General features: G+C 46.5%; 1 long non-coding RNA gene across 1 annotated transcript; it reads left to right on the forward strand.

Moving 5' to 3' along the window:
• The first annotated feature begins 3,194 nt into the window (after positions 1 to 3,194).
• Positions 3,195 to 58,780, forward strand: LOC310683987. Its single transcript, XR_014514625.1, has 3 exons — positions 3,195 to 3,331; positions 53,270 to 53,354; positions 57,652 to 58,780. It is a non-coding gene; the product is annotated as an uncharacterized lncRNA (long non-coding RNA).
• The last annotated feature ends 13,309 nt before the right edge of the window (positions 58,781 to 72,089 follow it).

Below are 72,089 nucleotides of genomic sequence, written 5' to 3' on the forward strand. Positions count from 1 at the left end.
AGTAAAGATTTCATTTTGTACTTGTGATGGTTTGAAGGAATTCTATAAAGATTGTCTATTGCGTATGTACACTGCCATCGTGTTGCCTAGACATTGCTGACGTTCTCTTTGCAACACAGTGGTCCAAAGGAAAGAAGAGCAATACATTTGGCACCAGCTTGGCTGCCAGAGTTGCCAGAAGGAGGCCTACAAGGCGCCATCCAACCGCCTTAGGGACTCCATTCCAGATTTGTGTAGGGTATACTCCTAAGCCTTTTCTTTCCCCAAATATATCTTGCAAGGCAGTAGAGGTTTAGGATGAGAGTTTTCCTTCTCCTAGATGGGCTCCCTTCCCAGGTTGACAAGCCCCATCTGCCCCTCACTTCCCTCTCCAGCCCATGCAGAAACCACCTTCTTGACCGCTGGATCCACTATTGGTCTCATCTGCTCAATCCGCCAAAGCCTGTCTTTACACGCAGGCAAAGTCCCTAACAATCAGCGTGAAAGTGGAACTTTTTAGTCACTGAAGCAAGTATTCTCGCCCTTTGTGCCTTTTGGAGCCAATCAGAGTAAAAGGAGGTGAGTCAACCACTGAGGATTGGCTCCCAGGATCACTCTGGAGAAAGGTTGTGGGAAGAGCACCAAGGAGGAGTTGTTCTGCATGCTCCAAAGCTCTGCACTTAGGAACACTGAAAGCACAGTTTTCAGAAAATGGTGTGCAAGTACTGTGTCCAGTTCTGGGCACCGCAGTTCAAGAAGGACACTGACAAACTGGAACGTGTCCAGAGGAGGGCAACCAAAATGGTCAAAGGCCTGGAAACAATGCCTTATGAGGAACGGCTAAGGGAGCTGGGCATGTTTAGCCTGGAGAAGAGGAGGTTAAGGGGTGACATGATAGCCATGTTCAAATATATAAAAGGATGTCACATAGAGGAGGGAGAAAGGTTGTTTTCTGCTGCTCCAGAGAAGCGGACACGGAGCAATGGATCCAAACTACAAGAAAGAAGATTCCACCTAAACATTAGGAAGAACTTCCTGACAGTAAGAGCTGTTCGACAGTGGAATTTGCTGCCAAGGAGTGTGGTGGAATCTCCTTCTTTGGAGGTCTTTAAGCAGAGGCTTGACAACCATATGTCAGGAGTGCTCTGATGGTGTTTCCTGCTTGGCAGGGGCTTGGACTCGATGGCCCTTGTGGTCTCTTCCAACTCTATGATTCTATGATTCTAAGTTATTTTACGTACAATGGAACTTCAAGGAAAATGCAACTTAACCCACTCAAAAATATTATACTGGAGCACTCAGAATGATTTGCCTGTGTATGTGCCCAGAAAATAGTAGAAACAGATGGGGGTCTGCATTGATCTCTAATTATTATTATTCCATAATTATAGGATTATTGCATAATCTTAGAAGGTTGTATGTAACAGAAGGGGGGCATGGCTATGATAGTCATGAGGGAACCCTGCACTTCTGAATTCACCACTACTGTGGATATTTATAGCCAAACCCCAACAGTATCAGCCTATAGACTCTTGAAATATTTGTATGGGCAAATCTGACCAGTTGCACAATGACAAAGTAATATCTCATTATGCATGGTGATCCCTGATTGGCTAGAAGAAGCCCCGAAAGTTGGGCAGTTTCCCTGAACTAAAGGTTTTGTGTGTATGTGTCTGTTGCCATGGGGGGGGGGGGTAGAGGGGAATAAGACCATTAAGTCTAGAATCGAAAATTACCTAATGCTTTCACTGTTATCTCTGATGAACAGAGAACCACAAACTGGCCACTGGCCACTGTGTCCGTAGCGTTACTTAAAGAGAGAACAAAATCCAGACCTACAAAAGGTCCCTTATGCAACTCTGGCTTTTAAAAAACACCCCATTAAATATTTCATGGTTGCTGCGAGCAGCATTTCAGGGCTCTCGTCATCAGCCTTCTCCTGCGTTATGAAACATTTATCAGCCCAAGCCAGGAAGTCAACATCGCTGGCTGTCAAGCCTGAAATTATTTGCAAACTGAGATGGAGCGAGTGAAAAGATATGTAGCACATGACCCTGAGGATTATGCCAAGCAAAAGAGTGAAGCAGAGGAGGCTGATCCGTTATGGCAGATGGGGCAGTGCCCCACAAACCTCTGTCTGCCCTCATCCTGCTTCCACTTGCCTGCTTTCCTAGTTCCATCCAGTCCATGGGGTCGCCCTGCCTGTCAGCTTCCTCTTCCTCAGCGTCGCACTCCCCTGGAGGAAGGAGGATGGGGACAAAAGTAGAATCCTTTGGCTCTGCCTGCCATTGGCTCTGGCGCCACCTACTGTTGGCCTCCCTGCCTTCTGCCCTATCAGCTGCCACTGCCTTCCAGTACTGCCCTTGTTAAGTTGTGGGTGAACATATCAGACGACACAGCGATTCTTCAAACAGCTCTTGTTTATTCACAGACCCAGAACAGAACTGAACTGAAGGGTTCAGCCAGCCTGCTTATATAGAGCTCCGCTACAACGCAACAGTAACAACTTTCTGTAACTATCCAATCACTGAACGTCACTTTCAATTCCTTATTTGCATATATGGACCTGAGTGAAAACTATCTACAGTATCCCCCTACTGGCCCAGGGCGGAAAACTTCAGTACATAACAGTCCTGGCCCTGATATGGCAACTAGGTGGCTGGGCAAGGGAGCTACCAGAAGAGAAATAGATGGTTATTCCAAAATAAGCAGGCAAGGATGCAGTTTGGCTGTTGGTTTTCAAACAAGCTTTCTGTGTCTGTGTGCCCCGGAGACCTGTCAGGAGAAAAGAAGCAAGCCTACCTCTCAGTAAAGATGAAATCAATCTAGACTACCCACTCCTAGGCAGAAGTGGGGGTCTGCAACAAAATGTTACGGCGTGGAGTGCTTCTGTCTAGGGCTTGAATCAGCCAGCCACACCCCTTCCTGAGAAAGGATTTCAACCCTCATTTTCTCATAATTTCCAACAGTTAATCAGCACCTGCCAAAGGTATGTGGTATTGAAAAGAGGAATGCTACCTACGTAGGGAATATGCTGAAAATGTGATTTCATCTACTTTAAGGACATTTTCCAGCTTAAACTGGCCCCTCTTATGACCTGCCAACTGCACTAGGTAAAGATTGCAGCCTAGGGGGCTGAGCTGTTTCACTCAAACTTGATATTAACTTTGGAAAGAATGAATGGCATGGTGGCGATTCAAGGGAACGTTTGTTCTGAAATAATCACGATGGAGACTACCCAATTTCAGGTTGTTCAAGAAGATCCTTGCCTCAGGCTGACCCCAATCATATCCTACAGGCCACAGCAAATCACAAGCAACCATCCCAGCCTACTCTTCCTTTCTTGGGACAGGTAACCATTGACGTCTCACTGCCACCTGTGACACCTCTGTCCCCATTTTCTAAATGTTCTGTGTGTCAATCCCCTTTGTCTAGCCAGGCCTGCTTCTTCTTTGGCGATCACTCGTAGCCGAGTAAGATTGTCTTCCATAAACACGGTTTTAACAGTGAGTCCGTAAGTGACTGGGGAGGCCAATTCTGGATCCACACGTCCTTCCACAGTGGGGACATAGGTTTCCGGGTAGGAGTTGATCACGGTGTGGATTTGCCAAGTGTGCCTTCCTCTTAGCACGTTTCTTCCTTTCGTCCTGAGTTCGAGCATCCTCAAAGCCCATAACACCTATGGAAAAGGCTGTTCTCCAACTGGAGCGCTCACAGGCCAGTGTTTCCCAGTTGTCGGTGTTTATACTACATTTTTTTTAAAAAAAAGATTTGCCTTGAGAGAATCTTTAAACCTCTTTTGTTGACCACCAGCATTACGCTTTCCATTTTTAAGCTCGGAATAGAGTAGTTGCTTTGGGAGACGATAATCAGGCATCCGCACAAGAAGAACATAAGAAGAACCTGGCTGTTGGATGTGGCCAGAAGGCCCATTTAAATCGTTGTTTTTACTGATCAATTTGTTGTTCTGTTCTCTTTGTAAACTGCTTTGAGGTTGTCGGCTTTCCCCACTATCTAGCAATGTACAGTCATACCTCGAGTTTTGGGTTGAGCGCGTTCGAGTTGCGCTCCGCGGCAACCCGGAAGTAACGGAGTGCGTTACTTCCGGGTTTCGCCACTCGCACATGCGCAGACGCTCAAAATGATGTCACGTGCATGCGCAGAAGCGGCAAAACACGACCCGCGCACGTGCAGACGCGCCATTGCATCTTGCATTCTGTTTGGGATGCGAATGGGGCTCCGGAACGGGTCCCGTTCGCATCCCGAGGTACCACTGTAATAAATGTAGTGAAATAATTAAATAATATAAATAGTCCGGCATCCTGTTCTCACAAGTGGCTAACAAGATCCCTGTTGGAAGACGGTAAGTAGGACCCCGAGCACAAAGGCACTCTCCCCTCCTGTGGTTTCCAGCAAAAGGTATTCAGAAACATGATTGCCTCGGACTGTGGAGGCAAAACATTAACATGGTGTCATAGTGTTTTAAATGCATGGTGTGACTGTGGCCACCAATAATAATCAATTAGTGGTGGATTTATACTGCCTTGGGCTCTGAGGTCTTCAGGGGAGGTCCTCCTCTCAGTTCCACAACCTTCACAGATATGTTTGCTGGGGCCTCCCTCCCTCCCTCCCTCCCTAGAGAAGCTAGACTGGCTCTCTCGTTGTTGACCTTCCACCGGAAGCTGAAGACTTTTTGTTCCAACAGTCTTCGGGGAACTGACTGACTTCTTCTTCTTTTTTAAGGAAGGGCTTTTAATAGTGTTGTGCTGTATTTATTATCTGTATTTCAATAAATCTGTTTTTTAATATTGTTTTAATCCCATTAGCATTCAGTTACTTTCCCATGATTGTCTTTTATATGTTTTCAGCTTTGTCATTTTAATTTGTGTAAGCTTCGTTGAGTCCTGGTCTGGGGAAAAGGCAGGATACAAATAAATGGAGTAATTATTATTATTATCATCCAGGACTGCCCACACATTCTGCATCATTTGCTCTGCAAAAAGCATTGAGATTAATGAGCTTGGGTTAACCATGGCCAGGGATACAACCCTATAGGATTTTGTTCTTTTTAAAAATATATGGATTGTATCCAGCACTGGTTCTACTACTGCAAATAATGGACATGATTAATCTAGGTGCCTTGCTTCAGACCCTCCAGGTGTCCCTATTTTCCAGGGATGTCCCTGATTTAGAGAAGCCATCCCGGTTTCTGATTTGATACCGGAATGTCCCACTTTTCCTTAGGACAGGGGTGGGCAACCTAAGGCTCGTGGGCCGGATGCGGCCCAATCGCCTTCTAAATCTGGCCCACGGACGGTCCAGGAATCAGCATGTTTTTACATGAGTAGAATGTGTCCTTTTATTTAAAATTTGTGGGGCATAGGAATTCGTTATTTTTTTCAAAATATAGTCTGGCCCCCCACAAAGTCTGAGGGATGGTGGACGGGCCCACGGCTGAAAAAGGTTGCTGACCCCTGCCTTAGGATGTCCCTATTTTCATTGGAGAAATGTTGGAGGGTATGGAGTTATCCGACTCCCGAGCCATCTGAAGGTAATCCTGTATAGAGACATTTTTTAATGTTTAATGTTTTATTATGTTTGTATGTTATATTATATACAATATATTATATTATATTATATTATATTATATTATATTATATTATATTATATTATATTATAATGTTTGTATTTGGGATGTGGGTGGCGCTGTGGGTTAAACCACAGAGCCTGGGACTTGCCGATCAGAAGGTCGGTGGTTCGAATCCCTGTGACGGGGTGAGCTCCCGTTGCTTGGTCCCAGCTCCTGCCAATCTAGCAGTTCGAAATCACGTCAAAATGCAAGTAGATAAATAGGTACCGCTCCAGCGGGAAGGTAAACAACCTTTCTGTGCGCTGCTCTGGCTCGCCATAAACGGCTTAGTCATGCTGGCCACATGACCCGGAAGCTGTACGCCGGCTCCCTCGGCCAATAAAGTGAGATGAGCGCCACAACCCCAGAGTCGGCCATGACTGGACCTAATGGTCAGGGTCCCTTTACCTTTACCTATGTTTGTATATATGTTGGAATGAACTGGTGTAGTAGTTACTGCGGGGTTTTTTGTTATTGTTTAACACTAAATAAAGTATTAAAAATAAAAATGTTTGTATATATGTTGGAAGCTTCCCAGAGTGTCTGGAGCAACCCAGTAAGATGTGTGGGATATAAATAATAAAATTAGCATTATGGAATCGGACGTCCCTATTTTCATCGGAAAAATGTTGGAGGGTATGCTGTTTCCAATGGGTCTACCCCAAGTAGGACTTTTATTTCCTTCCTGGGCAGGGGGGATGCTCCAGGTAATGCAAAACAAATTTGTTTTGCATTTCGGCATCGAAAAGCCACAGCAGATGTCTCGTTGACATGCTTAATGGGTTTACAAGGCAGCCTGCTTAGAAACGGAGGTCCCCCACCCTTGTCAGAAACAGCAGGTTGTTTGTAAGCCGAGGCAGGAAAGCGAGCGAGAAGAAAAGCCCCAAACAATCTGTTTTCTGGCTGCTTTGAAAACAGCACATCATAAGCTCACAACAGGACCCTCCTGGCTGTTTTCTGTTTATTACATTGAAAAATGAAAGCGTTGGCTGGCTGGCCGACATTAATTTTGTCACCCCTGCAGGGAATCACCCATCTTGACTGCCTGCCTTTTGTTTGGCTTCGTTTCTCGGAGGGGAAATAACTGGTGCCTGTCGAGTTAGCAAAAAGACATCCCCAATTGGCTGCTTGCGGAGGGGGTGCTGGTGACTGTATCTCGGCACCGCAACAAAATGGCCTCTCCAGCACTGGAGCTCCATTTACAAGAGGTCATTTGGGCTATTCCAGGGGTAGGCAACCTAAGGCCCATGGGCTGGATGCAGCCCAATCGCCGCCTCAATCCGGCTCATGGACGGTCCGGGAATCAGCGTGTTTTTACATGAGTAGAATGTGTCCTTTTATTAAAAATGCATCTCTGGGTTATTTGTGGGGTCTGCGTGGTGTTTTTACATGAGTAGAATGTGTGCTTTTATTTAAAATGCACCTCTGGGTTATTTGTGGGGCATAGGAATTCGTTCATTATTTTTTTTCCAAAATATAGTCCAGCCCCCCACAAGGTCTGAGGGATGGTGGACCAGCCCACAACTGAAAAAGGTTGCTGACCACTGGGCTATTCTCATGCCTCAGGGTGGCAAACATGCAGCATTTATCCAGCCTGTGGCTGCCATTTTGTTATTGTTTGGAAGCCAAGCCGTTCGAGTACCGAGGTACCACTGTCTATGTATTTCTATTTGGTTGAAGAAGTGCATCGCAACGTTCAGGAAATTTTCAGTTTGCATATTGAATCCGGAAGTGCGAATCATGTCAGTCTGTGTTACAGTCCAAACAGAATGGACTTCTTCCACATTCCTAAATACTATACATCTGCTTTCATTCCTTGTTGGCTGGTTTCAGAAGAGATGTTGGGGAGTGTTTCTCAATATGGAGGGGTTTAGGCTAAGACCAACTACAGTTCCCACAATTCTTTGAGGGCTCTGAAAATGCCTTCCTAGGAATATGTCCTTGACCTCTAACCATGCCTCTTGCTCGCTTGGAGAAGAGAAAACAGCGGGTGTGTGGATGCGGAAACTGCCTTAATGTACAAAGGCAAAATTTGCAATTTGTTGCTCCTCCCACTTTGCCTCTGGCTCCACCCACCACTAGTGTCTGGCTCTAGAAAGATTGCTCAAAAGGGAAATGTGGTCTTTGGGTTGGAGAACCGCCCTGAGACCTCCAGGTATAGGGCGGTAGATAAATTCAATAAATAATAATAAATAAATAAAAAGTTTCCCCCACCCCTGAGTTAAATCGTGATTTCTTCCCCTGAGCAATAACCATTGGTGACTGGTGCCCATTGGGACTAGCAGGCAGAAAAATGCAGGTAAGTGAGGTACAAGAAAAACCTGCATCCCACCAGGAGAATTTCATAAATCAATCAATCAATCAATCAATCCCTTCCTCTTTGATCATTTTTAAATGCCATTTCTTGGATGGTAGCAGGGAAAACACAGGGGAAATGTTTGGCCACACACGAACTAGGGCTTTTTACCGGTTGATACTGGAAATATAATTGCTGGACTAGACAGGTCCTTAACCTGATTCAACACAGCTTTTGTGTTCAATCAGAAAACAGCAGCCAGAGTAACCTTGGCAAAGAATTTTGAAGTGCAGCATAATCTATACCCCCAATTACCACAACCATTTTCAGAAGCGACATTGGGCTTTTGCTGCATTTGTCCTTCAAACAAATCAAAACAAAACCACAGACAGCATCAACCGGAATGGATATTCAGTATAAATATTGGCTCCTCTCCCGCTTTCCCTGCACTATTAGTTCCAGATTAAGAACAGTCGCATCCACAAGGGCCCTAGCCTACCTAGTCTTTGGGACTTGCACAAAGGATAGGGTTGGATCCAATGTTAGTCCTACTCGGAATAGACACATTGAAATGAACGAACCTTTGGGGTGCAGCCAATACTAGTCGCTCACAGTAATTATGTTCCTTAACTTCAGTGGGTCTACTCTGAGCAGGGCTAGTATCAGATGCAACCATAAGTGTGTGCAAGGGGTGTTTAAAAGCCCCAGAGATTATGTCAAAGAGGAGAGATTATGAGAGATTATGGAGCAGCAACCCAGCTCCTTCAGCTGCCATAGGGAAATGGTGAGAGAGAGAGAGAGAGAGAGAGAGAGAGAGAGAGAGAGAGGCAGAAGAGGGGAGGAGGGAAGCAGGGAGAGATGCAGGCAGAATAAAAAAGCTGGAAGGGATCTGCAGTTTCTGCCTAGGTCTGTCTCTGGAAAGGATGGTGGTGTGATTGGCAATAAGGGAAGAGGCAGAATTTGGTACTTGGATTCACTCTCTTTTTAGTTTTTATTTCTTTAAGTTTAGTTGTTTTGTTTTTTAGTTTAGGTTCCTTTGTCCATTTGATGAATGAAAACAATGTCCTTTACGACAGTTGTTGTTGTTTAGTGGTTTAGTCGTGTCCGACTCTTCGTGACCCCATGGACCAGAGCACGCCAGGCACTCCTGTCTTCCACTGCCTCCCGCAGTTTGGTCAAACTCATGCTGGGAGCTTCGAGAACACTGTCCAACCATCTCGTCCTCTGTCGTCCCCTTCTCCTTGCGCCCTCCATCTTTCCCAACATCAGGGTCTTTTCCAGGGAGTCTTCTCTTCTCATGAGGTGGCCAAAGTATTGGAGCCTCAGCTTCAGGATCTGTCCTTCCAGGGAGCACTCAGGGCTGATTTCCTTCAGAATGGAGAGGTTTGATCTTCTTGCAGTCCATGGGACTCTCAAGAGTCTCCTCCAGCATCATAATTCAAAAGCATCAATTCTTCGGCGATCAGCCTTCTTTATGGTCCAGCTCTCCCTTCCGTACATCACTACTGGGAAAACCATAGCTTTAACTATACGGACCTTTGTCGGCAAGGTGATGTCTCTGCTTTTTAAGATGTTGTCTTTACGACAGAGTATTCAACAAACCTTTGCCTTTAAAAAATAAATTAAATTTCCCTGTACGCTCACCCTCATAAAATGTGTTGTGCACGCCTATGGATACAACCTTCGGAACTATTTTTAATTCAAATGCATGCAAATTAAATCAAACGCGCACAATGACTCAAGGAAAATGCCTTCCATTGGGTGACAAGAGCTAACAATTACAAACGAGCTTGAGGAACGTCAAGCGTAAAAGACGAGAAACAAAAGCCCAGCCGTCGCGGGAGACAGCTCTGTCCTGCGACGACAACAACATAACGATAGCTACTTTCACATTCCCATGTCTGGTGTCATGAATATTTTCCGGCTTCCTGATAGAGCAACTATTGCTCAGGCAACCACTGGAAACGTGTGGGCAGTTGGGGAAGAGAGGTTTTAATTTTGCCTCAGTCGTCTCACAATGAATACAAACAGACACATTCTGTACTGTCAAGACGGTTCTCTCCCTCCCTGCCCCTACATGTCTCAAAAAGAGTTATTGAAAACATTGTCATTCTGCATCTCCTTAATAGCTACACTGATGGTTATGGGTTATTATTAGTGCATTTAACAAATGGCAGCACGATGGCAGCACAATTATTCTATTTTGGGGGGCAAGCGGACTGGGATTCTTAATGTAAGAAGGAGAACAACATTAAGAAGAGCTCTGCGGGATCATATCTCTCTTTTTTTGAAATAATTTTTATTTGATTTTACAAACAAAAGGTTATACGAAAACCAGATACATAACCATAAATAGAGATTTCTCTGACTCTCCAGACTTCCCACCCTCCCCTCCATGGGTCCTATTGTCAACATCTTCAACTGCATATTATTTCACAATCCATATATTGTATCTCTCCATATTGACCACAGTATTTGTCACATTACAAGCGTTGTTAAAATCCTACTAATGTTTTCATCTGCTTATAGTGATTTCCTAAATAAATTATATTTTTTTCCCATTGTTTCTTGAAGTTTTTGTCCTCTTGGTTCCTGAGCTTTCCGGTCAGCTTTGCCATTTAGGAATATTCCAACCGCTAGATCTGCCATTCCTCTCTGGTAGGGACTTTGTCTTCTTTCCATCTTTGGGCTAGTAGCATCCTTGCGGCTGTTGTTGTGTACATAAAAAGTCTTTTCTGCTCTTTTGGGATGTCAGTACCTACAATTCCTAATAAAAAAGCTTCTGGGTTGTTGTTTTTTACAAAAAGTTATTTTAAACATTTTCTTCAATTCATTATATATCATTTCCCAGAATGCTTTAGTTATCATACCAAACATCTAGTGCAGCATCCTGGTTCTGGGGTGACCATGTCTGTAAAGGGGAAGAGCTGTAGCTCAGTGGTAGAGCACCTGCTTTGCATGCAGAAGGTTGCAGGTTCAATTCCCAGCATCTCCAGCTAGGACTGAGAATGCTCCCTGCCTGAAAACCCTGGAGAGCCACTACTGGTCAGTGTGGTCAGTGCTGAGCTAGATGGACTTAGTGGTTCAACACAGGCTGTAGCTCAGTGCTAGAGTCCCCGCTTTGCTTGCAGGAGGTGCACCTGAACTCCCCTGCTGCTTGCTGGGAGGGGCGGGGAGGAGATGGGATCATCGACCATCCGCATAGTGCCTGTGGCCAGGGATGCTGGGAGTTGGAGTCAAAAATTTCTGGAGGGGCCACCAGGTAAGGGGCAATTGTCCATCCATGAGTGAGTAAAGCTACATTGGGAGGACATGATGCAATATTTTAATGCATCGTGGACTCAGCAAGCTGACTTGTTGTCCACCTTGGCAGGTAAGGTGGAAGAGAGCCAGCAATGTAGCAGCAGGCCCACCAGAGAGCGCTTTGCCGGGGGCATCGCCAAACATACCAGCACCCCTGACAGCCTGAAGGATGTAGGCAGGCAGACTGCTGCCTGTCGGGATCTCCGCTTCGGCCAAGCTGATAAAGCTCATTTTCCTCCAGAATCGCCCCTGACAATAATTACCGACCTGAGCCTTTGATGAGGCCTCAGGCGCATTTCCGATTCAGCAGAGAATCCAAAGCAGCACGCAAAAGTGATGAGATTTATGGCTACATGCTATGCTTTATTACTAAGCTACTCAAAGAGCAAAGAAATATACATCCTCTCTCTGTGAGAGCAGAGAGCAATTGAACAACAAAGGAGCAGGAAACCAGTAACGTCACATCCGTCTCTCATCTCCCGTGAGACTTCCAACAGTATGGAATGTGTCTGGAATGTAAACAGAGTCCTGTGACTCTAAGCAGCTGCTCAGTGGCAAACAGAAACTAACATCCTCCCCCTTTCTGTGAACACCACTGGGCAGCGTGTCAGTACAATCTCAGTACAAACCCAATTTCTGTACATAGGTACAGTGTTGATCCTTCGGAACAACCTTGGACAATAAACCAGCAGGAATTTCATTACCTGGCCATCGTTACGAGTCCTTTCTGAATACATTCTCTAGCATGTTGCAGCTTCAATTGCAAATGCTTCGTGCTTTGCTTACAACCTTCAAAGCCAAACATGCTTTGTTGTCCTGATAAACCTGGATTGGACATTTGACAGGAATTCTCATGTCTTTACACAACTGCAGAGCCTTGGAGAGCTAGCCCTCTGGCCTGAAGACAACACTCCACAGCTTCCCTCCTGATGTGCTCCTGGCACTGCCAGATTGTTGGGATGGGATAGGAGGAATCTGGTTCTTCAGCACCAGATGTCCGTAAAGGTCCAGGCCCTGAAAGCCCTGGTGGTCTGGGAATTCCTACTGGGAGTTCTTGTCCAGCTTCCTCAGGTATCCCTGTCTTTTGCAGTCGTCTCTGAGCCCTGGCTGAGACCCAGCCTCCAATTCTGTATTCCAGAGCACCACTGGGTACAGGGGTCATGACGCACTGTGACTTGGCCCAGTCACTGTCTCTCAGACTCACCTCCCTCACAGGGTTCTTATGTGGATAAAATGGCAGTGAAGCAAAACTGCACTTGGAGATTGAGAACAGCAGCATGAAATGGATAAGATTTGCCAGGGCAGGGGGTAGGTTGGGGGAAAGTTTTCTGACCACCCCCACACATGTCCCCTTTTCCGCATTGAGGTTCAAACCAGGAGAAAAATGTGCTACAGGCAGCTGTAGGCTTTCGCTGCATTTCAACCGCCCCCTCCCCAATAGATGTTATAAAAATTGAAAGATCTACAGTTCACTGGTTTTTATTTCTAGGGCGCCTTTATGCCGACGCTCGCAAATTGGCTCATTTTGTAAGCTCAGCAAGCAGATTCCCTCTCAAATAGGGTCGCCTGAACCCCATTAGACCAAAGCAGTTGCATTTCTGTCAGCCGTGCTGGTTGCGCTACGAAGCTACTCATACATTGCCGGAGGTAAGCTTTCTCTCTCTGAAATGAAGGGTGCTATTATAAATGAGATAACCCAGTTCGAGTGAGTATTTGTTCTTTTGGGGAATTTTTTATTTTTAATATAAAAAACCCTGTCCTGTTTTTGTTGCTTAGTTCCAAACCAAAGAAAAAAAGGAGGGGGGAAGGAGGAGATTAGGAGCTGGTGAACATGAACTGAATTCATTTCTTGCAGGCAGAAAAATAGAAACCTAAGATTTCCTTAGGTATTTTGTGAACATGCCCGTTATCTGGGTTTGCACAACTGAAGTGGGTCCAAGCAGAAGAGGATACATATTGGTTTTTTAAAAAAATAATATTTATTACTTTTTCAACAATTTAAACACTACAAAACAAAACACACACACACACACACACACACAAACAATACAATACAAAGACACTACATAACACTAACACATTAAACTAACAAAACCAAACAAAAACAGTTTAAAACACTCAAACAATTTCAATATCTTGTCTTTCATTCACTTATTTCACCGACCTCCTCACACCTCCCTTTTTGTATTCCACTTCTGTCAATTGTTTCAGCAATTCCCTTCCATCTTCCTCTGTTTTCTGTCCTATAATTATCTTAGCACATTCTAACCTTATACTTATTGTTGCCGCTCAGATGCTACTAGCCCAGAGATGGAAAGAAGATAAGGCCCCTACCAAAGAGGAATGGCAAGCTAAGCTGATGGACTATGCTGAAATGGCAAAGCTGACTGGAAAACTCAGGAACCGAGAGGACGAAAACTTTAAAAAAAGAATGGGGAAAATGTATAACTTATCTAGGAGACCACTGCAAGCAGATGGAAACATTATCAGGATTTGAAACCCACCTGTAATGTAACAAATACTATGGACAATATAGATTGATATAAAATATAGAATATGGAATAATATATGCAGTTGCAAATGTTGACAATAGGACCCGTGGAGGGGATGGGGCGAAGTCTCGAGATTCAGAGTAATCTCTATATATGGATATGCATTTGGAATGCTATAAATTCGTATTTGTAACATCAAATAAAAATGATTTTAAAAAAGAAAGAAAGGAGGATACATTCTGTTATAGAGATTGCATAGAGGGTACATTAGGACGTCCCTATTTTATCCTAGAAATGTGGGCAGGTATGGAGTTATCTGACCCCGGAGCCACCTGAAGACAGCCCTGTATAGGGAAGTTGTTTTTTTAATGCCTAATGTTTTTACAGTGGCACCTCAGGTTACAAACACCTCGGGTTACAAACACTTCGGGTTACAGACTCCTCTAACCCGGAAGTAGTACCTCAGGTTAAGAACTTTACCTCAGGATAAGAACAGAAATTGTGTGGCGGCTGCAGTGTGGCGGCGGGAGGCCCCATTAGGTAAAGTGGTACCTCAGGTTAAGAACGGTTTCAGGTTAAGAACGGACCTCAGGAATGAATTAAGTTTGTAACCAGAGGTACCACTGTATTATGTTTTTATACAGGTTGGAAGCCACCTATAAGTGCAACCCAGACAGATGGGTGGGGTATAAATTGAAAAATTCTTCTTCTTCTTCTTGAATAGGGCGTCCCTATTTTCATCAGAGAAATGTTAGAGAGTATGCTGTAGATTCTATCTTTGGCATGCCAGGTAGGACTGGGATTGACCCTGAACAGAAAAAAGCAGCCATTATAACCAGTTTTTGAACATCAACACAGTTACAAGTTGAAAGTGGACATGATCATCCTTGAAGAAGCCCACACCATACCTCAAGGTGGCGCTGTGGGGCCATGTCTAGGTCTCCAGCAGCCTCGCTGTTGACATCGTTCTAAGGAGAAACCAAATGTCTTCCTTGCTGGTGTTACCCCTGCGAAAGCTAAATCCAGGGTGTGGTGTTCACAAAGTGGGCTGTCTTCCAATTGAGTTCTACTTAGAGTATAGGCCATTGAAACAATAGGTCTAAGTTAAAGGTAAAGGTAAAGGGACCCCTGACCATTAGGTCAGTCGTGACCGACTCTGGGGTTGCGGCGCTCATCTCGCTTTATTGGCCAAGGGAGCCGGCGTACAGCTTCCGGGTCATGTGGCCAGCATGACTAAGCCACTTCTGGCGAACCAGAGCAGCGCACAGAAACGCCGTTCACCTTCCTGCTGGAGCGATACCTATTTATCTACTTGCACTTGGATGTGCTTTTGAACTGCTAGGTTGGCAGGAGCAGGGACCGAGCAACGGGAGCTCACCCTGTCGCGGAGATTCGAACCTCCGACCTTCTGATTGGCAAGTCCTAGGCTCTGTGGTTTAACCCACAGCGCCACCCGCGTCCCATGCCCATTAACTTCAGCAGGTCTACTCTGCGTGGCATTAACATTGGATAGCACTAATTGAGCCAACATAACTTAGTGACCCCAAGTTAGCACACACACAGAGACTCAAATTCAGAAATAGGGTTGTATCCCATGTTAGCCCTACTTAGAGTAGACCCATTGAAGCTTTGTGGCGGTGTTTTTGCATACCGCTTAAGGATTCTGAAATATTAAGCGGTTTAGAAATGCTTTTAAACAGACCAAAAATGTGTTGCATCCAGTGCCAGTCCTACACAGAGTAGACCCACTGATGTTATCCGGCATGGCTAACCCTAAGTTCCCATCATATAAATTGGTATGGATGCTTTATTGATGTTTTGCATAAGGTTTCCCAGACATTTATTGACCGATTTCGTATGTTTCGTAAGCCACCTTGATATATTTTATTATTACTATTTATTTACTGTATCTCACCTTCTCCTCGAAGGAGCTCAAGGCAGTGTGCATAGTTCATCATGGTTCAACAACCCTGCGAGGTGAGCTTAGGCTGAGAGGATTGAAACCTTGGTGCCCCAGGTCCTAGTCCAACTCTCTAAGCGCAGTATTTTATGAAAGTATGGATTATGCATAAGTTGAAGCATTGTGATGGCCTGGGACTCGGGCTCGGACTCGGAACCAGAGGAGTCTCAGTCTGCACCGGATCCTTTGCCTCAGACATCACCTGAACCAAGTCTGGGGCTTGATCCTGAAGAGTCCCAGTCTGCACAGGTTCCCCTGCAACAAACGCCAGCTGAGCCTGAGCCTGCCATGGCTCCAGATGCGAGGATTACCTCGTTGGGTTCAGCTGGGCCATCACTTACAGCTGCTCCACTACCGGTTGGGTCAGAGGAGGCTGAGGCAGCCCCTGGGTCTAGTAACCCACCAACGTGTCCCGAGCTGCAGAGACTAAGGTCTGAGAGAAGGAGAGACCTGAGTACTCGCAGGAGGAGTGCTGGCCTTTGGGCGAAACAGGGAGGTGAGTTGCCGGGGGATTAGGACCGGCCATTACCCCGACAAAGATAAAAGGCTGTCAGACCCTGTCCCAGGTTGTGGGAGCAACATTGCTGTATGCAAGATCCTGTCTGAGATCCTGTACCTGTCCTTGCCTGGTTTCCTGCCTTGACCCTGTCAGACTGACTCCTAGTGGAACCTTTGGATTGTGGACTAGACCTGGACTGTAGTTCTCGGGTTACTCCCAGGCCCAGCACAAGCATACAGAAGTGGATTTCTCCTGTATCACCACTGCTGACCTCTCTGTTTGGCCATGACCCAGTTGCTTGTCATTTGTAGTCCACCCACCATGCTGATGCCTCGCTGAACATCTCCAACTCTTCCCCCTCTCCCACTCCTGTTGAAGCTGCTCAGCAGAATTTCCACCCTCTCCAGGGCCAGACGAGGGTGTGGGCAAATTGAAAGCGAAAGCTGCCAAGAATTCCCCGGAGGCCTAAACTGGTTGAGAAAACCAGTGACGTGACATCTAGGAAGGTGACTTGTGTGTGTGTGTGTGTGACAACTGACTTCAATTTTCCACTTGCTCGTTTGTTTGTTTTTCAATCTCCTGCCTCCATCAGATTGGGGCTGTGGCTCATGGAGCTCAGTATTGTCTAGCAGCGACTCTCCAGGATTTTAGACCCGTGTTCTCTCTCCCAGCCCTACCTGGAGATGGTGGGGCTGAAACCTGGGGCCTTCAGCATGCAAAGCTGATGTTCCACCACTGAGCTACGGGCTCAAGGGCGGGCAACAGAGCAAAGGCCTCTTAAGACCCAACTCACACAGGGAATAAGATGGGAGCCGCAGTGCCTTCTGGGGAACCTTCCAGAGGCCACATACTAGTGATGTTTGGGGCCAGAGGCAAAAGTTGGGGGAACATCATCACATCTCCTGGTATGTCCCACAGAAGACATTAAGGTCCACAAATGACAACATTTTGGAGGTCCCAAGTCGCAAGGTGGTTAGATTGGGCTCGACTAGGGCCAGGGCCTTTTCAGTACCAGCCCCAACTTGGTTGAACACCCTGTCACAAGAGATTAGGGCCCTGCGGAACTTGACATCTTTCCGCAGGGCCTGAAGGCAGAGGTGTTCCACCTGGCCTTTGGTTTGGACTCAGTCTGACCCTTATGTTTCCCTCCCCTTATGGTTTTGATCTATGGACTGCTTTTAAAATGAGGCTGCATTTTAAATTGCATTTTAACCTGTGTTTTAAATTGGTTTTTTCCCCCTATTATGTTTTTACTGTAATTTTACTGGTGTTAGCTGCCCTGAGCCTGGCTATATTATTATTATTATTATTATTATTATTATTATTATTATTATTATTATTATATATCATAAAGCTGTGATTCCTACAAGACCAGGGGTTGGACTAGATGACCATTGGGGTCCTTTCCAACTCTATGATTCTATAATTCTTTTCCTTTGCACAGTAAACTAGTCTCAACGCACACACTCACACCCCTCTCTGTCTTCCATCCTGACAAGCAAGAGGCATTATCTGAATTCAGGGTCACATTCCAGCCAGAAAAAAACAACAGCACTTGGGGTGCAAGGCACTTGACTTCCCCCCCCCAAAAAAAAATTCTGGGTACTACAATTTACCCCTCACAGACCTACAATTCCCAGCGCCCTTAACAAACTACAGTTCCCAGGATTCTTTGAGGCAAGTCATATGCTTCAAATGTGCATTATTATGTTTTATTTTTAAAATCTTTTATTTTTTACCAACCACCAAAACACAAACAGTGAATCCCCCCAGACGGCTGATACATTGACTATACATATTCAATAATATTTGTTGTTGTTGTTTAGTTGTTTAGTCGTGTCCAACTCTTCGTCACCCCATGGACCAGAGCATGCCAGGCACTCCTGTCTTCCACTGTCTCCCGCAGTTTGGTCAAACTCATGCTGGTAGCTTCGAGAACACTATCCAACCATCTTGTCCTCTGTCGTCCCCTTCTCCTTGTGCCCTCCATCTTCCCCAACATCAAGGTCTTTTCCAGGGAGTCTTCTCTTCTCATGAGGTGGCCAAAGTATTGGAGCCTCAGCTTCAGGATCTGTCCTTCCAGTGAGCACTCAGGGCTGTTTTCCTTCAGAATGGATAGGTTTGATCTTCTTGCAGCCCATGGGACTGTCAAGAGTCTCTTCCAGCACCATAATTCAAAAGCCTCAATTCTTCGGCGATCAGCCTTCTTTATGGTCCAGCACTCACTTCCATACATCACTACTGGGAAAACCATAGCTTTAACTATACGGACCTTTTTGGCAAGGTGATGTCTCTGCTTTTTTAAGATGCTATCTAGGTTTGTCATTGCTTTCATTCAATAATATACATATTCACTAATATACATATTCAATAATAACATATTCAAATCAACCATATGTACACTTTTAACATTTTAATTGCCCCAAATTGTTCAAACCTACCCAAATAGTTCAATATCTTCTCAAACCAATCCTCCTCTTTCTCACTGACCTTAAAACCTTTCATTCTATATAGCTTCAAACGTGCATTAAATGTATAGTGTGGATCTGTCTAGTAACATCTGAAGAACCACAGATTCCCCTCTTCCTGTGTTAGATCAAAAACTAGTCTTCGCCACTTCCCCCATCCGCTTTAAAAGCCTGCATGGGAGGAAATATCTGCATGGAAGGTTAAAAGCACCTGTCATTGCAGCTGCTAACCTGTACCTTCCCATTCTCTTGCTTCGATGGGAGATGGATGGCTCCTCTGTTATCTCCACAGGTAAGGCTGTGCCAGGGTTATCGTGTTAGGAATCCGGAACGGGGTGAGTCAACTCCAGCTTATGGTCTGCATCAACCTGAGGCTACAGCAATTCCCCTGAGAGACAAAAGTTTACATACCATCAGTAAAAGGCATTAAAATATCCATCTTTCTGTCAACGTATCTCCAACACAAGAAACAATCATTTCCCCCTTCCTGGCTTTAATGGGTAACCCTGCTTTATATTTTCCCTCGTGATCCCTTCCAACTCTACGGTTCTATGATTCTATGCACTGAACTGCATTTGGGAAAAGAGAGCAAATAATTTGGGCTTCTGTGAAGTTTGCTAAGGTTCCCTATACTTACTGTAAAGGGGGAAATGACTCAAAAAGACTTAGGACTCACCTATCTGAACAATAATAATAATAATTATTATTTATACCCCGCCCATCTGGCCGGGTTTCCTAGCCACTCTGGGAGGCTCCCAACAGAATATTAAAAACACGATAAAAGATCACACATTAAAAACTTCCCTAAACAGGGATGTCTTCTAAAAGTCAGGTAGTTGTTTATTTCCTTGACATCTGAAGGGAGGGCATTCCACAGGGCAAGAGCCACTACCGAGAAGGCCCTCTGCCTGGTTCCCTGTAACCTCGCTTCTCGCAGGGAGGGAACTGCCAGAAGGCCCTTGGCGCTCGACCTCAGTGTCTGGGCTGAACGATGGGGGTGGAGACGCTCCTTCATGTGTACTGGGTTTTAAAGGCCAACCCCAACACTGAATTGTGTTCGGAAATGACTGGGAGCCAATGCAGGTCTTTCAGGACCGGTGTTATATGGTCTCGGTGGATCCTACAGATCCTCTTGGGTGTTAACATCAGCAGAGGGGATCTTCTGCTGCCCTCAGAATTTTAGGAGCTGGTGACCTGGGAGACGACCTTCTCCGTCCCCTGCAACAGCCCACGGATCAAAATAAGGACGCTTGCTTTTTGGTCCTGAGCTCTCGCAAGGAGCCAGATGTCTTGCTCATGACAAAAAAAAAATGAGTGTCTTTTGATCCGGTGCTCTGGTGTGAACCATCTGACTCACGCCAGAGTGCCAGACCAAAAAAACAGGACATTCTGGGATCCAATCAGAAGCTGGGATGGCTTCTGTAATCCTGGGATGTCCCACTCAAATTGGGACGGTTGAGGGGTATGGTTCCCTGTGGCAGCCCTAAAACTGTACATTTGGCACCTTCGTTGTATAGTTGCCATCATATGCTGAAGACACAGCTCTTTATGCTTATCTTTTGGGATATATATATATGTGTGTGTGTGTGTGTGTGTGTGTGTGTATATGGACCCACTCTATTCCCGTGATTGTCATTTGTTCTAAACTGTTTTTCACATTGTATTTTTAAATTGCTGTAACCCCTTCTTGGGACCTTATGGTGAAGGTTCAAAATAATGATAATTTGGGGTTGTATCCAATGCTAGTTCTACTCAGAGTAGACCCACTGAAGTTTAGGGGCATGTCCAACCTTGGTTCATTCATTTCAAGGGGTCTATTCTGAGCAAAACTTAATGGGCTACAGGAGCATAGGTCGCTGCCTTAACAGCGAGTGATACCATTGGTCCATCCAATTCAGTAATGCTTACACTGACTGGCAGCAGCTCTCCAGGGGTTTAGGCAAAAGCCATTCCAAGCTCTTTGTGAAGATGCCAAGGATTGAATCGAGGACCTTTTGCATACAAAGCATATTCCCTACCCCTGAGCTATGGCCCTTTTCTCCAATGTAACCCTTGGTAACAGGCTGTGTACAGAAAAGAGTGATGCTTGCACCCCAACTATCTACATCCTTTCACCTCCCCAAGGCTTCTCTGGGAAGCCAAGATCAGCTTGGAATTGTCTTCTTCTCCAGATGAAAGGAATGACTTCAGATGTCCCAGAATCTATCCAGGCTGAATCCATAAGGAAGACTTACTTTTAAGGACATAAGGAAAACCCTGCTGGATCAGGCCAATGGCCCATCTAGTCCAGCATCCTGTTCTCACAGTGGCCAAGCAGATGTGCTTGGTAAAGGTAAAGGTAAAGGGACCCCTGACCATTAGGTGCAATCGTGACAGACTCTGGGGTTGCGGCGCTCATCTTGCTTTATTGGCTGAGGAAGCCGGCGTACAGCTTCCATGTCATGTGGCCAGCATGACGAAGCCACTTCTGGCAAACCAGAGCAGCGCACGGAAACGCCGTTTACCTTCCCGCCAGAGTGGTACCTATTTATCTACTTGCACTTTCATTTGCTTTCGAACTGCTAGGTTGACAGAGCAGGGATCGAGCAACGGGAGCTCACCCTGTCGCTGGGATTTGAACCACCGACCTTCTGACCGGCAAGTCCTAGGCTCTGTGGTTTAACCCACAGCGCCACCCACGTCCCAGATGCGCGTGGGGAAACCAGCAAACAGGGCCTGAGCACAGGAGCTTTCTTGCCTCCTGCTGTTTCCAGCAACTGGCATTCAGAAGCACCTCTGGCTCTGACGATGGAGGCAAGAACATAGCCATCGCGATAGCCATTGATAGATTTGCCCTCCACAGATCCACCCAATCCTCTTTGAAAGCTGTCCCTGTGGGAGAGAGTTCCACAGTTCAACGATGCACTGTGAGAACAGTCTCAAAACCCTTTGGGGTTTGGAGAACCCATTTAGCCAGAGATCCTTGAGCAGGTGTCTCCTTAAGCCTTGCAGGGAAAGCGTGGGAGGAGCTGTCCAAAGAAACACAGCCTCAGGAAGAAGGAATTTTGTTTTCTTTCCCCATCCTCAATAGGATAGATTTCGGCCAAGGAAGTCGATTCCAGGAATGATATCATGAGCCAGACGGACTTATGGGAAGTGTTTGCTGGTGCAGGGGGTGGGAGTGGGTCGCACTCTGAGAGACAAATCTCTGGGGTCCGACTGATGCTGCAATGAGACATCCGTTCTGGGCAGCGGCAGCTGCCGCTTCCAGATTGTAGACCACAATGGAGCATTGTCTCGCCAAATCCTGTGTTGCATGTGCGGCGTTTGGTATGACATGATGCTGGCTGGTGGCCGTCCAAGCACAAAAGGGAGCTGGGAGCCTGAAATCGAGACAGTTTGAAAACAATACCAGCCACAACATCCGGAGAGAGAGAGCCCTGAGGGGGTCGGGAGAGAGCAGGAGGCAAGCGAGAAGGCCTGGGATGGATGAGAACGCATCACCAGTCGTGACTGGCAATCAGTCCAAATTGCAAGGGAGGCTGGTCCATTGGGGCTTAAAGGGAACTGCCCCACCAATCAAAACCTGGCACCTTCATGGGGTATATTTGGGCAGAGAACAGGGACCTGAGAGCCTTGGAAGTGCCCACTTTTTTGTGTGTAGGAACCAGTGAGAGCTTGTCTGCTAGGGCAAATGCGGGAAAGGAGAATGTTAGCCGCTTTGAAACTCCTTCGGGTAGTGATAAAGCAGGATATCAAATTCAAACTCTTCTTCTTCTTCTTCTTCTTCTTCTTCTTCTTCTTCTTCTTCTTCTTCTTCTGTTCTGTCCTAGAATGTAATTCAACTCTTATATTTTATGTGTTTTAGCTTTCTGTATTTTATCCATATGGTTTTTACTTTTTCCTGGTCTGTGAAGAAGACAGGAAAATAATAATAATAATAATAATAATAATAATAATAAGATTTAAACTAGTCAACTGTTTAATTATTTTTACATTATTTTATTCTGCCTAATTCGCACTTTGTGTAATGTCACCTGAATCAATACGCAGGCATCCTTTGAAATACATACTTCTCCAAACTGTGTGATCCGGTTCACCGAGCAAATGACATGTACAAAAATGTGTGCACTGAGGGGAGAAACTGCCTTTAGTTTGGATTTGATATCCCGCCTTTCACTCCCTTTAAGGAGTCTCAAAGCGGCTAGCATTCTCCTTTCCCTTCCTCCCCCACAACTCTGTGAGGTGAGTGGGGTTGAGAGACTTCAGAGAAGTGTGACTGGCCCAAGGTCACCCAGCAGCTGCATGTGGAGGAGCAGAGACGCGAACCTGGTTCCCCAGATTACGTGACTACCGCTCTTAACCACTACACCACACTGGTGCAGTGGTTAGAGTGCCAGGCTAGGACTGGAGGACCTGAGTTCAAATCTCTGCTCAGGCATGAAGCTCCTTGGGTAAACTTTGGACCCACCACCTAGCGTATACCACAGGGTTGCATTCAGGATAAGGAGGGTGAGAAGGAAACAATGGACACCACCTCCATGTTCTGGAAGGAGCTATTCGCTGAGTTCATCCTGGTTTGGGGAGGGCTGAGAGAAATCTGGGTCTACCTTTTAGGGCATAGATGAGGGAACCTGTGGTCCTCCAAATCTTGAAGCTGGGCATGTTTAGCCTGGAGAAGAGGAGGTTAAGGGATGATATGATAGCCATGTTCAAATATATAAAAGGATGTCACATAGAGGAGGGAGAAAGGTTGTTTTCTGCTGCTCCAGAGAAGCGGACACGGAGCAATGGATCCAAACTACTAGAAAGAAGATTCCACCTAAACATTAGGAAGAACTTCCTGACAGTAAGAGCTGTTCGACAGTGGAATTTGCTCCCAAGGAGTGTGGTGGAGTCTCCTTCTTTGGAGGTCTTTAAGCAGAGGCTTGACAACCATATGTCAGGAGTGCTCTGATGGTGTTTCCTGCTTGGCAGGGGGTTGGACTCGATGGCCCTTGTGGTCTCTTCCAACTCTGTGATTCTATGATTCTATGAAATCTTACTGGACTACATCTCCCATCATCCCTGACCATTGGATATGTGGGCTGAGGCTGATGGGAATTGCTGTCCAACACCACCCAGAGGACCACAGCCTCCCCATCCTTCCTTTAGAATCTCTTTCATTTGAAGCTGCGTTTTCGTGTCCGGTTTCCAGCTGGGCCCAGGAGAGGAAGTCTAAAAATAATCCGAAATGGGCTGTTTGCATGGAACATGAGCCCAAGAGGAAACGTTTGGGGAGAGTTTCTGGGTGGAGAACATTACAACATTTCCATCCTGAGTCGGGAAGACCACAGAACTTCCCCCATGGGGCTTGGCATTGAAGTGAACCAATCACTCACTGCTTACGGAGAATAAAAGGCTACCAGTCACGAAGGCTATGTCCTCCCTCCAACTGCCATTGAAAAGGTGCCTCTGAATATCAGCTGTTGGGAATCCCAAGTGGAAAGAGAGGCCCTGTGGAATTCAGGTCCTGCTTGGAGGCTTCCCATTGGGGCAACTGGTTGGCCAATGAGAGAACAGGTTGCTGGACTAGATGGGCTCTTCTTACATTCTCAAGATCTATAACTATTGCGATCGAATCATTGTTCCCAACTGCTTCTTCCATCTCTTTGGAGACCTCAAAAGTCCTACTTTCCTTGCTGCTGAAAGAATGGAATACCAGTTCAAGGCATTGATGATGATGATGTATTATTTATACCCCACCCATCTGGCTGGGTTTCCCCAGCCACTCTGGGTGGCTCCCAACAGAATACAGTGGCACCTCAGGTTACATACGCTTCAGGTTACATACAATTCAGGTTACAGACTCCGCTAACCCAGAAATAGTGCTTCAGGTTAAAAACGTTGCCTCAGGATGAGAACAGGAATCGTGCTCCGGTGGCGCAGCAGCAGGAGGCCCTGTTAGCTAAAGTGGTGCTTCAGGTTAAGAACAGTTTCAGGTTAAGAACAGACCTCTGGAACGAATTAAGTACTTAACCCAAGGTACCACTGTATAAAAAATACAATAAAACATCAAACATTAAAAACGTCCCTAAACAGGGCTACTTTCACATGTCTTCTAAAAGTCAGATGGTTGCTTATTTCCTTGACATCCGATGAGAGGGCGTTCCACAGGGCGGGCACCTCCACCGAGAAGACCCTCTGCCTGGTTTCCTGTAGCTTCACTTCCCTCAGTGAGGGAGCTGCCAGAAGGCCCTCGGAGCTGGACCTCAGTGTCCGGGCTGGACGATGGGGGTGGAGATGCTCCTTCAGGCATTGAGGAACTTGAACTTGAGGATCCAGCAGTATTGCCAAGGCACCTCAATCCACACACCAGGAATAGGGAGCCCAGGGCCTTCTTTTGAATCCAATCTTTTGAAGCCTGAAGACCACAGTCCCTTTGGGTGGTGTTGGGCGGGGCCAGAGGCAAAAGTGGGCGGAGCAACAGATGCAATATTAACCGTTGTGCAGTAGGCTAGCTTCTTCACACCCACCCCTCTCCATCCTACATCTCAGATCCACCAACATTCCTCAGATGAAAATAGAGACATTCTATTTGACATCTGTGGGTAAAAGCCTCAGCGCCTAGGGCTTGCCGATCGAAAGGTCGGCGGTTCGAATCCCCGCTGCGGGGTGCTCTCCTGTCGTTCGGTCCCAGCGCCTGCCAACCTAGCAGTTCGAAAGCACCCCCGGGTGCAAGTAGATAAATAGGGACCGCTTACTAGCGGGAAGGTAAACGGCGTTTCCGTGTGCGGCTCTGGCTCGCCAGAGCAGCAATGTCACGCTGGACACGTGACCCGGAAGTGTCTCCGGACAGTGCTGGACCCCGGCCTCTTGAGTGAGATGGGCGCACAACCCTAGAGTCTGTCAAGACTGGCCCATACGGGCAGGGGTACCTTTACCTTTATTCGACATCAGTGCCCCCCCCCCCATGCATCTTCCTTCGCAGAGGCCAGGGAAGGGGGTGCAGAGACAGACCAAAGCAAGTCGGAGTCGAGACTTTCTTAGGGGCATTCAAGCGACCTGGATCTTTTTTTTATAATAGATTTTTTATTAAAAATTTAAACAGAACATATTATCTTAAAACATATAATCCTTAATTTCCCCCCATTTCCCCCCTCCCATAAAACAACCCACCCTCCCCACCCCACCCTGACTTCCCTCAGTTCCAATCTCTGGTTTCTCTATGAATGCTATTCTCTGCATGGTACAGATTTGTATAGATCCTTAATTTGTCTAGCTGTTTGTTATCAATAAAAAGTTTGTGATCGTTTATTCCAAACCTGCAAAGGAGCCCAATTCACTTTGTTGTGTCTTTAAGTACTTTGTAAAAGTTCCCATTCATCTTTAAAGTCACAGTTATCCTCGTCCCGTAGTTTATGTGTCAATTTTGCCAATTCTGCATAGTCCATCAGTTTCTCTTGCCATACTTCTTTCGTCGGAGTTTCCTCGGTCTTCCATCCTTGTGCTATTTATGACCCTTCTTTGGCAGGTCTTTCCCTACAATCCCTAGCAAAAATGCTTCAGGTTTTTTGACAAATGTTAGATGGAACATTTTCTTCAATTCATTGTACCGTATTTTTCGTCCCATAGGACGCTCCGTCCCATAGGACGCACCTAGTTTTTTTGGGGGGAAATAAAGGAAAAATTTTTTTCCTTTATTTTCCCCCCAAAAAGCAGGTCGGGGAAACCTAACCAGATCGAGGAACAGTGGGATGGCGGTGATGCGCCTTCCTGCTGTCCCCCCAGCTTGTGGGGCTGGCAGATGTCTGCCTGGCGGGAGGGGCGCTCTGCTTCAGGGCACCCCTCGCGCCAGGCTGCAGGCTGCTATCCGCAGCATGGGGAGCGCTGCTGGGACCTCCTGCAGCGTTCCCCATGCTGCGGATGTATGCCCGGCGCGTGGGGCGCTCTGCTTCAGGGCGCCCCTCGCACCAGGCGGCAGGCTGCTATCCGCAGCGTGGGGAGCGCTGCTGGGACCTCCTGCAGCGTTCCCCATGCTGCGGATGTCTGCCTGGCGCGTGGGGCGCTCTGCTTCAGGGTGCCCCTCGCGCCAGGCTGCAGGCTGCTATCCGCAGCGTGGGGAGCGCTGCTGGGACCTCCTGCAGCGTTCCCCATGCTGCGAATGTATGCCCGGCGCGTGGGGCGCTCTGCTTCAGGGCGTCCCTCGCGCCAGGCGGCAGGCTGCTATCCGCAGCGTGGGGAGCGCTGCTGGGACCTCCTGCAGCGTTCCCCATGCTGCGGATGTATGCCCGGCGCGTGGGGCGCTCTGCTTCAGGGCGCCCCTCGCGCCAGGCGGCAGGCTGCTATCCGCAGCGTGGGGAGCGCTGCTGGGACCTCCTGCAGCGTTCCCCATGCTGCGGATGTATGCCCCGTGCGGGGGGCGCTCTGCTTCAGGGCGCCCCTTGCGCCAGGTGGCAGGCTGCTATCTGCAGCGTGGGGAGCGCTGCTGGGACCTCCTGCAGCGTTCCCCATGCTGCGGATGTCTGCCTGGCGCGAGGGGCGCTCTGCTTCAGGGCGTCCCTCGCGCCAGGCGGCAGGCTGCTATCCGCAGCGTGGGGAGCGCTGCTGGGACCTCCTGGAGGGCTCCCGACGCTGCGGATGTCTTCCTGAAGCCTGGAGAGCGAGTGGGGTCGGTGCGCACCGACCCCTCTCGCTCTCCAAGCTTCAGCGAAAGCCTGCATTCGCCCTATAGGACGCACCCAGATTTCCCCTTCATTATTGGAGGGGGAAAAGTGCGTCCTATAGGGCGAAAAATACGGTATATCATTTCCCAAATTTTTAAAATCACGTTACAATCCCACCACATATGATAAAAAGCCCCCTCCTTTTCCTTACACTTCCAACATATATTTGAGCTAGTTTTGTACATTTTCCCTAGCTGCACTGGTGTCATCTATACATCATCTTCATATAATTCTCCCTCAGCAAAGAACAATCGAGTGACCTGGATCTTGTTTGCATAAAAACAGGCAGTGGCGTAGCGTGGGGGGTGCAGGGGGGGCCGGCCGCACCGGGCGCAACATCTGGGGGGAGGGCGCGCTCGCACTCGCAGCTCTCTGCCCCTACCTGGCTCACTCACTCTCTCTCACTGCAGTGCTGGCTGTGCGAATCTGATCCGAGCCGCCGGGTCGCCGCCCACTGTGGAGGGGGGATGCCAGGCGTGCGGGGCGGTGCGGTGCAGTGCGGTGCGGAGAGAGAGCGAGGGACTATCTGGGGGAGGGACAGTGCAGCGGGGGGGCGCGCAAATTACTTGCCTTGCCTTGGGTTAGGGGGCGCAAATTACTTGCCTTGCCCCGGGTGCTGACAACCCACGCTACACCACTGAAAACATGAAGTGTTGTTTATTGAGTGGGGAGGCGGGTGAAGGAGCAGGAGCCATAGATCTAAGAAATGTCTTAGAGGGACACACGGATCTGATCTTCCAGTAACATGTTGAAACACTGTCTTGAAGGGAAGTCCCCTTGGGAATTCAGGACACAAACTGAGAAGCCGTGACGGTCCCGGTCAGATAGGGAGTCTTGGAAGGTTGCATCTGGTTCCCAGGCTTGGGGTTCCTCCTCTCTGCTATACAGAGATGGCCTTAACCTTGAGCTGCAGTTAGCTGTTGGTGGGTTTGGCGCTCAGCAGGAAATATTCCTGCTCAAATCAGCAGCAGCTTCACGGGACCACGAGGTGGAGTGGAGTTGAGAACTCTCATTCTCAACTTTTGGCCACATCAGATTTTGCCATAGTCATGCGCAGGGACAAGGAATTCTTTAAAGGTTGCACATTCCAACCAGATTATCTGCCTTCACTGGATGAGACATCCCTGGGTTATGTTTAAATTGTGAATCAGAGGAATGGGATGCTAAAACCTTTCAGTGACTCAGGAACATGTTATATACATTCCCCATCCTTGCAAAATCCATCCGGCAAACATACCCTCACTCCCACCCCGTCTAAATCAGTCCCCTTTTGAGCTTGCTGCTTTTTTCTTTCTTTTTTTCCACAAATTTCTCTTAAAGACTTGGGATAAACAGCTTTTACGGAAAGAGATTTCTTCTTCAGAAGCCCAGCTCACTAACAATTCTATTAATTTATTTAGATGTGATTGAAGCGTACATAGCATCCCACTACCTGTTTTAAGGGACACGGGTGGCGCTGTGGGTTAAACCACAGAGCCTAGGACTTGCCGATCAGAAAGTCGGCAGTTCGAATCCCCCCAACAGGGTGCACTCCCATTGCTCGGTCCCTGCTCCTGCTAACCTAGCAGTTTGAAAACACGTCAAAGTGCAAGTAGATAATTAGGCACTGCTCCGGCGGGAAGGTAAACGGCGTTTCCGTGCGCTGCTCTGGTTCTCCAGAAGCGGCTTAGTCATGCTGGCCACATGACCCGGAAGCTGTACGCTGGCTCCCTCGGCCAATAAAGCGAGATGAGCGCCGCAACCCCAGGGTCGGCCACAACTGGACCTAATGGTCAGGGGTCCCTTTACCTTTTACCTATTTTAACCCATAACCCAATTTAGTGGTTCATCACGTCAGACAGCAGCCTGCAGATTATATGTTCTCTACACCTCCGGGTTATCCATTCCAGCTGTCAGTAACCCTTTGATTCTAGCCCTTCCCTTCCCCCAGAAAAACATTTCCAAGAAACCATGCCAGTCCACTTTGCTTAGACTAACAAGCTATCCACAGCCTTGGAGAAACCAAGTGGGAGATGAAATGAGGAATAAACTCTTCTGGTGAGATAACCTCTTTGAGATGCTTTCTTTGCAAACATTGATGCAAGAGGTTTTCTGTGTGCAATACAAGGTTTTCGTCCCCCTCAGTAGCAACTGATTAGCCAAGCGGAGGAATGTGAGGGAGGCTGTTTTGCATAGCAGCCCCCAGAGACAGAGAAACAAAACTATAGAAAGGAGCTTTTTTCTAGGTGCCAAGAAGTATTTAACTCTTTCCTGTTTGGAGTTCACCCCCTGGGCTAAACAGGGAGATGGAGGACTTCAACTCCCTCCTGCCCTGGCCAGCATGCCTAGTAGGCAACAGAGGTTGTTAGATGACAACCGGAGAGATGGGAGAAATTTGTTCCAGTGCACCTTTTAATGGGAACTGATTTAATTCGGACTGCTTGAGATGATACATAAACCAGAATGAAGCCACCCTTCCAAAATTGCACTTCTCTGAATTTTGCAATGCGGTTCGCAAACCAAGGGATGTGTACAAAAATTCTTATTCTAGGGTACAGCATGCTTGAAAATAACTGACAGAAATGCCTCATGTTAAGGAAAATTGCCCTCCAATATGGGTATGTTGGCTAAAGCTTGCCTACAAAAATGTATATACAGTGGTACCTCGGGTTACATACACTTCAGGTTACACACTCCGCTAACCCAGAAATAGTACCTCCAGTTAAGAACTTTGCTTCAGGATGAGAACAGAAATCGTGGTCCGGTGGCGTGGCAGTAGCAGGAGGCCCCATTAGCTAATGTGGTGCTTCAGGTTAAGAACAGTTTCAGGTTAAGAATGGACCTCCAGAATGAATTAAGTTCTTAACCCGAGGTACCACTGTATATGGAGAAATAGGCACTAAAATGCTGTTGAATTTTTGTGAGGACTTTTGTTTTTTTAAAATAAAAATGGCAAACTAATGTAGAAATGTGGAACAACTGAATTTAAGATGGGGGGGGGGATGAGAAATCGAGGCCCCATCATGAAACAACCATGGCTTCCCCAAGGAATCCTGGGAAGTGTAGTTTGTTGAGTTGTTAGAATGCCCCTGTTGCCCATCCAGAGCTATAATCCATCAGAGTTCCCTGGGAAGAAGCAGTGACTGTTAAACCACTCTGGGAACTGTAATTCCCAGGGAACTCTGGGAATTGTAGTTCTGTGAGCTGAATAGGGGCCTTAATAACTCTCAGCATCAAGCAACAGTTCCCAGGATCCTTTGGGGGATGCCACACCCATTTAAAGTGCTATCACAGTGCTTTAAATGTATGGTGTGATTCCGGCCTGAAGGAAACCAAAATGGACAAGTTTGCCCACTCTGAACTGTGGCAATCCTTTGAGTAGTTTAGTTGCTTAGTTGTCTGCATAGGATAAAGATAAGTGGTTGATCCACAGTGTACCATTGGCATGCATCAGCTGCACACTGAAAGCTCATGACTCCCCGCAAAGAATTCTGGGAACTGTTGTTTGTTAAGGCTGTTCGGAATTGTAAGTTGGGGGGGGGGAGAACCCGCAATTCTCAGAGTCCCTTGGGGGAAGTCACATGCTCGAAATGTGCATTGAGTGCACTTTAACTGTAAGGTGTGAATGTGTGCTAAAAAAGGGACCCTTTTGTACACTCTCGCCTGCCGCGTTTTGATGCCGTGCTTGTCCCAAACCGGCAAACAATTCGCTTTGCAGCTCGAGGGCCGAAATAACTGTTTTGCTTCTCTTCATTTCATGCCTGAGGTTCTGTTTACGGCTCCTTTAGAAATCTCCCCCAGAGTTGCAGACACTGAACAAAAAAGTCACCGCCTGCAATCTTCCTTTTTGTGTGTGCCTGTTGTTTGTTTGATGGCTTCAAGGACGTCTGGTGAGAACACGAAAACCAAGTGCCTTGTCTTGGAAAGAGCTTTTCCCCCTTTTCTTTTCACTGTTCAGTCTCCAGACAAGTTAAGTAGCATTGGGGAAGTCTCTTTCTTTTCCGAGCCAAGAAAGCATTTAGATGCTTCACTCTTGCAAAACATAAAATCCCGATTGGATCTGAGGCGAGAGGAGAAGAACCGCTTCCAGGGAGCAACTGCTCTTTCTCAAAGGCAAGACAGTCTGAGCTGCTACTGCCATTGGAGAGGAAGGAGATTGTCACCTGCTATGCTCCTGGATCTCATGGCGAGAGGAGTTAGCTTCAAGGGAGGCACTGCTCTCTATTAAGGGCAAGAGAGCCAGAACCACCCCGACATCATCTGTAACTTTTTATAATAATAATAATAATAATAATAATAATAATAATAATAATAATATATTATTTATACCCCACCCATCTGGCTGGGCGGCTTCCAACAAAGATTAAAAATACATTAAAATGTCACACATTAAAAACTTCCCTGAACAGGGCTACCTTCAGATATCTTCTAAATGTTAGGTAGTTGTTTAATCTCTTTGACATCTGATGGGAGGGTGTTCCACAGGGCGGGCGCCACCACCGAGAAGGCCCTCTGCCTGGTTCCCTGTAGCTTTGCTTCTCGCAATGAGGGAACCGCCAGAAGGCCCTCAGCGCTGAACCTCAGCATCCAGGCAGAATGATGAGGGTGGAGACGCTCCTTCAGGTATACTGGGCCGAGGCCATTTAGGGCTTTAAAGGTCAGCACCGACACTTTGAATTGTGCTCGGAAACGTACTGGGAGCCCAATGTATGTCTTTCAAGACCAGTGTTATGTGGTCTCGGTGGCCACCCCCAGTCACCAGTTTAACTGCTGCATTCTGGATTAGTTGTAGTTTCTGGGTCAGCTTCAAAGGTAGCCCCATGTAGAGCGCAGTGCAGTAGTCCAAGTGGGAGATAACCAGAACATGCACCACACTGGCGAGACAGTGAGCAGGCAGGTGGGGGTCTCAGCCTGGGTACTAGGTGGAACTGGTAGACAGCTGCCCTGGATACAGAATTGACCTGCACCTCCATGGACAGCTGTGAGTCCAAAATGACTCCCAGGCTGCACACCTGGTCCTTCAGGGGGCACAGTTACCCCACTGAGGACCACACCAGAATTGTAATTTTAAGGACTTGCGTACGAGCTTGCTTTTTCCTCTGCCCTCCCCTTCTTTGTTTCCTTGTATGCCATCACTTGTAAATTTTATAATCCAGAGGGCAGGGAGTAGTCATCTTAACATGAATTTTTTCGAAAGCCCTTCTTGGGAGCCTTTTGGGCTAAAGGGTGTGGTATAAATGCCATAAATAAAATAAAATAAAATAAGAAATAAAGCAAGTGGACTTTCACTGCTGATTCTTAGCTCACAACCCTTCTCCGCTGTTGCCCCACCCCACCCCCGCAGCTGACCTGACTTTCCTCTGGGTTCTTTGCTGCAGCTTGGAAAGAAAGGAGCCCTTGGCTATGACCCGGTTCATGGGAGTTTACCAACTGCCCGCTCCTTCTACAGCTTGCTGTGCAGTAAGACAGAGATGCCTCAAATGGGGGAGAGTCAGGAGGGATGTTATTATTATTGGGGCTAAGCCAAAACAAGGAACGCAGGTGGTGCTGTGGGTTAAACCACAGAGCCTAGGTCTTGCTGATCGGAAGGTCGACGGTTTGAATCCCCGCGACGGAGTGAGCTCCCATTGCTTGGTCCCTGCTCCTGTCAACCTAGCAGTTCGAAGGCATGTCAAAGTGCAAGTAGATAAATAGGTACCGCTCTGGCGGGAAGGTAAACAGCGTTTCCGTGTGCTGCTCTGGTTCGCCAGAAGCGGCTTAGTCATGCTGGCCACATGACCCGGAAACTGTACGCCGGCTCCCTCAGCCAGTAAAGCGAGATGAGTGCTGCAACCCCAGAGTCGGTCACAACTGGACCTAATGGTCAGGGGTCCCTTTACCTTTACCTTAAGCCAAAACAGGGGACATAGTTCCCTGAGCATTTACACATGCCCAGAGCACCAATGCCCATTTTAAGCCAATTGCTCAAGGGGAGCAATCAGAGGTGGAGATAGTCTCCCGTTCAGAGGGATGGAGAATGGCCCTCACTCTGTTTTGGCTTTGTGACATCCACATGCAGCCAAATCTGTGTTGACCACCAGGAAGCGAATCCAGAGCAAGGGCAATAAAGTTGTTGTTGCTGTTGTTTTCAATCACACCAAAACAGCTGAGTGAACCAGGACAAATAAGGTGGAGGTGATGGGAGCTTTCCTTCAGAGAACATTTGAGGTGTTCTCTCTTCCCATCAAATATGTATTCCCGGAGAACTCCTCCAAAAACAAGCAAACAACCCATCGCAGAAGAAACCCGATTTGCACCTTTTCTCTTCAGAAAGTTGAAACGACACCGTCTAAGCCAGTGACCCTCACAGCTTCTGGTGGCAGTGAGTTCCGCAAGTTAACTCACCTTCCTTGTTGTAGCTGACTCTTGACCTGCTTCCTTAAGTTGTCCCTGAACACCAGTTAGGGACAAAGGGGAATAAACCGCCTTCTCTCCACACAGAAGGGATAACGCCATGATGAAAGGGAAGGGAGGCCAGAAATGGGGCCAATTTTCTCTTTGGACAGGTGCCTTTCTTTAGCATTAGTCATTGCCATGAATATATGTGTGTGTGTATATACACATACATATGATATATAATGACTTAACGGGCTGTGTGCCATTCATGTGATTTCTCTCTCCATAGTTTACATTCGGGGCTTGGAACGGCTAGTGTTTGCTTAGCATTTAAATGGCATCATTAATTCCAGCACTGAGTCCCAGGCTGGCTTTCTCCTCCCTCTCTCTCTCTTTCTCCCTCGGCCTCTGTGTGTGTGCTGTGCAGTAAGTAACCCCTCCATCTCCATCCATCAAACGTTGCTGATGAAAATGCCGTCACGGACAGGCCTCTGGCCAGAACCGAGCGCTGTAATGAAAACACCATTCTTCTCCGCTCAGAACCTTGCCTGCCTCCGGTGCCTGGCTGATGCATTGGCTCTGACTGAACTCGCTTTCCAGCTCAGATTGGGGGGGAACCTGCCATGACGAGCGAGAGGCGACAAGACAAAAGTTCGTAAAAACCAGGCACAGTGTAAACTCGAATCTCCCTTTCTCCTGGCACTAGAACTCACAGGCACCTGAGGAAGCTGAACGCCGGAAGCTTCAGGGCAGACAAAAGAAAGCCCTTCTTCACACGCCGTGTGAAACTGTGGAACTCAGTCCCACAAGAGAAGCAGTGACGGCCGCCAACTTGGACAGCTTTGAAAGACAAATTCATGGGAGAGAAGGCTCTCAAAGGCTACTAGCCATGATGGCTATAATGCTGAGGCAGGAATGCTTCTGTATGTTAGGATTCAGCTACATTAGAAAGAAACATGCAACACCAGATGGCGCCAGAGAGCAGGAAATTTTAAAACACGATTTTCCATAAAGATTTTTTTTCTTTTGTTATAACAATCTAATTTCTGTTTTATTTATAGTGGGGGTTTTTCCTTTGTTTAGATCCATCCCCAGTTGCTGGAAACCTATCAATTTACATTGTCCAAGCTACTCATTTTCCTAATCTTCATTCAGTTTTCCGTATTGCCACAGAAATTTGTGGGGGTTTTTAAAAATAAAAAAACCCTCATGGAAATTCATTAGCATTTTAGTGTCAATTTATCACAATTAGCATGTTTTTATATGCAGTTTTGACTAATATACATACACCTCTGCAAGCAATCTCCCTGAATACAATGCACTTTTGCATGTTATTTCCATTAATTTAATGCATGTTTATGCCCGCTTTATCCTAACGTATGCATTCTTGCATAAATGACTGGAAGGTGCATTGCAACATTTGGAGGAGCATGCATTTTAAAAGATTGCTGTGTTGCACCTCACGTTGATTAAAGACATGTGAGTTTTGGTAGGTTTGCCTTTAAAATCTGAACATAATCTAATTTCCCCCAATCTCAACATCTCAAGGGTTATCCAGAATACTCATTAAAGTGTGTGTGTGTTTTTTGTCCTGTTCAAGACTTGAACAGAACAAAAGATATAGCACAGCTTAGTAATTATAACTCACTTCCAGGAGGTTCTTCTTCCCTCCCCCGCCATCCCAAAAGTAGCCCATCAGTAAGAGAACAATTATAAACCTGTGAAGCCATGTAATTAAATAAGCCGTGAGTGCTTTTTCTGCAATTAGCTTCCCTGTTATTATGGGGGTGGTAGTGTCATCCGTTTTCAGAGACTTCTTATATGCTGGATTTCAGCCAACCCATTTCCATATACTACACAGCCTTTGCTTTAGCTCAGTGTTCCTCAGCCTTGGGTCCCCAGATGTGGATGGACCACAAAGCCCATCATCCACAGACACTTTAGCCTGATGCTTAATGATGATGGAAGAAGAAGAAGAAGAAGAAGAAGAAGAAGAAGAAGAAGAAGAAGAAGAAGAGGAGTTTGGATTTGATATCCCGCCTTTCACTCCCCTCCAGGAGTCTCAAAGCGGCTAACATTCTCCTTTCCCTTCCTCCCCCACAACAAACACTCTGTGAGGTGAGTGGGGCTGAGAGACTTCAAAGAAGTGTGACTGGCCCAAGGTCACCCAGCAGCTGCATGTGGAGGAGCGGAGACGCGAACCCGGTTCCCCAGATTACGAGACTACCACTCTTAACCACTACACCACACTGGCTCTCGCCAGTGGGAGTTGGAGTCCACACTCACCTAGGGACCTAAGTTTGAAGAACGTTGTTTTACCCTGAAGTCAAGGCTCCTTGTTTTGAGTCCATTGGGTGCTTTGGTTCACCTTCCCATCAGCAGTTTCTTCTGTTATTTTTTATATGGCCATATGTTAGTTTGTATATACGTTCAGTGCTTTTCTTTGGGGGGTGCTGGTACTGAGTACCCTTGAGTAGCCCAGAAAGAAAAAAACACTGCAAATGTTTTATGATAAAAGCAATACAAATTATATATTTATATATGGTTGTGTGGTGTGTGGGGGTGGGGGTTTAGGCTGTACGATAGACATCCCTTCTGCTCCAAATCATTTTTATTTGATTTTACAAATATGAATTTATAACCATACCAAATACACATCCGTATAAAGAGATTACTCTGAATCTAGGGACTTCCCCGCAACCCCTCCCTGGGTCCTATTGCCCACAACTGAATATTATTTCGTAATAGATATTTTGTGTCTATCCATATTCTCCATAGTATTCGCTACATTACAAGTGAGATTAAAATCCTGCTAAAGTTTTCATCTGCTTACGGTCGTCTCCTAAAAATTATAAACTTTCCCCATTCTTTCTTGAATTTTTTGTCTTCTTGGTCTCTGAGTTCCCTGGTCAGTTTTGCCATTTCGGTGTAGTCCATTAGCTTAGTTTGCCATTCCTCTCTGGTAGGGACTCTTTCATCTTTCCATATCTGGGCTAGTAGCATCTGTGCTGTTGTTGTCATGTACATAGTCTTTTCTGTTCCTTTGGGTACTGTAATGGTTCTAGGGGTTGCTCGTGCGTAAGCTTGTCCCAACGTCTGGCTGGGTTGCCTGAGTGAACCTTTCCTGTCCGGGCAGCCACTCGCCCGTGGCTGTCTCAATCGCTGGCAGAATCCGTCAGTGGGTGTTTCTTAAACTTCTTCCAGCAAAGAAGTTCTTTGACGCCCAGTCTTTGCCTACTCTCCCTGCGCGGAAGCCTTCTGCGCAAGGAGGGCGTGGGCAGCGGAGGACCTGTTCTCTCCCCGCTGGTCCCCGGCAAGGAGTCATGGGATCGCCTCGCCGATTCCCCCATCTCCCCCCCTTCTCCACTGGAGCTACACTGATTCTCTCCCCCAGAAGATGGGCTGCCCCTCCCACTCCCGGGACGCTCTCTGGAATCCCTTCGGAGCTTGCTCTCTCCCTCGGACACTGATGGCAGTTCCCTGACAGGTACCTATAATTCCTAAGAGAAAGGCTTCTGTTGTTGTTGGGTTTCAATTCCTGGATCCAGCAAGGGTTAAAATCTAATGGAGGATCCCATTGTTGAATTATATAGAATATAAATATAAATTTTTATTTATACCCCGCCCTTCCCGGTTCAAAAACCGGGCTCAGGGCGGCTAACAACAAATTTAAAACACTTAATTATAAAAGCAGTATAAAATACAGTATAAAAACATGAATAACAATAAAATTAAAAACTCAATTTAGGGGAAATAAGCATTAGATAATCCCCAGGGCTAGCTGACTGAATTGGTCCTACTTGGACCAGCGAGGAGGCCAGGGGAGAATTAGCTGTGGGGTCTCAGAGTGGGTGATCTTCATAAAAGGGGAGGGGAAGGGAAGGGAAGGGAAGGGAAGGGAAATAAAAGATCAGGCTGAATTCAAATTAAAGGCCAGGCAGAATAGCTCTGTCTTACAGGCCCAACGGAAGGAGGTTAAATCCTGAAGGGCACTAGTCTCATGGGACAGAGCATTCCACCAGGTCAGAGCCATCACTGAAAAGGCCCTGGCCCTGGTGGAGCATAGCCTGACTTCCTTAGGGCCCGGGACCTCTAAACTATGGTTGTTCATGGACCTTAAGGTCCTCTGCGGGACATACCAGGAGATGCAGTCCCATAGATACGAGGGCCCTAAGTCACAGGTCATTTGTACAAGAAAGGAAGTTGCTTGGTGCCAGAGGGCAAATGGGAGGGGCCCCTCCCTCACTTGGCTGGTAGTTTTAAAGTCAATAGCCAGCATAGGCTAGAAGCAGGCAGAAGTCTGAGAGTGAGGGCCATGCTTGATTTCTGCTTGAATCCAAGGCTGTTGCTATGGGAGAAGCAAGAGCTTCTGGGGTGCCAATGCTGTGAGCCCCTGCATCATAGGCTCAGGTTGTAAAAAGTAAAAAAGGTAAAGGACCCCTGGATGGTTAAGTCCAGTGAAAGGTGACTATGGGATTGTGGCGCTCATCTCAGGCCGAGGGAGCTGGCGTTTGTCCACAGACAGCTTTCCGGGTCATGTGGCCAGCATGACTAAACCACTTCTGGCGCAACGGAAACACCATGATGGAAACAAGAGCGCACAGAAACACCATTTACCTTCCTGCCACAACAGTACCTGTTTATCTGCTTGCACAGGCGTGCTTTTGAACTGCTAGGTTGGCAGGAGCTGGGACCAAACAACGGGAGCTCACTCCATAGCAGAGATTCAAACCACCGACCTTCTGATGGGCAAGCCCAAGAGGCTCAGTGGTTTAGACCACAGCGCCACCCTCATCAGGTTGTATAGCTGTGTAAATAAACTATAGCACATAAAGACACCACAGACTCTGTTGTCCCTCATTCCAAGGAAACCAAACCCTGGGTAAATACCTGGAACCTGTAAAATCTCACACTGCTTTGAGATTGGAGTGGCATACAACAATATATAAAAGCTTTGCTGTGAGTGAAACACACACACACACACACACACACACACACACACACACACACACACACAGTGGTACCTCGGGTTACAGATGCTTCAGGTTACAGACGCTTCAGGTTACAGACTCTGCTAACCCAGAAATAGTTCCTCGGGTTAAGAACTTTGCTTCAGGATGAGAACAGAAATCGTGCAGCAGCGGCACAGCGGCAGCAGGAGGCCCCATTAGCTAAAGTGGTGCTTCAGGTTAAGAACAGTTTCAGGTTAAGAACAGACCTCCAGACCAAATTAAGTACTTAACCCGAGGTTCCACTGTCTGTGTGTGTGTGTATAGTGTCCATCCTGAATTTACCAACATTCAGCTTCTTTGTATATTCACAAATTCTAGTGTTATGAGAGAGGGAGAAAATATTCCCTCTGTCCACTTTCACCATGCAAGGCATCTAGTCTAGCATCTCTTTCTCATAGTGGTCCTCTGAGAAGACCAAAAGTGGGGCCTGAGTGCTCCTGTGCTCTCCCCACTTGCGATTCCCAGCAATTGGCATTCAAAGGCACCTTCCTCTCTTAATACCCTCCATCTGGTTATCTCCTCCTCAAAAAAAAAAAAAAAAAACCCTGCTGCATTTATTCTCCCCCCTCTGTAGGCTGCGTCTCCAAGCAGTTCTGGGAACCCATGGCATGAACTACTGGCCTCATAAATATTTGGAGAATAACAAGCAGCCCACAAGTAGGTGAAACTCTCCTTCCTTGCCAACCTCTGTCCTTGTGTTTTATCAGAGATCTGGCTTCTTGTTTCGCTGCTGAAGTAAACAAAAGCTCCCTTGAGATCTTCACGCTCGCAGGCTGTTTTGTAGCAAAAAAAAGGAGTGGGGCCTGCTCTCTCCGCAAGCTGCGTCATTTGTAAGGGGGTGGATGGAATAGCTCCTTCGCCTCATTGACATTTCCTTTGGGGGCCAAAAATGACCTAGAGAGGCTCAAGAACAACAGATGCTTATGAGCAAAAGAAGCATGAATTGTCTGGCTTTTCCTTTGTGGGTGAGGTGGGGGCACCCAAAATTTCCCCTTCCCTGCCAAGAGAATGGGAAACATTTTCCCACTATGACATGGGTGAAAGTCAAGGTTCTTGGTAAAAGGCGAAAGATTTATACAATCTGAAGAGAAACCAGAGTATTAGACAAACTAACAGGAAGGATCCGAGAGCGGCGGGACCAGAGGTTTACCGAAGACTGGACTAAATTTACTGAGTATTTGAAAAGTATTTGTGATGATCAGATTACGTTTGTAGGACTACAAAAAGTTCTGTGAGGAGTAATTTAAGAAATATTGTAAAAATGGAAAGGGAGAAATGATTTGTTAGAAAAGGTAAAGGCAATATTAAGTTAAGAGTTGCAGGAGAAATAATCAAGACGGAAGGCTATCAGAGATGCTGAAGGAAGCCTAAACAAGGACATATGTATAATAATTTGTGTGGTATGTCTTAAAAAAAATTGTATGCTAAAAATAATAAAAAATATTTTTTTAAAAAAAGAAAGAAAGTCAAGGTTCTTGGGAAGTTTGTGGTTTTGCGTTCAACATTGGTCCTACACAGAGCATACCCACTGAAATGAATGGGCATGGCCAACTTGAGCCCATTAGCACTCTGTCTCTCTAGCCCCAACGTCAGCTTTAAGAGAACCTGTTTGTGGCAGACGTGGCTTCCTGATTCGGATTGCCTTGAACCCTCTCTGGAGACATAGACTTAGATGCCCCATTCAGGGGAAGCGAAGGAAGTCACAGTAGCCTCTCCGAAGGTACTCTATTTTTAACTTTTTGCAAGACTCCTTCCTTCTCAGCTGGGCTCCTGGCTTTGCCAAAGGAAACACAGAAACTGTGTTGCATGCATCCCTTGGGGGCTGGTTTGAAAGTGAGCGAACAGAGTCTGAAAAAGGAACTGGGCATGCCAGCCTAATAAAGAAAAGTTCCAGGGTGGCAACAGAAAGCAGACTAAAAATGCAATATCAAGTTATAGGAAAACTGGTTCTATTAACAGTAATCTTTCTAGTTGGTTAATTGGTTTGGCAACTTCCGTGCACATGATGAGTGATGCTAATTATTTTCCCCAAGAGTTAGGTAAAGGGGCCCCTAACCATTAGGTCTAGTCGTGGACAACTCTGGGGTTGCGGCGCTCATCTCGCTTTACTGGCCGAGGGAGCCGGCGTACAGCTTCCGGGTCATGTGGCCAGCATGACTAAGCCAAACCAGAGCAGCACACGGAAACGCCGTTTACCTTCTCGCCGGAGCGGTACCTATTTATTTACTTGCACTTTGAGGTGCTTTCAAACTGCTAGGTTGGCAGGAGCAGGGACCGAGCAACGGGACCTCACCCTGTTGCAGGTATGCGAACCACTGACCTTCTGATCAGCAAGCCCTAGGTTCTGTGGTTTAACCCACAGTGCCACCCGTGTCCCAAGAGCTAAATGATAGCTAATCAGAGGCAGCTACAGGAGATTCAGGTAAAGGTCAGATGCCTTGTCAATCCCAGCAGGTATATCAGAGGATGACCCGGCCTGCCCAGGCCACAGTTTTACTAGAAAACCAGAGGTTAAACTTTCCAGCCCCGGGAGGAGCGTGGGGAGTGTTTGTGCGACACACGTACACACTGCAATTGACACACTAATGTGTCATGACACACAGTTTGGAAAGCTCTGCTCTAGACCTCTCTCCCTGATCCTAGGTGACTCTACCCAAATCTAGAGTCCCACTCCAAGCCACATTGCTGACTGGCTCTCCTTTGCACCTCACCTTGTGTGTTCCTGCCTGGTTGAAATGTGTCCTGTTATGTACTGAGTTGAATAGGATCCAAACTGCAGCAGTCTGATTGGTCCTAGAACAATAGGATCCAAAATGCAGCAGTCTGATTGGTCCTAGAACAATGCAGCAGTATGATTGGTTGGCAGGAACCGCCCAATCATGCTCCAGATAGAAGTGAATCCACAACCTGATTGGCTTACAGTAGAATTCCGGAATTAGCCAATCATGTGCAGCCCATTGTGTAAATAATGTATACAAAGCAGATACTTTGAGAGGACTTTCATTCATTCCTCCTCACCACTATGAGCTGCATAAAGAGCATGAAATCACTTTGCGACTCTGAGTATATTTCATGTCCTGAGATTACCTCTTGCTCGTTTGGATGGAAGATAGAGAGGGGCGTGTGAGCGTGTGTAGAAACTTGCCTCCTGTACTAAGGTGAAATCTGCATTCCTTCCTCCACCCGTCTCCTCCTCAGGTGCCGCTCGCCACTGGCACCCGGCCCTCAGAAAGTCGCCCAGAAGCAAATGCAGCAGCCCCCGTGCTGGAAAACGTCCTCCCACCTGGAGTCATGGAGAAGGGTGGGAAAAGACAGAGGAAGTTCCCATCAGATCCAGAAGAAAAGAAAACAAAAGCCTTGGCCTCAGATAGCCCAAGAAGTCGAGCCTCAGATGCCCTGGAATCTTGGCTCTGATCTAATGGAGTTTCTGAAGCGTGAGGGGAACTTGGCTGTGCCTGAACAAGCGAGGCTCACCTGAGTCAGGTGCCTGCCTTTAGTGTTCAGCGCCACAGCCGCGCACACCCCTTGTCCCCCGAGGGGATTTACCTCATGCAGTTTCCATGACGCTCCCTGCTCGGGCCTGGGCACACAACCCATGTGCCCTTGGCTTGGCTGCTGAGGAACAAGTTGGCCATTCTGTTTTCATCCTGGCTGGGTCACAGCCCTGCTAAGCGGAGCAGGCAGGGGGAAGGGGAGAGAGAGCATGGAAAGGGGACCTTTTGCCCAGCCAAGGTCACACAGGGCATAGAGAGAGTTTCTGCGGAGTCTGAGCTCTGGTTTCCCATGGGCATTACGTGGTCAGCTTCCAGAGCCTTCCTCTTCTGAGCAGAGCAATGACCAATGAGTAATAGTAGTAGTAGTAGTAGTAGTAGTAGTAATAATAATAATAATAATAATAATTTATTTATTTATTTATTTATGCCCTGCCCATCTGGCTGGGTTTCCCCAGCCACTCTGGGCGGCTTCCAAAAGAACACTAAAATACAATAACCTATTAAACATGAAAAGCTTCCCTAAACAGGGCTGCCTTCAGATGTCTTCTAAAAGTTTGGTAGTTGTTTTTCTCTTTGACATCTGGTGGGAGGGCATTCCACAGGGCGGGTGCCACTACCAAGAAGGCCCTCTGCCTGGTTCCCTGTAGCTTTGCTTCTTGCAATGAGGGAACTGCCAGAAGGCCCTTGGCACTGGACCTCAGTGTCCGGGCAGAACGATGGAGGTGGAGACGCTCTTTCAGGTATACTGGATCGAGGAGCTAATCTTCATTATGGCCAAGCACGTACCTGCTGTTTATCCACTCTCTGTGCCTGCAGAAGGTCCCAGGTTCAATTCCTGGAATATCCAGGACTGGGGGGCGGAATTCATACCCCAAACCCTGGAGAGTTACCACACAATAGAGAACTAGGTGGGCCAAGGATCTGACTTGATATACTTAATTAATTTTTATTTCATAAGATTTATACGCTGCTTGGTTGTAGTAAAAACCTTGAATCGGCATACAAAAAGATAAAACGACAAAATCAAGAAAAAATGACCACAATGCTTGAAAGTATACAGAAATTAAAATACTAAAACCAGTTAAAATTACCTCAACTTTCTAAGCATCTGGGGAGGCTTGTCGAAACAATCTTTTTAGCAGGCGCCAAAAAGCGTACAGTGAAGGCACTCAATCAGCAGGGAGTTCCACAGTGCCGGTGCTGCCACATTAACCAATTGGATTCTTACATGTGGCATCTTCCTGTGTTTCTTACACTCAGTGGGACTGGCAGGGCAGAAAGCAGACCCAATGATAGGCAGGCTGGAGCCAATGAATTCTAGTTTTGTCCCCATCCTCCTCCCTGTCGGTGATCATTAGGACTGGTAGGGCATAAAGGCAGGAGGCCAACAGCAGGTGGCACTACAGCCAATGACTGGCAGAACCAAGTAATTCTAGTCCCCTCTCCTCTACAAGGGCAACACTGAGGCTGAGGAGGAGAAGCTGGCAGCCAGGGCCAGCACTTGAACTGGATGTTAGTAAGAAAGCAGGCCAGTGAGGACTGACTGAGGGCAGACTGAAATTGCTGGGGCAGTGCCCCTTCTGCCCTAACAGACCAGCCTTCACTGCCGGCACCATAGAAATGGGAGAGCAGAGCAGGTGGGGGGGGGGGGAAAGGAAACATTCACCAGTAAACTGTGGTTGGCCCACACATTTGGGAGCTCTGAAGACTGTTTGAGTGCTAAACCATGGTTAGGGAAATCCATGGTTTGCTGTGTTTTCTGAACTAAGCCTTTAGACAGCATCTTAAAAAGCAGAGACATCACCTTGCCAACAAAGGTATAGTTAAAGCTATGGTTTTCCCAGTAGTGATGTATGGAAGTGAGAGCTGGACCATAAAGAAGGCTGATCGCCAAAGAATTTATGCTTTTGAATTGTGGTGCTGGAGGAGACTCTTGAGAGTCCCATGGACTGCAAGAAGATCAAACCTATCCATTCCTAAGGAAATCAGCCCTGAGTGCTCACTGGAAGGACAGATCCTGAAGCTGAGGCTCCAATACTTTGGCCATCTCATGAGAAGAGAAGACTCCCTGGAAAAGGGATGGGAAAGATGGAGGGCACCAGGAGAAGGGGATGACAGAGGACGAGATGGTTGGACAGTGCTCTCGAAGCTACCAGCATGAGTTTGACCAAACTGCGGGAGGCAGTGGACCTCAGTGTCCGGACAGGAGTGCCTGGCGTGCTCTGGTCCATGGGGTCACGAAGAGTCGGACACGACTAAAAGACTAAACAACAACAGATCTTTTCTGCCATTATTATGATGACTTGTTGGTTCCCTGACACCCACCACCAACATTTGAGCCTCACAGCTAGCCTGGTTGCATGACAGGCAGAATTCAAGCAGCATTCCTGAGCCTACTTCCCAGCTGACCATCAGTCAATCGAGGCATCCGTTTACATTCTTACAGCCCCGGTGCTGAGGAACATTCGCTCAGAAACGGGGAGCCTCTTGCCAAAAATAAAGTGACACGCAGGAAACATTTCCTGTCGAGAGAGCCTCGGTGCTCATCAGCCCGGCAATTAAAACACGCAGATGTTCACAGCCTCGAGAAATTACGAGATGGGCCCTGCCACAAGGAAATGCGAAACCAGCTCTGATTTTTACAAGGGGGTTTCCAGCATCAGATCGAGGTCAAGGCCGGGACTGAACAGGGCGCCCTTCCCTGAGCCAACCCTGCTTCAGGAGGCTGGCATCCTTCCAGCCTTGCAAAGCTGCTCAGGTCTGACATCACTTTGGTGGCCAAAGGTGGGCTGGCGTGTGGCAGGCTCCCAGCCACGGTGAAGGCCTGGGTACCTTCTTGCCTGCATTTGGAAAGACAATGTGAGTGCAGCGGTGGTGGTGGGCAAATTTTGACCTGGCACATGGCGCCATAGCATACCTGCCATTCCATTTTTTGGGGCTAGAACGCAGTTGTCATTTTGAGTGCCACACTCTTATGCCGGAAAAAAAAAAGCTTTTTTGGGGAAGACTGCGATCTCGCACAGCTCCCCCTAATGCACATCTTTGGGTTCCGTGTGAGATTTCGCCCCGAGAAAAGCACTTTTTTAAAGGCAAGAGCAAGGTGCAGGTCACGTGATTTGCTCAGGGGCACGTCCCGGAAGATGCACATCCCAGTTTTGGGTCTGAAAACGTTGGACGGTATGCTGTAGTACCCAAGTCCATCACTGCTTGGGGATCCCTCTCCGGGAACCTAATGCGGAGGCAAGACTGTTGGAGGGTTAATGCTGGGAACCCCTTCACCCTGTGCTCGGGTTTTTTTCTATGTGTGTAAATAAGACCATATATCTTGTTATAAGGAAAACTGCTCCCTTTTCCCTTATGGGGTATTCTGGAGCCCGTATAGAGTCCTTAAGTGGGTTCCTTATCGGTAGAAGAAAACAGAGGCCAATCAAAGAATATTGAGAAGCAAAGCGGCTAGTAAGCCTGATCTTTATTAAAAGAAATAAACTGTTGTAACAGGGTCCCCATGCACCGTACACAGGGGGGAAGAGAATCCTGAACAATGGTGTACAAGCCCTTATATAGACCTTTGAAATTGCCCACCCTGTAGCCCAAGACCACCCCCAAAAAACATCATACATACAGCAGAAATCCTGTCTGCCAGGATACCTGACAATGGTCACTGATCGCTTTACCTGGGCAGCCTGGCCATCTTTTTGTGATGGTTAATGCTTTAGTTCCTGAATCCAGGTCACAGGCTCACCATATTCATACACAAATACAGCCTTAAGACAGGATTTGCAAGCAAAAAGATGATGGGAAGGCTTTCCCCATTTGCCTTCCTTACTGCAGAGGAATATTTGAGGTCACTGGGAGAGTCAAAATAGCTTGAGGATTGCTTTCCCATACTATTTCAGACACATTTAGATATGTGTGCATTTATGAATATTTACCTTATATCTGAGAACTTAAAATTCATAAAACAATCCTAAACACATCACAGCCTCCATTGACCTTCGTTCCAAGGAAACCAAACCCTGGATAGACGCAGGAACCCTTTTCACCATTTGAAGATTGGGATGAGCTCAACATTATATTCTCTCTAGGCATTTGTGGGGCTGCGCGAAACACACAGCCCTCCTGGAACAAGAGTTCAACGCGCTCGCACATTGCAGCTAAATATTCCTTTGCCAAGAAGACAGAGGAATAAATAAGGAAGGCTGATCTCCAAAGAAGGAAGCAGACCCGGCAGCATCCCAAAAAAATTCCCATCTGGGAGAAAAAAATACAGTGAGCTGAGTCACTGCCGTAAGGCACAGAGCGAAGAACAAAGGATTCTGTCCCAGCTCTTTTGAAACTCCCTGATGTCTGGAGTTTGTCACTAAGACTGCCCTCCTCTCCCAGCGTGGTCCCTGGTTCTGCAAGGTCCAGAAGGGTCTTGAAGAGGGTGCTTTCATCTTTGATTTATTCCTTATCACAGCAAAATGACAATAAAATAATATTTTAAAAAGAAAAACAGAAGGAAAAATGTAACGGTCACTTTTTGCAGGACCTGCTGATTTCATCCCCCGGGGGTTGGGTTGGGGCTAAATGAACCAGCTGCAGCTGGGCCTCATCCAGCCTGAGTAAATATTGAATCTGGCTGGCGAAAAGAGAGATTTCTAAGGTGTAGGTTGTTTAGTTGGCTAAATTGGGATGTTCCCTCGTGCCCTCCGCTTTCTTGGTTTAAAAAAGAAGAAGTCTTTTTTCAGCCCTGGGATATTAAAGGCCCTTATTTGTCCATATCATGGAACCAAAGAGATTCGGAAGATATGTGAGAGATATGAGAGCCAGTGTGGTGTAGTGGTTAAGAGCGGTAGTCTTGTAATCTGGTGAATCGGGTTCGATTCCCTGCTCCTCCACATGCAGCTGCAGGGTGACCTTGGGCCAGTCACACTGCTCTGAAGTCTCTCAGCCTCACTCACTTCACAGAGTGTTTGTTGTGGGGGAGGAAGGGAAAGGAGAATGTTAGCTGCTTTGAGAATCCTTCGGGTAGTGATAAAGCGGGATATCAAATCCAAACTCCTCCTCCTCCTCCTCCTCCTCCTCCTCCTCCTCTTCTTCTTCTTCTTCTTCTTCTTCTTCTTCTGTGTGACATCCTGGAGCTCCCTTCTCATCCTAATCCTTGGAAGACTTGCTGATTGGCCCCACATTAGCCAATCACACTGGAAAACTGTAGTGTGGTCACCAATAAGATCTATACCACCATATGGAATCTGCAGAGGCTGGTCCATTAGGGTGAAGGGAGCACTATCTCATCAACCCGTCTCTGACTCCCCTACCACAGTCCCTCGTTGAAATTAATGGACCCAAGGTAGTTATGTCCATAATATCCACTGGGTCTGCTTTGTTACAGCCATAAAAGGATTTGAGTGGATTTTGACACTCACAGTCTACAGCTATTCTTATAGTTTTTAATTTATACATGACTCAAAGGGACTTGCAAACACAAGAGAAACACTAAAACCAATTACAATAAAGACAAGCAATAGAAAAAACCTGGGGGGAAACCAACAGCTATACAAATAGGCTTAGCATATCCTTCCCGGCAAATGAGTCCACAAGGCCACTTCCACACTAAGGAGGAGGTGGGATTGTGGGCTTCCCGGCCCACCACGCATGCAGCGGCCCCGCACGATTGGGGGGATTCCCAGTCGCGTCACCCCCTAGCCGGCCAATCAGCTGCCTTGGGGGTGGGACCTGCCCTATAAAGGCAGGACGCGGCTGAGGATCTCCCTCTTTGCCACCCATCAGCTGTTCCTGTTTATTTAAATACCCTTCAAACGAAGAGCCGAAAGACCAGGTAGAAAGGAAAGTTTTCAGCTGGTGCCTAAAACTGGGCAAAGAGGGTGGTAGGCAAACCTCCCTGGGGAGAGCATCCCATAAGTTGGGAGCCGGCCCTGAATAGGCCGTCTCTCGTGTTGCCACCCTCCGGACCTCCCATGGAGGAGGCACATGGAGAATAGCTTTAGGTGATGATCCCGGGGTCTTGGTGGGTTCATATGGGGAGAGGCACTCCTTGATGTGTTGGGGTCCTGAGCCGCATAAGGCTTTATAGGTCAAAAGGAGCACTTTGAACTGGGCCCGGAAACTAACTGGTAGGCAGTCAGGCCAGGATTGGCATTAGGAGCTAAGACTGTCTTGCCAGGTGAGAAATCCGGCTGCTGCATCAGCTGCATTTTCCGTACAATCTTCAAAGGCAGCCCCATGTATAATGCACTGCAGTAATCTAACCTGGAGGTTATCAGAGCATAGGCTACCCCTGCCCAGATTGGGGAGTAGCTGAGCCACTTGTCTAAACCGATGGAAGGCACTTGTGTCACCAAGGCAACTTGAGCCCCAAGTGATAGGAGAACCCCCCAAACTTTGTACCTGATCTTTTGGAGGGAATGTAACCACATCAAGACCTAAGCCAAGCCCAAAGCCTACAATGAATGACACCAGCCTGAAACCCAGAAGATCCAGTGCCAGCCAGCACAGACTGCAATGTGGTACCCCTCCAGATGTTGTTGGGCCATTGGCCATTCTGGCTGGGAATGATGGGACCTAGAGACAACAACATCTTGAGGGCACCCTGGTGGACAATTCCATCCTAGATGGTCCAATGGTCAAGAAGTTTCATTTAAAATAACTTGAAATTATGGATGAGAAGAAGATACAGCAGTAGTTATGAATCTGATCATGGTTCCTAATTTGAGAGAATTACATAAGGAGAGAAAGAAAATCCTATTGGGCCCGTCTAATCCATCCATGTTGGTGATCTGCTCACCAACTCTTCTGGGAGCAAATCCCATCCTTTCCAGAAAAGGACAGGCCCGTGTCAAGCCTGTGACTCCATCTTTTCCCTTCTCTCCTCTTTTATCCCAAGTTGGCCTTCATTGTCACCACTTTACCCTTGTACACAATGCAGTGTTTGTCGCAGGAAGTCTCTGTCACCAGCTTCCTCATATTTGAGGGCTGGCGGAGCACACCCAAAGGAGTAAACATCACACAGTCATCCCTCGATTTGTGCCACGTTTCCCGACATGGCCGGGTCATTTGTTGCCGTAACATCCGAGAAAGAGAACAATACTCCAGCATTAAAATCTGCCCTCCAGGTGACCTGCAGAGGCTGGGTGTGCTGGTATCCTGATTCTATATCTGCACACAGAGCACTGGAGGCTCAGGAGGTCTTCCAGGGTTTTCTAACGAGTCAGAAGATGGCACATCCTCAGGCACTGGCCCTTCCAGCTTCGTCTGGTAGCAGGGCCTCTGAGGAATAGGGATGGGAGGTCCTCACCCTCAGGTTTGGAGCCCTCACAGGACAAGGAATCTGACCCCTGACTCCTGATGCTCTCTTTGCGTCATCATGATCATTAATTTACATCCTGACTTTCCCCCCATAACTCAAGGCAGCTCACAAAGGCACTCTTTGCCATTGCCGCTGCCACCAGGGCCACACAGCGGCAGGAAATGAGACATCAGCTGGGGGCGGTGGGGGGGGCACCTTCCTGTTTCACCTTCCTGTTTCACCTCAGGCGCTGGAACAGAACAGGACAGGCCATTTGATGGCCTGGGATTCGGACCCAGATGCTGAACCTGAGGGATCCCAGCCTGCACAGGATTCCCTGCCTCCAGAACCAGCTGAGCCTCACCTATACTGGATCCTCGGGTGCAGGCACCAGCTGAGTCTGCTCTGGCTCCTGAGGTGCTGGAGGACCCACTGCCTGCAGGTGCTCCACTCTCAGCCCCGTCAGGGGAAGCTGAGGTTGCCTCTGGGTCCAGTAACCCTCCAGCCTCTCCTGAGCTGCAGAAGCTCAGGGCAGAGAGGCAGAGGGAACTAAGTTCCCGCAGGAGGAGTGCTCGCCTCCAGGCCAGGAGAGGCAAGTCACCCGTGGAGCGGGGCCACCCTATGCCTCGGGGCAGATACAAGCTGGCCAGCCCCAGTCCCAAGTTGCGAGAGCAACATTATTGGTTGCTAGTTCCTGCCTGAATGAACTCTGTCCTGCTTTCCTGCTTGAGCTCCTGACCCGCCCTGGCTCCCTGCTTGCAAGCCTGTTCCTGACTTCACCCGACTCCCTGCCCTGCACCCAGCTTCAGCTACTACGGACTGCCTCCACGTTGCACCTTTGACCACGGACCGGACTTGGCCCTCGCCTCTTGGGTAACCCACGGGACCAGCACAGGCCACCCCTGAGGGGCCTCCTTAACAAATGACGCTTCCCAAGATTCTTTAGGGGAGCCCATCACTCTTGAAAGTACAGGACTGACGGGGCATTGTTTTAACCTCAGCCAAATTCCCGTCTCATCTCCCCGGCCCCTGTTTTTTTGTTCTGAAGAGTTTGGCCCTGTTTCGGGAGCCGTTCACTGCCTGTTTTATAGCCTGTCGTCCTCTTCGACCGCAGGCATCTCATTTATCCCTGGGAGAGATACCAAGATTTTTTTCTTACTCTTGCAAGTTGAAAGGTTTGGACATGATCCCAGGGAACAATGGTTTGGGCTGCTGAAGAGGAAAGCGTCCCTGAAAGAAGCTAGTCTGCTGTATGCTTATTTCAGAATCTATCTCCAACACCCCAGACAGCTCTTGAAGACACAGGCCACTTCCCCCCTTTAAGTTACATTGAGATCATCCTTTAAATATGTTCAAACACTCAAGACTCACCTCCAAGGATCCTGGAAACTGTAGTTTGTTAAGGGTGCTGAGAGATGCTAGGAGACCCTTATGAAACTACAGTACCCAAGATTCTTGGGCTGGGGAGCCATGACTGTTAAGTGGAATAAGAGTGATTTAAATGTATGGTACAGGTATAACCTTGAGGACATAAGAACATGATAGCTCAGTTGGCAGAACATGAGACCATATAACACGGGTCTTTAAAGACCTACATTGGCTCCCAGTACGTTTCCGAGCACAATTCAAAATGTTGGTGCTGACCTTTAAAGCCCTAAACGGCCTCAGTCCAGTATATCTGAAGGAGCGTCTCCACCCTCATCGTTCTGCCCGGACACTGAGGTCCAGCACCGAGGGCCTTCTGGTGGTTCTCTCACTGCTAGAAGCGAAGTTACAGGGAACCAGGCAGAGGGCCTTCTCGGTAGTGGCGCCCGCACTGTGGAATGCCCTACCACCAGATGTCAAAGAAAACAACAACTACCAGACGTTTAGAAGAGATCTGAAGGCAGCCCTGTTTAGGGAAGCTTTTAATGTTTGATGCATTACTGTATTTTAATATTTTGTTGGAAGCCACCCAGAGTGGCTGGGGAAACCCAGCCAGATGGGCGGGGTATGTATGTATGTATATAAAAAGGTAAAGGTACCCCTGCCTGTACGGGCCAGTCGTGTCCGACTCTGGGGTTGCGTGCTCATCTCGCTTAAGAGGTCGGGAGCCAGCGCTGTCCGAAGACACTTCCGGGTCACGTGGCCAGCGTGACGAAGCTGCTCTGGCGAGCTAGCACCAGTGCAGTGCACGGAAACGCCGTTTACCTTCCCGTTATAAAGCAGTACCTATTTATCTACTTGCACTTAAGGGTGCTTCCGAACTGCTAGGTGGGCAGGAGCTGGGACCGAACGGTGGGAGCTCACCCCACCGCGGGGATTCGAACCGCCGACCATACGATGTATGTATGTATGTATAAAAAAATAAATAAATAATCTTAGGGTTGTTGGTCCAAGTCCCACATTGGGCAAAAGATTCCTACAACAGATTCTCCTTCCAACTCTATGATTCTATGAGACGAGCTCTACTGGATCAGGCCAATGGCCCATCTAGTCCAGCACCCTCACAGCATTCTCACAGTGGCCAACCAGATACCCATTATGGGAAGCCCACAAGCAGGCCCAAATGCCTAACTCCCCAATTGCAATTCCAATCAACTGTTATTCAAAAGGCACAAGGTCTCCAACTATGGAGGGAGGGCAGAGCCATCAGGACTAGTAGCCATGGATAGCCGCCTCCTCCAGGAATTTGTCCAACAATCTTTTAAAGCCGCCCAAGTTGGTGGCCATCACTGCCACCTGTTTGACTATGCATTGTGTCCTCTTGTTGTTGTTGTTTAGTCGTTCAGTCGTGTCCGACTCTTCGTGACCCCATGGACCAGAGCACGCCAGGCACTCCTGTCTTCCACTGTCTCCCGCAGTTTGGTCAGATTCATGTTTGTAGCTTCGAGAACACTGTCCAACCATCTCGTCCTCTGTCGTCCCCTTCTCCTTGTGCCCTCCATCTTTCCCAGCATCAGGGTCTTTTCCAGGGAGTCTTCTCTTCTCATGAGGTGGCCAAAGTATTGGAGCCTCAGCTTCAGGATCTGTCCTTCCAGTGAGCACTCAGGGATGATTTCCTTCAGAATGGATGCGTTTGATCTTCTTGCAGTCCATGGGACTCTCAAGAGTCTCCTCCAGCACCATAATTCAAAAGCATCAATTCTTCGGCGATCAGCCTTCTTTATGGTCCAGCTCTCACTTCCATACATCACTACTGGGAAAACCATAGCTTTTACTATACGGACCTTGTGTCCTGTTATCTGTCCTAAATCTTCCAATATTCCTTTGGATGTCCCCGAGTTCTAGTGTTATGAGAGAGGGAGGAAAGCTTTTCTCTATCCCCGTTCTCCATGCCATGCATAATTTTATAAATTTCTAGTAGCAGCTGCTGGGCTGAAGGAGGGAGAGGGCATGCCCCCCCCCCAATTTGGGGCCCCCAATCTAACTTTGTTATTTTGGATGTCAGTGTGTGTTGTGGTTGCTACATTCCAATGTCTCTGGGGTTGCAGCCCAACTCAGAGCAGACCCACTGAAATTAATAGGCGTGACCCTACTCTGAGTAGAAATTCATCAGCAACAATCCTTGGAACCCATTTTTGACAACTGCGGGGAAAGTTTTAAGGACGATAAATCCAGCCTGATTTGTACCTCGCCTCTTTGTTTTGTTTCCACATGTAATTTTGAGTTCCATCAGAAACAAAACACAACATTATTTTTTTTGTTGTTTCTGGAATACTTTTATGCTTCGTTTAGATGTATGTTATTTTGATATGCCCTAAGGGCTAATTCAATAAGATTCTATTCTATCCAATGCTATTAATAGAAGGCTGTCATGTTAATTTTGCAGAAGCAAATTAGAATGTTTAGAGATAGATGCTGGAAAACAGCCAAGAAGGAAAGGGTGATCACTGTTGGTTCAGAGCAGAAAGTTGGTAAGAAATTCAGTTCAGCTCACAATTTAATGCAAACTAATTCACATTTCTTGTTTTTAAAAAAAGGCTGGGGGGAGGATATGCTCCTGAGACAATTGTTTAGCTCAAATCCTGCTTGATGATGCCATGTTCCTGCTGTAATGTTTACAGCTAACAATGCTTAATCTAACAATGTTTATTCTTAGGTTAACTATCCTTGACACTCTTTTAAACAATCTAGTATTCAAAATATCTTACATCCATTATGGTAATAATCCTTAAAACAACATTTTACGCTGAACCTGTAGTATCATTCCCACACTGCAGACTAGAGGCTGTGCCTCTGCTCACATTGCCTGCCAACCTTGCCTATCCCCCCCCCATGTCAAACCCCACCCCTTACATCTCACCAAATCCCATACCCCTCCCCTTACAGATCACCCAAACTGTGCTCCCTTCCCTTACAGATTACCTAAACGCCCATCCCTTCACAGATCACTCAAACCTTCACCTATTGGTGGCTATGCAAAATGCAGCGTGACAACAGCCTTACAGTTTTATTATTAAGTAAGATAGGGGGACTGAGAAAATACCATCTTCATAGAATCACAGAATTTGGAAAGAGACCTTGAAGGCCATCTAGCTTAGTGAGGGAGAGCCAGTCTATTCCTCTAGGGTGTAGATGGGGAACCTGTAGCTCTTGACATGTTGTTGAACTCCAACTCCCATCAGCCCCAGCTAGTGTTAGTTTCTGTGTGTTGCCACTGTGCAGTGCTCTTGGAGTCACAGGACTCTGTTTACATTCCTGGGATTCCAGACTGTTGGAAGTCTCACGGAAGATAGGAGACGGATGTGATGTTACTGGTTTCCTGTTCCTTTGTTGTTCAGTTGCTCTCTGCTTTCACAGAGAGAGGATGTATTTTTCTTTGCTGTCTGCGTAGTTAGTAATAAAGCTTAGTGATGTAGCTATTAAAACTCATCACTTCCGCGTGCTGCTTTGATTCTCTGCTGAATGGTGGATGTGCCTGGAGCCTTATCAGAGGCTCGGGTCGTCAATCACGTCGGAGGCGATTCCGGAGGACTCAGCCGGAGGAGGATGAGCTTTATCAGCTCGGCCGAGTGGAGATTCTGACAGCCAGCACGTCCAATAGTCAGGATGGGAACTATGGTCCAGCAACATTCAGAGGACCACAGGCTCCCCATACTTACTCTAGGGAATTGGTTCCATAGTCCAACTGCTCTTACTGTCAAGAAACATATCCTAATGTTCAATTGACACCTGCCCTCCTGCAGATGAAGCCCATTATTAGATCTAGACCTGCCCCCTGCGGCAAGTAGCAAACAAGTCACAAGAACATCATAAGAACCTGCAGGAGCATCCCAATGGCCCATCTACCCAGCATTCTGCTCCCACAGTGGCCAACCAGATGCCTGTGGGAAACTCTCAAGCAGGATTTGAGTGCAAGAGCCCTCTCCCATCCTTGGTTGTCCAGCAACTGGTATTCAGAAGCATTACTGCCTCCAGTCATGGAGGCAAAGCCAAGGTATCCTGTTTAGTAGCCATTGGTAGCCCTCCATGAATTTGTCCAACCTTCTTTTAAAGCCATTCAAGTTAGTGGCTCATCGCTTTCCATACTTTAACTATGTGCTGTGTGGAGAAGTAATAGTAAGAGTAATTTATTATTTGTACCCCACCCATCTGGCTGGGTTTCCCCAGCCGCTCTGGGCGGCTTCCAACAAAGATTAAAAATACATTAAAATGTCACACATTAAAAACTTCCCTGAACAGGGCTGCCTTCAGATGTCTTCTAAATGTCAGGCAGTTGTTTTCTCTTTGACATCTGGTGGGAGGGCGTTCCACAGGGCGGGCGCCACTACCGAGAAGGCCCTCTGCCTGGTTCCCTGCAGCCTTGCTTCTCGCAGTGAGGGAACTGCCAGAAGGCCCTCGGGGCTGGACCTCAGTGTCCGGGCTGAACGATGGGGGTGGAGACGCTCCTTCAGGTATACTGGGCCAAGGCTATTTTGGGCTTTAAAGGTCAACATCAACACTTTGAATTGTGCTCGGAAACGTACTGGGAGCCAATGAAGGCCTTTCAAGACCGGTGTTATGTGGTCTCGATGGCCGCTCCCAGTCACTAGTCTAGCTGCCGCATTCTGGATTAGTAGTAGTTTCTGGGTCACCTTCAAAGGTAGCCCCACGTAGAGCGCACTGCAGTACTCCAAGAAGTGCTTTCTTTTATCTGTCTTCAACTGTCCAACATGTCCAACTGTCCAACATCCAATCATTGCATGTCCGCAAGACCTTTATGTTCCCCATTGCTTCTCTAGCCCTTTCCAGCAAGGTTCCCAAGCATTCACTTTGCTCTCTCGCGGTATACCTTCCTTCTAGAAGATGAGGTAGGAAAACACAGCCTTGCCAGGCACTCACTTGGCTGCCTGCACCTTCTTGGGAGTCAGCCTAATCTATTCAGACAATGACTTGCATCTGCGGTGAAGAAGAGGAGAACGTGGATCTGTTCTGACAGCAGGCCCTTTTACAAGTTCTACCCACTCAACAGGGCTTTAAAAAAATAAATCACGTAGATGGGAGGAGGCGAGAGCTTCAGCGAAGCAATTCTCCAGCTGACCTGGAGAACAGAGAACTTTTCAACTGCATGACTTGAGTTCTCTTTGCTTTGCGGCTCTTGCTCATTGTTTATTTCTCTTGATTTTCCTTAGTTTTGCATTAGCCCTGCAAGCATCACAGAGCTGGATCCCTGCTCTCCTGACGATGTAGCCGCCTTCGTTTTTGGCAAACCATTGGTCCATCTGGCTCAGTATTTGGGGGACCATTTTCTAGCCCGAGGGCCAAATTCTCTTCTGGGCAACCTCCTGAGGGCCACATGTCAGGGGTGTGTGGAGCCAGAGGCAAAAAGTGGGTGGAGCCAGAGCCAAAAGATACTGGGCATAATATAAAATTTTCATCTTGGGAAAAGTTATGGAGGGAAGATTTAAAATCAACAGCTGTACGTTGATAGAAAACTATATGAAAATGATGTGCCGTTGGTATCTAACACCTACTAAATAAGCAAAAATGCATAGGACTGCTTCAAATGTTGGTTGGAAATGTAAAGAGAAAGAGGGCACATTCTTCCATATGTGGTGGATGTGCAAATTAACAAAAGCATTCTGGGAAATGATATATACTGAGCTGAAAAAAATGTTTAAAATAACGTTTGTGGGGAAAATCAGAAGCTTTTCTATTAGGAATTTTGGGTGCAGAGATACCAAAGGATCAGAAAAGACTATTTATATATGCGACAACGACAGCACAGATACTTTTGGCCCAAAGGTGAAAGGAAGATAAAGCCCCGACCAGAGAAGAATGGCTGATAAAGATGATGGACTACGCCAAAATGGTGAAAACGACTGGGAAGATTAGAAATCAAGAAGACAGAAATTTTACTAAGGAATGGGGAAAATGTATAACTTAGCTCAGAGAACATTGTAAACAATTAAAAACTTTGGCAGGACAACACTTGTAATGCAACAAGAACTATGGGAAGATTTTAAGAAAATGGAGAATACTATAAGATGCAATGGGAAAAGGGAATGTAAATGGAACCCATGCAGGGGCAGAGGAAAGTCCCAGGATTCAGGGAACCCTTTATGTGTATGATTTTGATTATGATTTGAATATAAAAGTAAACTGCAAAAATCAATTAAAAAATTGTAAATTAAAAAAAGGCGGCAAGAGGCATGCTCAGAATTTAAGGGTGTGTTTCAACCAGGCAAAAAAATACTATCATAGTAGAAAGTTCAGTGGTACCTCGGGTTAAGAACTGAGTTCGTTCTGAAGGTCTGTTCTTAACCTGAAACTGTTCTTAACCTGAAGCACCACTTTAGCTAATGGGGCCTCCCACTGCAGCACGATTTCTGTTCTCATACTGAAGCAAAGTTCTTAACCGGAGGTACTATTTCTGGGTTAGCGGAGTCTGTAACCTGAAGCGTCTGCAACCTGAAGCGTCTGTAACCTGAGGTACCACTGTAAGGCCAGTGAAGGGTCTGTCCTGGATAATGTTCTGAGAGGTAGAGAGGCTGGGAGGATTTTGGCCACTGGCCTGGGGCTCCCTACTCCTGACCTAAGTTGACTGGCCACACTCTTTCCCATCGTTCCCATTGTTCCCAGTTCTGTCTATAGATGCCAGGGATAATCTGGGGCTTTCTGGGCACAAAGCATGTGCTCTACCGCCGACCTTAGAGGCCCGTCCCCTACAAATGTAGCAGCGCTCATTCTCCTTCGCCACTTCATAATCCTTTCTCTTCTCTTTTGCAACAGGCTGCGGAGGTAAAAATGAAAGCGAGGAAACGACAGAGCGATGTAAGAAGATCCCCGCTGGATCAGAACAAAGGCCCGTCTAAGTCCAGCATCCTGTTCTCACAGCAGCCAGTCGGATGCCCACAATGGGAAGCCTGCAAGCATCAATGAGCAAAGAGATCACATCCAGTTTGCCTCTCCTGTTTTCTCTAAATGTCCTTCAGATTTACAAACTCACAGAAGTCTCTGACTTCAGTCAAACTGACTGAGCAAGGCAGGAGAAAAGAAGCAAAGGGTAGGTTAATTTTTAGATAGGACCAGTGCTATTTTTCTTAAAATAATGTTTAAGGGTACTCTCATTTTGACTCAAGAAAATCACCATTTTATAGTTCAAATCGGGGGAAATAAATACAATAAATGGACAAAAATACAAAGATTCACAAAATGTTTAGGGGTATGTGTACCCCTGGTCTGCCCAGAAAAAAAGCTATGTGCAGTGGTACCTCGGGTTAAGAACTTAATTTGTTCTGCAGGTCGGTTCCTAACCTGAAATTGTTCTTAACCTGAAGCACCACTTTAGCTAATGGGGCCTCCCGCCGCTGCCGCGTGATTTCTGTTCTCATCCTGAAGCAAAGTTCTTAACCCGAGGTACTATTTCTGGGTTAGCAGAGTCTGTAACCTGAAGCGTCTGTAACCTGAAGCGTCTGTAACCTGAAGCATCTGTAACCTGAAGCATCTGTAACCCAAGGTACCACTGTATAGGACCATCACAGTATCTCACCCAGACACAATCCATACAACCTGAGGATGTTGCTCTGTCAAAAGGCTCTGAAGACTCTGTCCCAAACTTTCAGAAGAGGTGTGGTCTTCCCCACTTCATTGGAACTGAATGTGTCAATTTAGGTTTCGCTCAGTTTTCCATTTTTCCATTCTGAAGTTGCTCTCTCGACACCTCCACAACAGTTTGCAAAAATTATTATTTTTGAAGTCCCCATGAAAACTCACCAGCACTTTTAAGATAGATTTTCCCCATAATATAAACATTTTGGGATGCAATTTTGCCTAAAGTGCACATTTTTGCAAAGCGATTTCCAATGAGCAGTGCCCACTCAATTGCTTTGATTGGCAGAATTGGCACTACTGCAGCTGCCACATAATACCCGTTCCACATCTGTAAGAAGTCAATCATTTAGTATGGCAGCATCTACTCGTTGGAACTCCCTGCCTATTGAGATCAAGCAGGAGCCTTCTCTGTACTCTTTTCAGAGCCTTCTAAAAACATTCCTGCTTAGAAAATCCTACCCAGATGCTTTGAAAGTTGAGGCAATTTTAACCTGCTTTAGTATTTTAAGTGTTCTATGTTTTAAAATGTACTTGATTGTACTGATTTATCTTTTGCAAAACACTTTAATGGTTGTTGTTGTTTACAATAAAGTGATGTATGAATTTTATGAAAAATATATAATATAATATAATGTAATATAATAATAATATAATATAATATAATATAATATAATATAATATAATATAATATAATATAATATTATATAATATTATATTATAATATAATATGGACTTTTATAGGTTGCTTTCAGTAACTTATGCATTTGTATGCACACATTAACCTAGGATCATTTTTGTATGCCTCACAGGGCTGTAGAACTACATTGCAGAAGTCAGAGAAGTGTGAATTTTAAAAGATGGCTGTGTTCAGTTCGCAAATCATTTTGGAGACCGCAAGTCTGGTAGGTTTGCCTTTAATACGAACCGAAACAAATTTCTCCCCCACCTCTCATTGGAGCCAAGGCCTCCAGAACTGAGGAGGGCACATTTAAGAACCAACAGCCTTGCGGGTGGCACTGTGCTCTAAACCACTGCACTTCTTGGGTTTGCCGATCAGAAGGATGGCGGTTCGAATTTCCGTGACGGGATGAGCTCCTGTTGCTCTGTCCCAGCTCCTGCAAACCTAGCAGTTCGAAAGCACAATAGTGCAAGTAGATAAATAAGTACTGCTCCAGCAGGAAAGTAAACAGCGTTTCCGTGCGCTGCTCTGGATTCGGTATTCCATTGCACCAGAAGCGGCTTAGTCATGCTGGCCACATGACCCGGAAAAACTGTCTGCGGACAAACACCGGCTCCATTGGCCTGTAAAGCGAGATGAGTGTCGCAACCCCAGAGTCGTCTGTGACTAGACTTAACTGTCAGGGGTGCTTTACCTTTTACCTTTTTTAGCCTCAGCACTGGAGGTGGCGCTAGAAACCCTGAACTCCCTGCAGCCTGTTTACTGCCTCAGTCGGTTTCGAACCTTTGCTGAAGCAACATCTTAAGTCTGCTGCTCTTGGCTGCCTCCCTTCAGCCCGACTCCTGCACTGCTTTGCATGGAGCTATCCATGGTCCTAAGTGGCCTCCAGAACTTTGCTGAAGCAACATATTCTACCTGCTGCTCTCGGATGCCTCCCTCCAGCATGATTCCTGCATATGGAGCTGTCTGTGGTCCTGTTCCCTTGCCTGAACTCTTTCTTCAGCTTCCTAGTCTTCCCTGAGCACTCTGCCAAGAACAGGATAACAACACAGGATGTTCACGTGAATGCTCTAACGCGTTGAATGAATTTGTGAGGCGGTTATGGGGCTGAACTATGTAACTGCCCTCTCCCAGTAAAGAAAAAGGGAACCAAAATGACCAGGGAGCAACTCCCCTAGGAGGAAAAGCTTCAGTGTTGGTTTTGTTGTTGTTGTTGGTTTAGTTTAGAATGGGGTGCCCTACAGATATTGTTAGATTACAGCTCCCGTCCTCCCTGACCATTGGCTATGCTGGCTTGGGCTGATAGGAGTTGGAGGTCAACAATGACTGGGGAGCACCACGTTGCCTATCCTTAATTTAGATCACAGAGTCATCCAATGAAACCATTTGGTGGAAGATTTGGGGCAGAAAAGGGAAACGACTTATTCATACAGCACGGAGTTAAACTCTTGGATTCGCTACCATGAGACGGGGTACATGGGTTTCATACACACAGGGGAACTTGCTTTTTACAGTGTATGTGGTTTCCCTTTTCTCCTCACAACAACCCTAAAAGGTAGGCTAGGCTCTGAGAGAGAGAGACTGGCCTCAAATTACCCAGTAAGGGATAGGGCCAAATGCAACCAAGAGGATTCAATTGTCTCCCTCACCCCATTATTTTATGAGTTTAATTGGGGTTTAAAATCCAGGGCTAGATCTGGGACAGTTGTCTTCCTGGCAGGAGCTGGCTGCAAACACTCTGGCGGGGATCTGCCCTCCTCCTCTCCCAATTAACCTCCATCTCCAGGGCCTGCCTCCATGACATCACCAGGGGCCACCCCTAGCTTTCAGGTTGGGCTCTGAAACTTCAAGGCCCAAGATTCTCCTCATCTCACAAGCCTAGCTGCACATTCCAAGACAGTGTAATCCTCACACTGGTTTAATGGCAAACCAGTGATGTGGGAGAAGTTCCTCCAATGTTCACTCATCCAAGAAGTAGCCAGATCAAGTGTGACAACCCCAGCTGCCATCCACAAATCCAAGGCCTCATTTGTTCCGAACAATTTGCAAAAACCCTGGATCTTCTTCCAGGCTCTGCTCAATAAAGAAATGTGTCCAGCAAAAAACAAACAAACCCAAACCTTATTCCAGCACGTTCAAATTCCAAATCATATAGACTCTTTGGAAGTTCTGGAAGCTGTTTTGCTCTGCAGACACAGCATAAACTTGGCACAGAGAGGCCTCCTCTGATTTGGGGGTTTGTTTTCTTCATAGGTCCGTTCCCCCCTCCCTCTTCCTCCTCCTTTGTACAAAAAGCCCATGGTGTCCTTTCCAGCTCGGAATGAAATCATGTGTCGCTCACTCGCCTGCCTTCAAGAGAAGCCAAGAAAGCATCTGTGTCTGGAGGGGATCGTAAATATCGCTGGTCACGTCCCTCCCTGCTTTTGCCAAGCTCCTCTTTCTCTCAAAAGGACACAGATGCCATCCATAAATGCACATAAATTGCTACTGGTGGCGGCCGGCCAACCTTGCTGCTGGAAAGAGACAATGGGGATGTTCTGGCATAAAAGGAACAATCTACACGCACAGGCCCCCAACAGCGGCAGACACTCTCCAAGTGCTGCAGTGGCGGGGGCTTCAGCAGAGATGAAATACTCCACAGTACTCCATTGTGAACCAATCAGGGACAGAGGGGGAAAAACAGTTCACATTTAAGGGTGCACCAAACCTAATTTGCCACACCTCCAATTATCCCCATTTTCCATGGGCAGTTCTGGATTTACAGAAGCCATCCTGGTTTCTGATTTGGTCCTGGAATGTCCCGCTTTTCTTTAGGATGTCCCTATTTTCATCAGAGAAATGTTGGTGTATGGAGTTATGCGACCCCCTGAGCCAAGGAGATAAGTACAGTGGTACCTCTGGCTGCGAATGGGATCCGTTCTGGAGCCCCGTTCGCATCCTGAAGCGAACGCAACCCGCGTCTCCACGTCTGCACGTGTGCGGGTCACGATTCGCCACTTCCGCACACGCTAGTGATGTCATTTTGAGCATCTGCGCATGCGCGAGCGGCGAAACCCGGAAGTAACATGTTCCGTTACTTCCAGGTCTCTGAGGAGCGCAACCTGAAAACACTCAACCCGAAGCTACTTCAACCTGAGGTACGACTGTAACTACACAACCTTTAGATGACACCTGGAGGCAGCCATGTATAGGGAAGTTTTTAATGTTTTACAGTGGTACCTTCGTTTAATAACAGCTTAGTTTATGAACAACTTGGATTAAGAACGCTGCCAACCCGGAAGTAGGTGTTTTGGTTTGTGAACTTTGCCTTGGAAGCAGAACATGTTTGGCTTCCTGTTGAGTGTGTTCCATTTGTAAATTGAGTCCCCCGCTGCTGTGGGAAAGCACGCCTTGGTTTAAGAACGCTTTGGTTTAAGAATGGACTTCCAGAACGGATTAAGTTCGTAAACTAAGGTACCACTGTATTATGTTTTTATATATGTTGGGTGCCACTCAGAGTGGGTGGGGCAACCCTGTCAGATGCACAGGGTAGAAATAATAAAACCATTATCATGGAATAGGACATCCCTATTTTCACCTAAGTAATGTTGGAGGGTATGAATTTGCAGCTCCCGAAACAATATACAAAGGCAGGTCCTGTGGAAATAAAATAAAATACCAACCATGCACAGATTCACCTTAGCTCTTTACTCAGGTACCTGAGAGAGTGGTCTCCAACCCTACGGGAGTCACGGAGTCCTCGGCACATGTAAAACGCAAGGAAGATTTTGTAGATTGTTTGACACGTGAGGTTCGACTTTTGCTTTCCCAAATTGTGCTGGAAAAGCACAAAGCAAGTTTCAACTCGCTTTCAACCTTTTCCTTAAAAAACTGTTTGCTCTGCATAGCAATCACCTTCCTGTTCCAGGCCGTTTGCGGTTACACATGTAAGAACATTCTCCGCGATATTGGTTCATTTCACGGCTAAGTGGTCAACTTCACCTTTTGTACCAGATCACGCTGCTTCCCATTTTAACTCCCCGTTTTAACTGGTTCAGTATCTTAAAATCCTCAATCCTAAACCAAATTGATTGATTTCCCTGACATAAGTTTTCAGTGTTCTACCTCCAGTCAGGAAACTCTTTGTTCTTAAATGGTTCCTGCTCAGTTCTGGAGACCTTGGCTTCAGTCAGGGCTGGGGGAGAAGTTTGATTCCATTTGCATTTTCAGGCAAACCTATCACACTCTCTGAAATGATACATGAACGAAATGGAATATACCCAAGAGTGGATTTCATGCTCTTTATTCAGCTCATAGTGGTGAGGAGGAATGGAAGTTCCCCCAGAATGTCTGCTTTATATACATTATTTACACAATAGGCCCCATGTGATTGGCTAATTCTGGGATTTACCTGTAGGCCAATCAGGTTGCGGATTCACTACCACCTGGAGCTGGATTGGGTGGCTCCTGTGGACCAATCAGACTGCTGCATTCTGAATCCTATTGTTCTAGGACCAATCAGACTGCTGCCTTTTGGATCCTATTCAACTCAGTACATAACACGAAACACAGCCATTCTTTGAAATCTGCATTTCTCCAAATTTTGCAGCGCAGTTCTGCAGCCATGTGATGTGTGCAAAATTGCATATACTGGGGTAAAGAATGCTTGAAAATACATCGTTCAGTGAAAATAATGTACAAAAATGCAATATGCTGTGGGAAATGGCTTTGCAAAAAAAAAAGTGTATCTGTTACATTGACGGCATAAGAAAGAAACATGTATATTAGCAGTAAAATACTGGTGAATTTTCATGAGGACTTTTTTTTAAAAAAAAGTCACAAAACTAATGTGAAAAAGTGGGAAATTGAACTTAAGGTTGGAAATATGAGAAAGTGAGAGAAAGTGAAATTGGCAGATTCACCTGTGCCCAAAACTAACCTTACCAATGGATCTTTGGGCTGATGGATGTATAGTAAATAGATATAATCTCTAGTCTTTTCTTCACTTGAATCAGACCAATAGCATTTCTGCTACTTTCTATAATCTATCTATCTATCTATCTATCTATCTATCTACCTATCTACCTATCTATCATCTATCTATCTATCTATCTATCTATCTATCATCTATCTATCTATCATCTATCCACCTAATGTCAGCCAATTAAATAATGATAGGCTGTTTGTTCATCCAACGTTCAAATTAAATGCATTTGCATATAGTCAAAGCATCAGTGTGGCTGCTCTTTTTGAGATCTGGAAGGGCCTGTGCAATCAGATGGAGGCTGTTTTGCCTAACACACCACTGGAAGGTCTGCCTGATCCAAAATTCTCCCCGAGGGATCGCTGCAGAATTGTTTCTTTGCCAGCTGTAAACATCTGTCTTAAATCTTGCACAGAGGGCAGCTGTGGAGGTCAGTCACAGCTAAACACTAAAACCCTTTGGACTTGTCAATATTGTGTCTTTTAAAGTGTTGGAGGATTAAGCTTCTCTCAGTAAGTGATTATTTTCCCTTGGCATTTTTTATTTATTTATTTATTTTGTTAAGATCGCAGGTCGCTGTGCTGGGATGGGGGAGAGCATGTGGCCTTGCAGATGTGGTCGGACTACAACTCCCGTTGTCCCTGAGCGTCAGCCATGCTGGCAATGGACTGATGAGAGCTGGGGTCCAATCACATCTGCAAAGCCACAGGTCCCCCCATGCCTGTGCTACAGGAATAATATGGTCTCCTGAAGTCCAGGGATTATCAAATACAGTGGTACCTCAGGTTACATATGCTTCAGGTTACAGACGCTTCAGGTTACAGACTCCGCTAACCCAGAAATAGTACCTCAGGTTAAGAACTTTGCTTCAGGATGAGAACAGAAATCGTGTTCTGGCAGCGCAGCAGCAGCAGGAGGCCCCATTAGCTAAAGTGGTGCTTCAGGTTCAGAACAGTTTCAGGTTAAGAACGGACCTCTGGAACGAATTAAGTACTTAACCTGAGGTACCACTGTATCAGAAGGTAAGAAGATTGCTTTGGGACCAGAGCAAAGACCTGCCTAGTCAAGCACCCTGCTCCTCAGCCTTCATCATGTGAAGCCAGAACTGGCATAAATACGCAATATTTCTCATGGAAAATGAGTGAGGTCCCAACTAAAGAAGAATGTCAACTTAAGCTGATGGAATATGCGCAGCTCGCGGACTTAACATACAGAATAAGAGAACAAGAAGAACATAACATTTAGAGAAGATTGGAAAACATTTATTGAATATATGGGGGAAATGGTGTGTGCTTGAAAACACTGGCAGCATTAAGACGAATTCAGCAGTGTAAGTAAGTTTTGATGGATGAAATAATGAAATCCTGAAGGGTTCCGTTTATGTAAAATATGCAGGGATTTATGATATGCAAAATGAACCATGGAAAGAGAAGAAGGCAAGTCATTGATATTTTAAGGATGTTTAAATGAGCATTCTAAATTGTAAAAAAGAAAATATAATAAAAATTATATAAATGAAATAAATAAATACCCAGTATTTCTCTGCTTCTCTGGTCAACAAAGCAGGATTGTCCGCTGCTATGTTTCCAGGACCAGATTCAGCCCCCAGCAGCTACATAGGAACCCTGCAGTGGTGTGCAGTGAAATTTTTCGTAGGGGAACAGTTAGGGTCAGAGGCACCAGCTTGTGAGGGCAATGGGGGGTGATGTTGTGGTGTCCTGACGGTGCATGTGTGAGCATCGTATCTTCCTCCCTAAGCCAGGCAGTAGCTTCCCAGGCTTTGGGAAGGAGGTCCAGGGGAACATTTAAGGGATTAGCCTAGTCCCCCTAGTCCACTCACCACCTGCCACTGGAACCCTGGATTGTTTGGTCAAACTCATGTTTGTAGCTTCAAGAACACTGTTCAACCATCTCGTCCTCTGTCATCCCCTTCTCCTTGTGCCCTCCATCTTCCCCAACATCAGGGTCTGTTCCAGGGAGTCTTCTCAAAGCAACTACTCTATTCCGAACTTAAAAATGGAAAGCGTAACACTGGTGCTCAACAAAAAGGGGTTTAAAAAAAACTCTCTCATGCCAATCTAAAAAAAAAATAGTATAAACACCGACAACTGGGAAACATTGGCCTGCGAGCGCTCCAGTTGGAGAACAGCCTTTTCCAAAGGTGTCATGGACTTTGAAGACGCTTGAACTCAGGACAAAAAGGAGAAGCATGCTAAGAGGAAGGCACGCTTGGCAAACCCTCACCTTGACCAACTCCTGCCTGGAAACCTATTTCCTCACTGTGGAAGGATGTGTGGATCCAGAATTGATCTCCACAGTCACTTACAGACTCACTGTTAAAAGCGTGTTTATGGAAGACAATCTTACTTGGCTACAAGTGATCGCCAAAGAAAAAGAAGAAGCACATTTTGCGGAGTGTGTGTTTGAGTGCAAAACTGCCCACATTTCCAGGAACGTAGCCATTGCCTTCCTCCTTAGGTTTGGAGAGAACCACCTGACACTTATTTCACCCTGCTTCTTCTCATTATCGGTCTCCTAATCTGTTCCAGCTGGTGGGGGGGGGGGGGACAGAGAAAAATCAGGCTGTCAACACACTACTCTTTCCTGGCCTCCTCACAAGCTTCTGTCTTGGGTTGTAAATATCCCTGTCTATTTTGAAATGGAAATAAAAAGCCTTTGCATTATTAATTTTTTTCCAAAAAAAAATGGTGCGAAGGGGAGGAATGCACTCATCACAACCTTCCATTCCGTAAATGAAACATCACAACTCAAATCAATGTATATATTTTTCCGTTGCTGGGCCCGGAGGGGCTTGTGGAAAAATGTGATCATTCTATATAGGCTGTGTGACTGCGATAGACTCTCTCAGCAGGCCGCAAGGAAGAGAAGTTTGGGTGGAACTTCAAGATTTTCTCTCCATAGGCAACAAAATAAACTTTAGGTCACTTCCTAGCCTCAGGAAAACAGACAATTTGCTTGGCTGTCGCACCTTGGGAAGCCGACCTGAAATGTGGAGTCGATTTGGAAGCACGTAAAAACGAATCAAGGTGGAATGGAACAATAAACACGGATCTCACCATTCAAAGCTCTCTGCAGCCAATATTTCTTTTCCCCCTGCGCTGAGATGTAAGAACTTGAGAGCAAAAGTCCACCTACCTCAGAGCTGAGAACTGCATGCTAGACTACAGCTAGGAAGGGGGAGACAGATTCGATTCAGCTTCCATTTAAAGGCAAACCCAAGTAATTCACACTTTCTGAAAGCCTCTCCTCCTTCCAGAGGGGAGGGATTGTGAGCGGGAGACGATTCCCGTGTCATCATTGCAGGCGCGCCACGCCTCCCAGTTGGGCACCCAATCGGGTGCCGGCACGGGGGTGTGGTTTAGCCGCTCAAATGCGGCTGCGCCAGCTCTTCCCGCCATTGCGCTTCAGACTTTTCCACAAGTCATGATTGGTCGCCCTGATTGCCCAGGGGGCCTGGTAGGAGTTTTTTCCAATTGGCAAATTGGCACCTGCCTTTTGGTGTGTGGTTTTTTTTGTTTTGTTTGTTTGTTTGTTTGTTTTGCCTACCTCGTAGCAATTGTCACAACTTCCTTTGTATTTGGCAGTTAGGCATTGGAATGTGTTGTTGGTGTATGGAAGGGCAGGGTGTGGCCATCGCCTACCGCTTCATTTATGGGTATTCCGTTAAAGGAATCCGGCGGTCGTGGATCCTGTCCGATGCCCTGTGTGGCGGGGGGCCATGGCACAACCCTTGGTGACATCAGGGGAGAGCTTATAGTTGTCTTTGCATCTACAGGCTCCCCCTACTGGTGGTTAACCCCTCATCAGACTCACCCCTCTCCGAGTGGGTGGAGTCAAATTTGCTGTGGTCCAATGCCTAAGCCAATACCTTCTCACATGCTGTAATCAATAAAGTTGTGGCCTTTCTTGCCCATTAACCTAATATACTGTGTCCACGTGTTTTCATTCCCCAAGTGGGGATCGGGTCCTCGAATCACAAACAATATGCAAGCGGAAATGCACATTGCAAGAGGCCTGGCCTACAGGGCCTTTCGGTCCCTTCCAACCCTACATTTCTATGAGACGCAGCTATCCTTTGAAATTCACGCTTCTTTGAATTTTGCAGCACAGTTCACCTGCCAAACAAATGGATACAAAAATATACCAGGGTAAAATGTGCATATAAATTCACCCATTGGTGAAAATAACATGCAAACGTCCACTGTGTTAGGGGACATTGCTTTGCAAAAAAAAGTGTGCATTGGGGGAAAATGCATACAAAAATTTGTTGCTGTTGGTGGTGGTGGTGGTGGTGGTGGTGGTGCTAGGGTGGGTGAAAATTCAGAAGAAAATAGAAGACTGGAGATTAAAGTTGTTAGACTATGCTGAATTGGATAAGATGACTGGAAAGATCAGATACTTAAGAGACCAAAAGTTTACAGAAGACTGGGGAAAATTTGTTGAATATCTGGAGAGTATAAGTGAAGGTCAAATAAGGCTAGAAGGTTTTAAAAGAGCACTGTGAAAATGCGAGAGATATTGTTAAAAGTAAATAGAGGAAAGACTTAAATAATGACAATATTAAAAAAAGGAAAAGCGTAAATTAATAATGACTACGAAAGATTTACGGAAAAGCTGAAGGAAGTCCAAAAAGAAAGATTTGAATGTGAAACCAATGTATGTTTTGTTTTGCTTTATTGTAAATTAATAAAAAAATATTTTTTTAAAAAAAAGAAAATTCAGAAGAAAAGCAAATTACAGCCATGGGAAAAGGGTGGGTCCTGAAAACACCTCTCAGGTGTCAAAGACCAGGTTAAAGAGGTGCATCTTTTAAATGAGGACTTTGTCTTAAGGGAAGGGCTGCATGCAGAAAGTCCCTGCTTCAGTCTCCGGCATCTCCAGGTAGGGCTAGGAGTGAGTCCCTGTCTGATACCCTAGAGAGCTGATGCCAATCAATGTGGACCAGGGTTTCCCCAGCTTGGGTCCCCAGCTGTTTTGGGGGGGATGTTTTTTTAAAAAATTATTCATTTTATAACACAAATAAAGAACACAAACAGAAAAACAAACAATACAAACAAATTATTGTCATATCCTAATTTTCCTAAACATTGTTAAGTGGGCTTCCCCAAGTCCCACCTATCTGATTTTCATTTTACTTCACCTTAAGCAGTTTACAGTGGCACCTCAGGTTACATACCCTTCAGGTTACATACAATTCAGGTTACAGACTCCGCTAACCCAGAAATAGTGCTTCAGGTTAAGAACTTTGCTTCAGGATGAGAACAGAAATTGTGCTCTGGCAGCGTGGCAGCAGCGGCAGGCCCCATTAGCTAAAGTGGTGCTTCAGGTTAAGAACAGACCTCCGGAACGTATTAAGTACTTAACCCGAGGTACCACTGTAGATATATCATAGTTTCTAACCATCTTTTTTTATTATACTTAAATTAACTTCACATTTTATCACTTACAAATAATATCATTTTAAAATACACTGTCTTCTGCTTCTAACTCTCCAGCCTATATCCACTTCCAAAGCTATTCTAAGATTTAAATATTAACATATTTTTTCAAATATTCCTTAAACTTCTTCCAGTCTTCTTCCACCGTCTCTTCTCTCTAGTCTGGGAGTCTCCCGGTCAGTTCAGCAAGTTCCATATAGTCCATCATCTTCATCCGCCATCCTTCGATAGTTGGTAAATCTTGTTTCTTCCAATTCTTTGCTAGCAATATTCTCACAGCTGTTGCGGCATACAGAAAAAAAGTAACATCCTTTGGGGGGGATTTCACCCCCCCCCACTATACCAAGCAAAAAGGCTACCGGTTTTTTAATAAATGTGTTTTTCAACACTTTTTCCAGTTCATTATAAATCCTTTCCCAGAAGTCTTTTTACCTTGGGGCACGTTCACCACATTCCAGCTGTTTTTTGGACTACAACTCCCATCATCCCTAGCTAGCAGGGATGATGGGAAGCGTAGTCCAAAAAGCAGCTGGAGACCCAAGTTGGGGAAAGCCTGGTGTAGACAACACTGAGCTAGATGAACCAACTGTCTAACTCGGAATAAGGCTGCTTCCAATATTCCTAGGGAAAGACTCTTCCTTATACAGTGGTACCTGGGGTTACAGACGCTTCAGGTTACAGACGCTTCAGGTTACAGACTCCACTAACCCAGACATATTACCTCGGGTTAAGAACTTTGCTTCAGGATGAGAATAGAAATCGCGTGGCGGCAGCGGGAGGCCCCATTAGCTAAAGTGGTACCTCAGGTTAAGAACAGTTTCAGGTTAAGAATGGACCTCCAGAACGAATTAAGTTCTTAACCCAAGGTACCACTGTACCTGTCGATTCCTTCTCTCTCTGTGCTTATCCCACCTCCATCCCAGCGGCTCTGGCGTTCCTTTGCGACTCAAAAGTGGAACGTGATTTCTCTCTCTCTCCCCGCTTCCCCGTTCTTCTTCCCCAGCTCCCTCGGAATGCCACGTCACTTTGGGTTTTGCCACTCGCCCTGAGTGGTTGGCATGGTGCGACAAGCTGGCTGCCCTCGGGCGTCCTCAAGTGGCTGGCACTCTGATCCAAAGCGATTTTGCGGACCCGCCACCCGGTGCCAAAGGCAAATGGGAGACAGGAGTGTGCAGGCCTCTGTTCACTTTTCTTTGCTAGGGAGTCACTCAAGGGGAAGCAGAACTGTAGAAGTCTCCACCTAAAATAACCCCCTTTTCAAAAACTCTGCATCTTATTACTGCTTCCTTTATGAGGAACCAAAACCCAGGTGGGCTTTCTTAGTAATTTTACAATACTTCTTAACACCTACCCTGCACCATTGAGGTCACAGAGTGGGTTGTAACTAGAGACAAGGGAATATGTCAATTTCAGCTTTTCATTTTTCCACTCTTAAGGTCATAATTTTGCTTTTCAAAAAAAGAAAAAAGGTTCAGGAAGTCTTATGGACATAGAAAGTTGTCTTATACTGAGTCAGACCTTTGGACTATATACCTCAGTATTGTCTACACCAAGGCCCCATTTGTGACTATACATTTAATGCAGTATCTTCTTCTTCTTTCTTCTTTGGCGACCACTCATAGCTGAGTAAGATTGTCTTCCATAAACACGGTTTTAAAAGCGAGTCTGCGATTCTCCAGTGTTTTGACTTCACCCCAAGAAGCGCACTCCATTGTCTTTCGATAGAAACAGGTGCCAACAATACCTCTTTAAACAGTCATGGCTTCCCCCCCAGAGGATCATGGGAGCTGTCCTTTGTTAAGGGTGCTGAGGGTTGTTAGAGGACCACCATTCCTCTTGCAAAAGTTGTGTACACACTATACATTGAAAGCAAATTCTTTCCCTCGGAGAATTCTGGGCCCTGTAGTTTGGTTAAGTTGTTGGCAATTGTAACTCTGTGAGGGGTAAACTACAGCTCCCAGAATTCTCTGAGGGAAAGAATGTGCTTTAAAGGCAGAGTGCATAGAATTTTCAATGTGGTTTAATGATCAACCCCTCTTCCAAGGGAACTCCAGGAATAGCCTCCTAACAAATCTCAACATTCTTAACACACTACACTTCCCAAGATTCTTTGAGGGAAACCATGACTATTTAAAGTGGTATGATACTGCATTAAATACATAGTGCAGATGGGACCTATGCAAACCCTCCAACTGTCCCTATTTTCCAGAGACAGACCCAGATTTGCAGAAGCCATCCATCCCAATTTCTGATTTGATCCTGGAATGTCCCACTTTTCCTTAGGAAGTCCCTACTATACAACCTTTAGAAGACATCTGAAGGCAGCCCTGTTTAGGGAAGTTTTTTTTAATGTATAATGTTTTATAATGTTTTCATATATAGTGGAAGCCACCTAGAGTGGCTGGGGCAACCCAGTCAGATGGACAAGATAATAATAATAATAATAATAATAATAATAATAATAATAATAATAATAATAGAATAAGATACCTATTTATCTACTTGCACTTTGACG

The sequence above is a fragment of the Podarcis tiliguerta genome (assembly GCF_965153285.1).
Source record: "Podarcis tiliguerta genome assembly, chromosome: 8".
Taxonomy (NCBI): domain Eukaryota; kingdom Metazoa; phylum Chordata; class Lepidosauria; order Squamata; family Lacertidae; genus Podarcis; species Podarcis tiliguerta.